Raw genomic sequence first — 63,620 nt, forward strand, 5'->3', positions numbered from 1 at the left:
CCCGGAAGGGTGATTTTATTGTCCGGAATTGGCGCCCAGTAATTGTGAGGGGCTCTTAAAGAGGTTATCCCATGAATGATGTAAAAAAAAAACAGCCCTGGACCTCGTGGATCCTGAGATCTCCCCGTTCATTGCTCCAATTAATCTGCTTAGGGGGCGTGTCCTTTCGTGTGGAGCTACGGGAGCACGTCCTTTCGTGTTGAGCTACGGGCGCATGTCCTTTCGTGTGCAGCTTCGGGAGCATGTCCTTTCGTGTGCAGCTTCGGGAGCATGTCCTTTCGTGTGCAGCTTCGGGAGCATGTCCTTTCGTGTGCAGCTTCGGGAGCATGTCCTTTCGTGTGCAGCTTCGGGAGCATGTCCTTTCGTGTGCAGCTTCGGGAGCATGTCCTTTCGTGTGCAGCTTCGGGAGCATGACCTTTCGTGTGCAGCTTCGGGAGCATGTCCTTTCGTGTGCAGCTTCGGGAGCATGTCCTTTCGTGTGCAGCTTCGGGAGCATGTCCTTTCGTGTGCAGCTTCGGGAGCATGTCCTTTCGTGTGCAGCTTCGGGAGCATGTCCTTTCGTGTGCAGCTTCGGGAGCATGTCCTTTCGTGTGCAGCTACGGGAGCATGTCCTTTCGTGTGCAGCTACGGGAGCATGTCCTTTCGTGTGCAGCTACGGGAGCATGTCCTTTCGTGTGCAGCTACGGGAGCATGTCCTTTCGTGTGCAGCTACGGGAGCATGTCCTTTTGTGTGCAGCTACGGGAGCATGTCCTTTCCGCTGCAGCTGGTGAAGGATGGAACTGAGCATCTGCTTCTGTCTCGGTGAGTCGGACAGAAAAATAAGGAAAAGAGCAAACAGCAGGTGGCGCTCTACAGATAGACGTCAGTGAATAACTCAGTGGCTATAGTAAATTTTCCAGGTGCCGGATATGTCACCGCAGGCTGGACCTGGACCAGCTCGATGCAGACTCATCGCCAAAGGCTGGAAATGTGTTGTGCACGAAAACTTATCACAGCTGAGGGTTTGTCACAATTGTATCCCCTGCAGATTACCCTCCAGCCAGATTAAATTTGACAAACTATCAGGACTGGAGAAGATATTGGTGCTGCCGATGTGCTTAGCTCATAGAGGAGGGGGAGCTGATAGTAACAAACCCTCAGCTGTGAGCAGTGTAAGGGCTCGTTCACATGGAGGATCCACTTCATGCAAAAACTGAGGGTCTGCCTTTGTCTCTACAGCAAAGTTTCCATTCACTGACCGCAGTGGCTGGACTCTATATGGTTCCCCCTTGCACGATTGGAAGACAGAACCCCCCCCACCCCACCTCCCAAACCTCTGTAATCTGGGGCATTCTTACGCTGCATTCTCCAGTTACTGTGGAGTTCCCCTTTCATTTTTTTAATTTTTATTTGCCAATTTGGGTTGATGAGGGGCGTGCGTCCTGTGCACCTGAGCGGCCCCAGACATTACATCCTATAGACGGGTCACCCCCGCCTCTCAGACACAGATTAGCCGCAGATTAGGCAGATGGTGTCAGGGGGACAATGAGACGATGGTCAGTAATGAGCCGCCATCTGTGGAGGAGCAGCCATGAGGGGCCGCAGCTCAAGGCATGGCGCCTTCCGCTCCGGGATGATGGGGGTTGTACTGCTGTGGACACTGCTCCCTGGGATGTCTGCGCTGGAGTTCACGGTGTATCGGATGCAGCAGTATGGACTGGAGGGCCGCAGCCACGGTGAGTGCGGGAGGCACAGCGACTCCCATCGTTTCACACTACATCACTCCCAGTAATGAGCTGCAGTCAGGTCCATCCATCATTCTCCATAGAGCAGGGGGCTGACCGCCACGGTCCAGGAGAGAGGACTCCGCTCCCAAAATAATGTGACCATAGAAATCCATCAAATCAGTGAGTCCGAAACTTCTCCAAATATACAGGACATCACCACGGAAAACCGCCAGATACTGACTGACTGCGACTTGACAATTAGCCCCATATTTCTCCTATACAGCATGTAGGAATAGTGCTGCCATACGCTGTGCAATACTCTGCTTACAGTGCCATACGCTGTGCAATACTCTGCTTACAGTGCCATACGCTGTGCAATACTCTGCTTACAGTGCCATACACTGTGCAATACTCTGCTTACAGTGCCATACGCTGTGCAATACTCTGCTTACAGTGCCATACGCTGTGCAATACTCTGCTTACAGTGCCATACGCTGTGCAATACTCTGCTTACAGTGCCATACGCTGTGCAATACTCTGCTTACAGTGCCATACGCTGTGCAATACTCTGCTTACAGTGCCATACGCTGTGCAATACTCTGCTTATAGTGCCATACGCTGTGCAATACTCTGCTTATAGTGCCATACGCTGTGCAATACTCTGCTTATAGTGCCATACACTGTGCAATACTCTGCTTATAGTGCCATACGCTGTGCAATACTCTGCTTACAGTGCCATACACTGTGCAATACTCTGCTTATAGTGCCATACGCTGTGCAATACTCTGCTTACAGTGCCATACGCTGTGCAATACTCTGCTTACAGTGCCATACGCTGTTCAATACTCTGCTTATAGTGCCATACGCTGTGCAATACTCTGCTTACAGTGCCATACGCTGTGCAATACTCTGCTTACAGTGCCATACACTGTGCAATACTCTGCTTACAGTGCCATACGCTGTGCAATACTCTGCTTACAGTGCCATACACTGTGCAATACTCTGCTTACAGTGCCATACGCTGTGCAATACTCTGCTTACAGTGCCATACACTGTGCAATACTCTGCTTACAGTGCCATACACTGTGCAATACTCTGCTTATAGTGCCATACGCTGTGCAATACTCTGCTTATAGTGCCATACGCTGTGCAATACTCTGCTTATAGTGCCATACGCTGTGCAATACTCTGCTTACAGTGCCATACGCTGTGCAATACTCTGCTTACAGTGCCATACACTGTGCAATACTCTGCTTATAGTGCCATACGCTGTGCAATACTCTGCTTATAGTGCCATACACTGTGCAATACTCTGCTTATAGTGCCATACGCTGTGCAATACTCTGCTTACAGTGCCATACACTGTGCAATACTCTGCTTATAGTGCCATACGCTGTGCAATACTCTGCTTACAGTGCCATACGCTGTGCAATACTCTGCTTACAGTGCCATACGCTGTTCAATACTCTGCTTACAGTGCCATACGCTGTGCAATACTCTGCTTACAGTGCCATACACTGTGCAATACTCTGCTTACAGTGCCATACGCTGTGCAATACTCTGCTTACAGTGCCATACACTGTGCAATACTCTGCTTACAGTGCCATACACTGTGCAATACTCTGCTTACAGTGCCATACACTGTGCAATACTCTGCTTACAGTGCCATACACTGTGCAATACTCTGCTTACAGTGCCATACACTGTGCAATACTCTGCTTACAGTGCCATACGCTGTTCAATACTCTGCTTATAGTGCCATACGCTGTGCAATACTCTGCTTACAGTGCCATACGCTGTGCAATACTCTGCTTACAGTGCCATACACTGTGCAATACTCTGCTTACAGTGCCATACGCTGTGCAATACTCTGCTTACAGTGCCATACGCTGTGCAATACTCTGCTTACAGTGCCATACGCTGTGCAATACTCTGCTTACAGTGCCATACGCTGTGCAATACTCTGCTTACAGTGCCATACACTGTGCAATACTCTGCTTACAGTGCCATACACTGTGCAATACTCTGCTTACAGTGCCATACACTGTGCAATACTCTGCTTACAGTGCCATACACTGTGCAATACTCTGCTTACAGTGCCATACACTGTGCAATACTCTGCTTACAGTGCCATACGCTGTGCAATACTCTGCTTACAGTGCCATACGCTGTGCAATACTCTGCTTACAGTGCCATACGCTGTGCAATACTCTGCTTATAGTGCCATACGCTGTGCAATACTCTGCTTACAGTGCCATACGCTGTGCAATACTCTGCTTACAGTGCCATACACTGTGCAATACTCTGCTTACAGTGCCATACGCTGTGCAATACTCTGCTTATAGTGCCATACGCTGTGCAATACTCTGCTTATAGTGCCATACGCTGTGCAATACTCTGCTTATAGTGCCATACGCTGTGCAATACTCTGCTTATAGTGCCATACGCTGTGCAATACTCTGCTTACAGTGCCATACGCTGTGCAATACTCTGCTTATAGTGCCATACGCTGTGCAATACTCTGCTTACAGTGCCATACGCTGTGCAATACTCTGCTTACAGTGCCATACGCTGTTCAATACTCTGCTTATAGTGCCATACGCTGTGCAATACTCTGCTTACAGTGCCATACGCTGTGCAATACTCTGCTTACAGTGCCATACGCTGTTCAATACTCTGCTTATAGTGCCATACGCTGTGCAATACTCTGCTTACAGTGCCATACGCTGTGCAATACTCTGCTTACAGTGCCATACGGTGCCTGTAAAATGCATCCTGTCACAGTGCTCAAATCAGTGCATAAACTACCAGATAAACCCATACACTGTCCATATAAACAGTGCATTTAGTGCACATAAAGCGCCATACAGTGTCCATATAAATAGTACATACAGTGCGCATAGAGCGCCATACATTGTCCATATAAGTAGTACATATAGTGACCATAGAGCGCCATACAGTGTCCATATAAATAGTACATACAGTGCCCATAGAGCGCCATACATTGTCCATATAAGTAGTACATATAGTGACCATAGAGCGCCATACAGTGTCCATATAAATAGTACATATAGTGTCCATAGAGCGCCATACATTGTCCATATAAGTAGTACATATAGTGACCATAGAGCGCCATACACTGTCCATATAAATAGTACATATAGTGTCCATAGAGCGCCATACATTGTCCATATAAGTAGTACATATAGTGACCATAGAGTGCCATACACTGTCCATATAAGTAGTACATATAGTGACCATAGAGCGCCATACACTGTCCATATAAATAGTACATATAGTGACCATAGAGCGCCATACACTGTCCATATAAATAGTACATATAGTGACCATAGAGCGCCATACACTGTCCATATAAATAGTACATATAGTGACCATAGAGCGCCATACACTGTCCATATAAATAGTACATACAGTGCGCATAGAGCGCCATACACTGTCCATATAAATAGTACATACAGTGCGCATAGAGCACCATACAGTGTCCATAGAGCGCCATACACTGTCCATATAAATAGTACATATAGTGCCCATAGAGCGCCATACATTGTCCATATAAATAGTACATATAGCGACCATAGAGCGCCATACACTGTCCATATGAGTACAGTATATGTACATGGGTGCTGTCCTTCCTGCAGGGTGTCGGTCGGCGCAGGTCAGTGCTGAGAGCCGGACGCTGGACGCTGAGCTCCTGACTCGCCGTTGTGTCATCATGAGAGTCAGTGACTTCTCTATGGAGAAATGGACCCGAGTCTTGGCCCAGTCTGCCGCCGCCGTCCTCATCCTGGTGCCTGCTGAGCTGCCCGCTGGGCTGACAGGACCGGAGCAGGTAGGTGCCATGCCAGCTATAACCAGCAGTGGCCCCATGAACTGCACCATGGATCACTGGACGTTCAATTCTAGGTGCCCAGCCTTAAGGATTGCATCCACAACTGGGCCCCAGAGCCTGAGGGTCCTGAAAAGTCCTTCTGTTTCATATGAGAGCAATCATCTACATTATATGGGGGTCCCTCATACAGACTATGCTCTGGGGTGCAAGAGCTGCATATTTTGACCCTGGTGCCCACCACTAGTGGTTACCACCCGTCCATATTCCCTCATTGTTGTGGAATTCTTGGGTCATCCAGAGCTCCACCATACACAGTGGACAACCAATGGACATGGACTTCCCCTGGTGCGAGGTGGTTCCTCACCATCCATGTTCAGATTGTTCATCCACCTCGTGTCACCCGCAGCTTTTCCTGGAACGAGAAATGGAGATCCTGAGGAATGAGACCCTCCTGCCCGTCTACTTCACGCGAGAGGACCCAGACCTTCTTGAGATGTATAAGGAAAGCAGAGCGGCCTCTCTGTCATTGGCCTCATCATCGGCCTTGGAAGGTGAGTCCATGTAGACTTGCAGGAGCAGATCAAGGTCTGAGAAAGCTCCTGGCAAAACCTTGAGTAGTGCTCAAATAATACTACAAAACACTGTCTAGAAACAGTAATACCACCACATAGTGCCCACAATGGCATACAAGTTGTTACATATCAGCGAGTGTGAACCCAGGGGTCTGGACTTCGCTGCAGAGAAGCAACCAGACCGCTACCTCCTGAGATAGTCCCAGTGTAGTTGGCAGCTGATCCACAGGGGTTAGGGACACCAAGAGTTCTGGATATAGAAAATGCACCTAGAATGCAGGAGACTGCAGGTATAGTCTGAACAGGCACCAAGGCTTGAATGCTGGTTTTGGAGCTCGTGGACACAGGGAGGCTCGGAACTTGACTGGAGCACAGACAGAGAAGACAAACTGGGTTGATGTAAACACGAACTGAGCTGAACTTCGACTTGAAAGTGTAGGCGCAGACAGGTAGGATGGAAACAGAACCTGGAGCAGGGCAGGGACACAGGCAGGGAATAATGCAGGATAAACACAGGTAAAGCGTAAAAGCAGCAGACTATCAAGCACCTTTGCGGGTCTCTAGGGAACCTAACGCTCAGGCACCCACAGCCTGGACAGGGTGCCTTAAACACCCAGGAACATTCAGCCACTGACTGGGGAAGGATTTGGGAGCGTGCACACTGGCCTTTTAAGAGGCTGTAGGCCAGCGCACGAGAGTCCTAAGGTGGAATCAGGCAGGAACATGGAGAAGATGCCAGCGACTAGGATACTGGATGGCATGGTGAGTGGCGTGGCGTCCACGCCCGCAGGGGACAGCAGGAGGGTGGAAGCATGGACCGCAGACCTGAAACAGGGCGGAAGTAAATGACTCTTATTGCAGAGGTTGGGTTGGTGGAAGCCCTCCCCCCGCTTTATCTGATTATCCAACCATTCATTGGTAAGTCAGTAATAAGTTGATTATAGAGGAATACATTGTATCCACTTCTTAAAGGGACAGTAACTCCAGACTGATAACCTGATAGAAAAGCAGTCCTATGATGTCAAGGATACCAGACAGAGGAACATGTCGGTCTAATGGTCAGCAACATAGTAATGAGGCCCAGCAGAAGGTGACCTGTTCATGGCTTCATGGGCCTTTGTTGGAGGTTCTCAGGGGTGTAACTATAGTAATGCGCCCAAGAGCCTGAAGGACTATAAGGTCTCTGTTACCCACATAAACTGTATTGTAAATGAAGCCTGATGGGTGGGGGCCCTGTTAATAATTTTGCATCAAAGCCCTGGAGCTACAAGTCAGTCTTTGGGAGGCCTCCATTATCATGTCAGAACCTGGCCCATTGGGTGGACAGTCTTTTAGCTCACTGGTGGTCCAGGCCAACACTGGCAGTGGCATTCAGGTCACATGAACATCCAAATTCCTCATTTTAGTGGGGGGGGGGGGGGGGTCGAGTTAAAACCAAATCAGCAGGGAGAGTAGGGGGGATGTGGAGCTGCATATCTGAACAGAACCATAGAAGACAAGGAGTAAGGGGCCTGGAGTCAGGACGTTGCGGAGCAGTTGTGTATATGGGGCCATATAAGTAGTAATATTGGAGGACTCTTGATGACATGTGGCGGTCTTGGGTGAGGGGCCACTTCTTTGGACTCTCTATTGGGGCTCACGATGACCTATAGCCCAGACTGTAACCTCGAAGCCTCTGTGTCTCCCCAGTCATGATCGGCATGGTGATGGGAAGCGGTTTTCAGATGACGACCAGTGAGGTGCAAAGTAAACCCATCAAAAGCCCCTCCATGGTCACCCTGGAGGTAAGAAGCCGGCACCGCAGCAGTGGTGGTACGCAGATGACGTATCTAAATGTATCTAAGCCCAGCTCTGTGTGTTCTCAGATCTCTCCTACTTAGATGCTTTTTACTTTTCATCTGTGACATTTTGCTCGTGTTTCTCTCATCTGTGACACCAGAGAGATGTTACTGCGTTTTAGGTCCTTTGTCTTAAAGGGGGTATTCTGGTTATATCAAGTTATCTCCTATTAAATCAGTGGGGGGTCCTACTGCTGCCAACCCCACCACCACCACCGATCACGAAAACGGGATTCCCAAACCAGTCCGAAACTGAATTTTATAAAAAAAAACATAATATAATACGAGTCAAAAATTATCCGCACTCCGGCTGAAGAATTTATTTTAGTCAACTTTCAGAAAAGACAATTACAGTATGTTTTGGACTATAAGACTCACTTTTTTAGGAGGAAAAAAGATCTTGTTTAAAAGTGTCTGTGTCTTTAAAGTCTGCAGTCACGGTGCTACAGTTGTAATTAGTAGAAAATATTATCTTCTAATTTCTTGTGATCTAAACCTGGGGTGGGGGGGTCTTATGGTCAGGTGCAGTGGCGTACTTTCAGTGGAGACAGACCACGCAACTGCTATGGATCCTAGGGGATGGGTGGCTTTGGCTTCTTTCTCTTCACAATGGAAAACAGTGCATTTTCATACATCCGCCACCAGAGGGAGCTCAATGCAAAGAGATTATTTCAGCTTCCAGTGAGCTCCCCCTAGTGGTGGCTGCTGGCAGACAGCTTTATAATAGAAGAGAAACAGGCGATTTATCAATGTATTTTGGTGAAAATACATTGAAAAGTATGGTGTTTGGAATGAGCACCACAGTTATAAAGCACCTGTTTCACCTTTTCCAACATAGATGTCTGCTAAAGTGGGCGAGGTGGAAGGAGACTTTTTGAATCATATATTTTTTTAATAAAAAAATAAATAAAAAATTATGAAATCTGGGGCGTTGCACTTTGCGTTGCCTGGGAATGACTGTTGCATGCATATTGAGAAACTGTATGAGGCAGGGGGCCCTATTAGATCCGTGCACGCCCCTGGTCGGGTGCATCTTATAGTCTGAAAAGTACTGTACATGGTTGCTGCTGTGCAGGTCTGAACGTGTTATGTCACTTCATTTGTGACTACGGTACAAGGACCGATGGCCGCCCCACTTGTGACTGGCAGGAGGAGCAGCGTGCAGTGATAGGTTTTTTGTAAGTCTGAGTCTGGAGTCGATATCTATCGAAGACTTTGTGCCCAGAATGGAGAAAGTGTTTTGTCGCAAAGAAGTGTGTATGAATGGAGAAGGATGGTCGGCCATGTAGAAGGAGCCGGACGCCCGTACACGACACATGAACTGATTCTGCAGGATGGAGGAGTGACAGTGGATTATGTGGCCCTATGAGGTTGAAGATTCCCATCTGATGAGGAGGTGAAGACAGCGGTGCATTGGTGGCTCACAGCTCAGCCTATAACACTTTTTAATGAGGGAATAGGATAGCTTGTTACCAGATGGACAAAGTGTATGGAGGAGCTGGGAGATTATGTCAAAAATGATTTATAAAATAAATTCTACAGCCAGAGGGTGGATCATTTTTGTGTCCATGCTGGCGGTCCGTAGAAGATATAGTGGTCCGCAGAGGACTGGAGGGTCCCACTATATGACACGTCGGCAGCAATATTTACATGTATGAACAGGAAAAATATAGGCCCAGGAAATGCAGATAATAAAGACAATCCCTTTCTACAGGGGCAATTATCAGGACGCGGAGAAGATGCAGAGAACCCGACAGTTGTTGTAGTAGCACATTATGACGCCTTTGGGGCTGCTCCGGTAAATATCTATCTATTGATCTATCTTCTATCTCTCTATCAATGTATCTATATATTGCTATATCTCCTATCTATCCATCCATCTATCCATCCTCTATCTATCTATCCTTCTATCCATCCCTGTCCTGCAGTTTCTGGCATACGGTGCAGACTCTAACGGCAGTGGAGTTTCTTCGCTCCTGGAGATGATTCGTCTTTTTCACTTTCTGTATAACACCCCCAGGAGTCGGGGCCGGTAAGTCTTTTATTTCTTCTCATATTTCTTCTGATATCAGGACTATTGATGAAGTTTTTTGGATTTTCTGGATCGCACTTCTAAATATTATTTCTATAAATATTTCTATGGCGGGTGCAGTGAATGTCAGTCAATGGACAGAGAGATGCCATAGAGAAGCGATTCGTACAGCCCCACCCCAGAGGCCATGGAGAAGCAGGAGAGCTGCGTACAGAACCAGATTTGTCTGTAAAGCGTTATTATCTTGCCTTATCTAGGCCTCCAGCAGTACATCAGAGCTGTCCTCTGCCATTAAAGAAGTTGTTCAGGATAGCCCATCAATGTTTGATTGGTGGTGGACCCACTTAAGGGGCCCCTGCACCCCCTTTATTGTCTACACATGCACAGCAGCGTATCCATATGACAACTCATTCCCATCAAACTGAGAGCATAACCAGTTGTATGGAGGAACCAATGTACCTGTGTAAACAATAAGCTAGATGGCAGTGACCCCTTCATTGTGCTGACTGGTTCCCTTTTAACTATCGCATTTAATAATAATCATGAGATGACTCTGCTCATCCTGTCCCATTCTACACAGAAAAGCCAACAATTGAGCTGCAGAAAACAGGAAGTGCCAGTCTATTGTACCCACTCCAGTGACCGGTGTGAGAACTGCAATATTTTTAAATAAAAAAAGTAAAGGACAAAAAAAAAACACCTTGCTTATTTTGTGGGATACTTTCTCTTTAAATTTCTATTTGCTTCAGCAAAATATCCTGATGGAGGTTGGGAATAGGATCCAACTACAGATCACGTATCTGTCATGTTCCTCCAGGTATAACATCCTGTTCTCTCTGACCGGAGGGGGGAAATTCAATTACCAGGGCAGCAAGCGCTGGATCGAGGAGCATCTGGACCACACTGGTAAAGCGCAGATATCTTTTCATGTTTAGGATTTTAATTTATGTAGAACTTAAATTCCAGAGGTTGTCTAGTCCAGAGTGGAGAGCGGCTATAAAGAGCGTCTATCACTTTGGGAGACCTCTCCTGCATTACAGAGACATTCCATTCATGTGCATGGACACTGTGTAATACTTCATGTGTCCTGTGGTGTCACTGCAGGGAAATTGAACACTTCCTGCAAGGTTTCCCTACAGATCATAGGTGTTCGCTGGAGGTCCCAGTAGACCTGCCTTTCTTCTCACAGAAGAAGAGAACCTTTTTAATCTCATAATATATCTTAATAGGCTTTGAATCCATTATGCTGTTATAGAACTCCAAATCCCCTGCTTCCCTTACACAGCCATAAAGGTATCTGACAATATTTTGGCTGCCACTGGGGGGAGCCTAGGAGCATACCGAAGACTGATTTCTTATTGGGTCCAGTAATAGCCACAGAGATCCCTAGTGGCGACTGTGGGCGGACCAACATACAGTATTCGCCAGCGCTGTGAAGAGATTACCATCACTTACATATGTCCATCTCCAGTGGACCTCAGTAACTTGGAGCCAATTAACTTATCTGCACTTCTCAGAGTGTTGAAGGAAACCCAAAAACCAGTAGGAAACCCAGGAGAAAACCACATGCAGATGTTGCTCCTGGTCAACTCTAGGAGCCCCAGTGCTGCAAGACAACAATACTAACCACTGAGTAACAACGTAGGGAAGGCAAAATAACATAAGGGGAACTTCTACAATGTGGAAACCATACTGTAACACTGACTATTGGGGGACACAGAAACTTTACGCTCAGCACAGTGAGGGACAAGTTTTGATGTTTGGCAGGTGTTTCCTGAATGCTACTGTGTGAAAAACCATAGTCTCCTTGTAAATTGTTCATGGCTATTGAGTTATTCTCTGATTTTTCAGAAACCAGCATCCTTCACGAGAATGTGGCATTCGTCCTGTGTCTGGACACGTTGGCCAATGGGGACTCACTCCACCTTCACGTCTCTCGACCTCCAGCAGAAGGAACGGCTCAATGGGAGTTCGTGAAGGAGCTTCAGTCGGTTTGTGGACTTTACCATCCAGCATCACTATGTTTGCTCCTCTTTTGTAGCCCCTTTTTAATGTATTTTATTGGTCATCATTCTGGTTGTTGAGCCACCAGTTGACTTTCCCCCATGTGACCACCACTTGAGTATAGGCACAGAATCATCTGTGTACCATACAATATGCTGCTTCCCCATGATGCACCAACGTGCTTCAGGGAACTAACCCAAGTATCTACGTCTCAGTAGATCCTTGACGTGGCATTGTGTAGTAGTTTTGGATTTAATGGGCATGTCACTTCATAGTTATCTCTGTGATGTCTCACAGTTTATGATATGGACTCTTGTCATTCCAGGTCGTTCTGTCGCCCCCGTTCCTCAGTGTAAATTTTTCGGTTGTTCACAAGAAGATTAATTTGGGAGAGAATATCTTGGCCTGGGAACACGAGCAGTTCAGTTTACGGAGACTCCCGGCCTTTACAGTGTCTCACCTGGACAGCCACAAGAATGGCTTGAAGAATACCATTTTAGACACCAGGTGGAGTCCTCTTATATTTGACCTTCTCATTTATCTTCTCAATCCTCTTATTCTCCTTGCATTATTCTTTATAATTGTATTCTTTTTCCACATCTTCTTCTTAGCCATCTTCTTTACTTTTGTGTTTTTCTTCTCCCTTTACCATCTCAGTCTTATTATTCTTGTTTTTGGTCATCAATATGGTTTACTTTTCCTCATTTTCTTCTTTTTCACTCTCTTCTTTTCCTTCTTCCTCAAAACCTACTTTGTCTTCATCCTTTCCATCATTATAATTGCCTTCTCCTCTTTCTACATTTCCTCACCTTCTTCATTGTTTTCTTCGCCTTCTTGTTCCTCTTCTTCCTTCACGCTCTTCTCATTCTTCAATGTTATTGATTTTCATTTCTGCTTGTCTTTTTTGTTCTTTTCACTCTGTTCCTTCATTTTACCTTCTTATTCTATTTATTTTCTACCATCATGATTGTCTTCTCCTCTTTCTCCTTCATCCTCACCTTCTTCTTTTCTTCAGCCCCACTAAATATTACTCAAATTATTCATCTTTTTGTTTTGTATATGGCACTGAGAACTATACGGAATTGCAGTAGGTCTAGCACTAGTACATAGGTACTATCACTGTTATTTCACTTTGTGTGACTCTAGTGTGGGGAGTATATGGCACTTTTGCAGTATGCCAGCACTGGTATGTGGCTACTATATAGCACTGCTAGCCCAGCTTTGTATGGCACTAGTATGTGCATATTATTTCACTGTTAGGTGAGTACGTTATGACACTTGTATATTGATATAATATAGTGCTGGTATGACAGCACTGTATGGCATTATCATACTTTATAATACTGAATGGTAGTATTATTCGGATTCATGGCATGGGGTATTGTTCCGCCATAGGGTACACATCTGAGAGAACATGGTCACAATAATTGGTCCCAACTCTCATACCCACCTGATCCTATACGCCATCATGGTATATAGTGTGATGGGCAGCACAGTGGCTCAGTGGTCAGTACTGGTGTCTTGCAGCTCTGGGGTCCTAGGTTGGAATCCAACCAAGGACAACATCTGCATAGTTATATAATAATAATAGAAATGCCCTTTAAGTGTCAAGCTGAAAACCAGTAACCAACCTGAGCCGCCGTTGACATATCCTCCAGATCACGTGTAGATGTAAAGAAGCTTCGGAGAAACACGGAGATCCTGTGTGAAGCCCTGGCCCGGTTTCTGTACAAGGACACAATGAAGGTAAGAGATCCAGGCGCTGTACTAGTCAGACAAGTCATATAATGACCCCAACTGTTCTAGAAGGTCCACAACCACCTCAGCTTTTAGAGACCACAGAAAAACAGCTGATTGTGGGGGTGCCAGGTGTTGGACATTGGTGACCTATCCTGAGGACCCATTACAGGCTGCATCAGAGGATCTGTTACAAATTCCTGCACACAGGTCTATTTTGTCCTGTAAAATGCTGGACTCCTGAATGGAAATCTGAAGGACCCCATTATAGCCTTTGGGATTAGTCCAGCACCATTCGTCTCAATGACTTGCCAGATCTGGCCCATCCGCTATTTTCACAGTTTTGCACCTATGATGGAAATCACTAGCAGTGATGTGAACACCGTCTTATCACACATCCCACCTCCAGCAGATACACATAGGAAGCTCTGCCCTTAACCCTCTACTTGTGTGAAAGACCTCAGTCCTCTTATGTGTGTATAAAGCCCCACCCTCAGCTTCCTGTGCAAAAGGCCCCACCCTCAGCTTCCTGTGCATAAGGCCCCACCCTCAGCTTCCTGTGTATAAGGCCCCGCCATCAGCTTCCTGTGTATAAGGCCCCGCCATCAGCTTCCTGTGTATAAGGCCCCGCCATCAGCTTCCTGTGCAAAAGGCCCCGCCATCAGCTTCCTGTGCAAAAGGCCCCGCCATCAGCTTCCTGTGCATAAGGCCCCGCCCTCAACTTCCTGTGCATAAGGCCCCGCCCTCAACTTCCTGTGCATAAGGCCCCGCCCTCAGCTTCCTGTGCATAAGGCCCCACCCTCAGCTTCCTGTGTATAAGGCCCCGCCATCAGCTTCCTGTGTATAAGGCCCCGCCATCAGCTTCCTGTGTATAAGGCCCCGCCATCAGCTTCCTGTGTATAAGGCCCCGCCATCAGCTTCCTGTGTATAAGGCCCCGCCATCAGCTTCCTGTGCAAAAGGCCCCGCCATCAGCTTCCTGTGCAAAAGGCCCCGCCATCAGCTTCCTGTGCATAAGGCCCCACCCTCAGCTTCCTGTGTATAAGGCCCCGCCATCAGCTTCCTGTGCAAAAGACCCCGCCATCAGCTTCCTGTGCATAAGGCCCCACCCTCAACTTCCTGTGCATAAGGCCCCGCCCTCAACTTCCTGTGCATAAGGCCCCGCCCTCAGCTTCCTGTGCATAAGACCCCACCCTCAGCAACCTGTGCATAAGGCCCTTTCCTCCCCATCCATTGGGCCTGCCCTCAATGCCTTGCTCCTGCGCATAAGGCCCTGCCCTCAGCTTACTGTGCCTAAGGCCCCACCCCAGCTCCCTGTGCATAAGGCCCTGCCCTCAGCCCTTTGCTTCCCATCCATAGGCCCTGCCCTCAACTCTCTGCCTCCTGTGCATAAGGTCCCGCCCTCAACTTCCTGTCCATACGCCCTGCCCTCAGCCCTTTGCTTTCTGTCCATAGACTCACGTTCAACCTCCTGCTTCCTGTTTCCAGGCCCCACCCTCAACCTCCTGCTTCCTGTGCATAAAGCCCCACCCTCAACCCTCTGCTTTTAGTGCATAAGGCCCCATCCTCCTCCCTCTCCTGCTGCTTGCTGTGGTTAAACTTCTGCTGTCCGTGAATAAGACCTCATTTCCATCCCTCGGCTGTCTGTTCATGATGGCCGCTCACCAGCCCCCTGGTGCTACCTGTACATTAGACCGCACCTCCAGTGGGGACACAATGCTGCTGGTGCAGGGTGACCCACTCACCCCCAACTCCTGCCCTCATATTTGATATACTTTAGTACAGAGAGCACAGCTTACCCAGCAACATGAATATTAACCACCTCACCACCCTAGACCACCAGGAACATTAATTAGCAGCGGCCACATTTGCAGTGCTGGCTCCGTCCTTTTATGAACCCTGAAATATGAAGCGACTCCAGATATCTCAGTTGTTTTTCCCATCTTTTGTTCCGCAAGTTAATACTGAGCAATGAAAAGACGAAGCGCTTGATGGATCACGACGTGTCCAAGGCTCAGGACTCATTATCTTCTGAAGACGACGTAAATGAGATGTTTGAATTATTATTATAATGGAAAGAGACGGAATGAGACTTTCCAGATAAATTATATGGAGATTGCAACCTCTGGCCGCGGTAATCACGGCTGGCGGAGAGGGTGACTGCAGTCCTCCTGTCTGTGCAGATAAATGGGCTATACACTCACCTAAAGAATTATTAGGAACACCATACTAATACGGTGTTGGACCCCCTTTTTGCCTTCAGAACTACCTTAATTCTACGTGGCATTGATTCCACAAGGTGCTGATAGCATTCTTTAGAAATGTTGGCCCATATTGATAGGATAGCATCTTGCAGTTGATGGAGATTTGAGGGATGCACATCCAGGGCACGAAGCTCCCGTTCCACCACATCCCAAAGATGCTCTATTGGGTTGAGATCTGGTGACTGTGGGGCCATTTCAGTACAGTGAACTCATTGTCATGTTCAAGAAACCAATTTGAAATGATTTGAGCTTTGTGACATGGTGCATTATCCTGCTGGAAGTAACCATCAGAGGATGGGTACATGGTGGTCATGAAGGGATGGACATGGTCAGAAACAATGCTCAGGTAGGCCGTGGCATTTAAACGATGGCCAATTGGCACTAAGGGGCCTAAAGTGTGCCCAGAAAACATCCCACACACCATTACACCACCACCACCAGCCTGCACAGTGGTAACAAGGCATGATGGATACATGTTCTCATTCTGGTTACGCCAAATTCGGACTCTACCATTTGAATGTCTCAACAGAAATCGAGACTCATCAGACCAGGCAACATTTTTCCAGTCTTCAACAGTCCAATTTTGGTGAGCTCGTGCAAATTGTAGCCTCTTTTTCCTATTTGTAGTGGAGATGAGTGGTACCCGGTGGGGTCTTCTGCTGTTGTAGTCCACCTTTCTTTCCCATTCTGACAGTCAGTTTGGAGTTCAGGAGATTGTCTTGACCAGGACCACAACCCTACATGCATTGAAGGAACTGCCATGTGATTGGTTGACTAGATAATCGCATTAATGAGAAATAGAACAGGTGTTCCTAATAATTCTTTAGGTGAGTGTATATACATGAACCCGGCAGGAAATCGCTCAGTATATGTCACCAGGAACCGGTGCTCTATATAAACAGCCGCATCCAGAAGCAGGTCCTGTAGACGATGTCAGGCTATTACCAACCAAACATCTGTGTCCCTCGCTGCAGTGGGACGTAGTTTGCACAATGCCTGCGAGATGCTGCACGCTGCTGCGCAGAGCACAGTCTGCAGCCTCTCCTGGGCCTTTTCCTGCATCTGCGTCTAACCAGTATAATGTCTGATAGATGTGATCTGATCACACCGCTCTATGCAATGTCATGGGACAGGTACCAGAGCTAAAGGGGTTGTCCCAAGAATTATTTTTTTTATTTTTCAAACCAGCATCTTATATGATGTCTGATTTATAATTTCTACATTAATCATGGGATAATCACTTTAAAGGGGTTGTCCAGGATTAGAAAACATGGCTACTAGGGGTGAAGGAATCGACTTCGGATGAAACATCCAAAGTCGATTTGCAAAAAACCTTCGTTCCAATACAGTACGGAGCAGGAGCTCTGTACAGTATTAGAATGTATTGGCTCCGATGAGCCGAAGTTATTGCTCGCCAGACTTCGCACAATAACTTCATAAATGTATTTGTACTGCAAAAAAACATTTCCCGAACTTGGGTTCGGTTCCGAGGTACCACTTGGAAGTCGATTCGCTCATCCTTAATGGCTACCTTCTTCCAAAAAAACAGCACCACCCCTGTCCACAGGTTGTGTGTTGGTATTGCAGCTCCGCCCAATTGTCTTCAATGGAGCCAAGCTGCAATACCAGACGCAACCTGTGGACGGGAGTGGCGCTGTTTTTGGATGAAAGCAGCCAAGGGACAATAGCTGCAGGCAGGGATTCCTACGATGAGAACGGTAGACAGAAGCCAGATTATTCACGTCACAAGGAGAAAAATAACGTGGGTGCGGTGAGGAGAGGTCGGAAGGATTTAATGTGGCTGCCGGAGTTTCCCCTTTAAATTTTAACCCTTTCACTGCAAACAGACAAAACATTTTACTGCAAAGGAGGACCAAATGCCCGAGCGAGATGCTCTGCGACACTGCCCCCCAGTGGTAGAGCCTGGATACTGCAGACATATAAACCAGTAATTAGAAAAAAAAGACCAGTTATATACATACAGATTATGTCCTATTTGACTTTTCTTGCGGCCCAGCCCTGCCCCCTAGTGGTAATATTGCAGTATGCATGACAAGTTCTCTTCACTTTTTCAGAATACTCCGAGGGACGTTCGCCTCTTTCAAGGAGATCTGGTGAGTTCTATACAAAAACCTAATCGTCTTATTTCCAGCGACTGAGTCTCTAAGACGTTTACTGGTGGTTGCAGGGCGTCCAGGAGGAGCGATTATCCGCGGTTCTCGACTGGTTGACCTCGCAGCCTCGTGCGGCACAGCTGATCACGAAAAACCACCCAATGCTGTCCACCATGGAGCACCTGTTCAGAAGACACCTGAAGGACGTAAGGCGCCATATCTTCAAGCCGGACGACAGGTACTTAAAGGGGGTTTCCATCTGAACATATCATTGGGCGCGCCTCATATATTCATCATGTATGGGCTGCCTGTCAGTCGGTGACACTGATTCCCGGTCTCCAGTGAGGACCACAAGGGTCCGTGTTGGTCGGGGCACAGTAACTGGTGAAGATCACAGATTTAAATGAAATCGCTATGCCCCCTGGTGTTCAGATTTATTCCCTTTCTTGCCAGGAATCCGGAGTTTGTATTCTACGATCAGATGAAGCAGACGATGACATCACACAGGTGAGGCCGCCGTTCACACTATTCATTTAACGGACACGGGGGGAGAACCATGTAAAGGCCCCATCACCCTCCATAGTCTAACCTCTGCCTTAGCTGCATTGTCTGTTAGAGTCAGAAATCCTCTTCCTATCTCATCAGAGGCTCAGGCCGCTGCTCTGTCCACATGCTTTACACTGCAGGTTCAGATTCAGCAGGAAGAATGATCCTTAATTATAAGTAACTAAACCTTTGGTGAGAAAAAGGGGATGATTAGGGCACTGCTGCATAGAGGCTGACAGGAGGACCCCCGTGTGGAAAGTGGGGGTCTGAGGAAGGAAAAACTGCTGTTCTGGTGCAGGGTCTGAGGGGGTGGAGCCTGACAAAGGGGGGCTGTTTTGTGTGCCCCTCCCCCTGCACAGTCTATAGTTCCTTTCAGTAAGGCCTCATGCACACGACCGTTTTTTTTTAAGGTCCGCAAAAATGGGGTCCGTAGGTCCGTGATCCGTGACCGTTTTTTCGTCCGTGGGTCTTCCTTTATTTTTGGAGGATCCACGGACATGAAAAATGAAAAAAAAATCAAAGTCAAGTTTGCCATTGAAATGATAGGAAAAAACGGACACGGATCACGGACACGGATGACAATCTTGTGTGCATCCGTGATTTTTCACGGACCCATTGACTTGAATGGGTCCGTGAACCGTTGGCCGTGAAAAAAATAGGACAGGTCATATTTTTTTCACAGCCAGGAAACACGGATCACGGATGCGGCTGCCAAACGGTGCATTTTCCGATTTTTCCACGGACCCATTGAAAGTCAATGGGTCCGCGAAAAAAAAACGGAAAACGGCACAATGGTCGTGTGCATGAGGCCTAACAGGAGAGGATAGCCGTCCTCCATATAACTCCACTTGTGTGTTACAGGGTGAAACCTGCTGTGTTTGATCTGTTTATCGCTCTGGTCATTGCCGCTTATCTGGGGGTCATTCACCAAGCTGTCCAGGTGAGAAGAGGAGCTATATATGGGGTCACAGAATGAGCCCTGCCGTGTACATGGCATAATACTAGGAGCTCTGCATTGTATATGAGGTCATAGAATGAGCTCTGCATTGTATATGAGGTCATAGAATGAGCTCTGCATTGTATATGAGGTCATAGAATGAGCTCTGCATTGTATATGAGGTCATAGAATGAGCTCTGCCTTGTATATGGGATAATACTAGGAGCTCTGCATTGTATATGAGGTCATAGAATGAGCTCTGCATTGTATATAGGATAATACTAGGAGCTCTGCCTTGTATATGGGATAATACTAGGAGCTCTGCCTTGTATATGGGATAATACTAGGAGCTCTGCCTTGTATATGGGATAATACTAGGAGCTCTGCCTTGTATATGGGATAATACTAGGAGCTCTGCATTGTATATGGGATAATACTAGGAGCTCTGCCTTGAATATGAGGTCATAGAATGAGCTCTGCATTGTATATAGGATAATACTAGGAGCTCTGCATTGTATATAGGATAATACTAGGAGCTCTGCATTGTATATGAGGTCATAGAATGAGCTCTGCATTGTATATGAGGTCATAGAATGAGCTCTGCCTTGTATATGAGGTCATAGAATGAGCTCTGCATTGTATATAGGATAATACTAGGAGCTCTGCCTTGTATATGGGATAATACTAGGAGCTCTGCATTGTATATGGGATAATACTAGGAGCTCTGCCTTGAATATGAGGTCATAGAATGAGCTCTGCATTGTATATGGGATAATACTAGGAGCTCTGCATTGTATATGGGATAATACTAGGAGCTCTGCATTGTATATGGGATAACACTAGGAGCTCTGCATTGTATATGGGATAATACTAGGAGCTCTGCCTTGAATATGAGGTCATAGAATGAGCTCTGCATTGTATATGGGATAATACTAGGAGCTCTGCATTGTATATGGGATAATACTAGGAGCTCTGCATTGTATATGGGATAATACTAGGAGCTCTGCATTGTATATGGGATAACACTAGGAGCTCTGCATTGTATATGGGACAACACTAGGAGCTCTGCATTGTATATGGGATAATACTAGGAGCTCTGCATTGTATATGGGATAATACTAGGAGCTCTGCATTGTATATGAGATAATACTAGGAGCTCTGCATTGTATATGGGATAATACTAGGAGCTCTGCATTGTATATGAGGTCATAGAATGAGCTCTGCATTGTATCTGGGAGGTTAATAAAACAGCTCGTCCTTCTATATTGAGTAATATGATTTTTGCCTTGTATATGGGGGGGGGGGGGGTAATAGAATGAGCTCTGCTTTTTATATGGGGTAATAGTATGAGGTCTACCTTGTATTATGGGTAATTTAATGCTCCCTTTATAGTATGTGGGTAACACAATGACCTCTGCAGTACTGGTGTCCCGGATTAAGGCTAGGTCTACACGACGACATTTGTCGCGCAACAATTTTTATAATGGCAGTCTATGGTGTCGCACTGCGACATGCGACTGCGACGCAACAGTCGCAGAAAATCTATTCGAGATGGATTTTTCTGCCACTGTCGCGTTGCAGTCGCATGTCGCAGTGCGACACCATAGACTGCCATTATAAAAATTGTTGCGTGACATTAGTGCAAAGTGTCGTCGTGTAGACCTAGCCTAGATCTGGCCCATTCCTCAGATCGGTGGGGTCTGTAAGACTGTTGTGTGCAGCCCCTTTAATTCCATCTCCTCTTCCTCTCTCAGAACTTCGCTCCCGTCTACCGCAGGCTTATCCAGCTAATCACCAAACAGAAGAAGAAGTGACGTGAGAAGACGCCATATGCACAACGCGGAGCTCGGCCCTGACCCCAGGGACGTGTGTGACCAGTAATGGCCGAACATCAGCCCCAAAGAACCAAGGGGCCGATGACAGACAGCAGAAAGTGTACACACCCCGATATTCCACATGTAAAGTTGCTGGATCCTTACATGGGACTGCATGTTTTATAATGAGATGTATCTGATAATACAGAGATCACAAGCTTGTGCTGGATAATCTGATTTTTCAGGAACTTAAGCTAGAAATCATGGCAGACGAGCAGACGAGCGGTCTAGCAAGAGAAAGCGTCCTCCGCAGTAGGGCTGCAGCTATCGATTATCTTTGTAATCAAGTATTCTACCGATGAATCGAGTACTAATCAATCGAAAACTAGTTAAAAGAACATTTTCCTTTAAAAAACTCATCAGCCCCCCAGTGCCATCAGTTTACCCCCCTCCAGTGCCATCAGTTTACCCCCCTCCAGTGCCATCAGGCTCTCCCTCCAGTGCCATCAATTTACCCCCCTCCAGTGCCATCAGGCTCCCCCCCCCCCCGCAAGTGCCACCATATCCCCCTCTTAGACATAAGTCCCCAGTGCCAGTGAAATAAAATACCTTTCCTGCAAGGGCGCTGCCAACACTCCAGGGATCTTCTATCTTCTTCACGTGATGCACTGGGACCTGAGGTCACACAGCGCCAGGTCATACTGCGCATTACATCCAGTGCAGAGCCGGCCGGCGGGAGACCATGGAGTGTGAGTAATAGCAAGCGCTTCACTCCCGCTCCGTGGTCACATGGCACAAACGGATCCTCGATGCAAAAAAATTTGCATCCAGGATTTATTGTGTCGAGTAACTTGATTTAATTGAGTAATCGTTTCAGCCCCACTCCGCAGTGCCACCTAGAGGAGGTAACTGCCCCTTCTACAGGCCTTGCAGCAAACCTAATGGTATTAACCAAACCAAGAGCCTCCAGCAAAAGGAGAAGAGGTTCCGTCTGCATCCTAATGTTTCAGTGGGTTCATGGTTCACATTTTGCAGACATATCCATTTTTAGAACTGAGATCCGGATGTGGAAAGCACACAGATGATCCACGTACAAAGACAGAACGTGGCCTAGACTTGGCTGCAAAATGCAGACCATTGAAGTCAATGTCTCTGCAAAAAAGAAAAAAAAAGGCGGCTGCAGCGCGGACGGTATTGGTATTTAGCAAATCTGCAATTTGTGGACCGCATACTCCATACAGTGGTGAGCACAGGGCCTTATACTGAAAAGCAGATGCAACATTTTGGTCCAGGCATAAGCGCGATTCTTTATTTACCGGATACTTCTAGATTCCAGCCCATCTTCTGAATTATTTTCTTCATTAGCCCCTTCCTGACACCCTTTTACCTTTTCATTTTTCTCTCCCCTCCTTCCATGAGCCGTCTCGTCTTTATTTTTTAATATTGATGACGTATCTACAGAATATCATATTGGTGGGGGTCCAAGTCCCGACACCCCCCGATCAGCTGTTTTAAGAAGAGCTCTGGTGAGCAAGGCAGCCTTCCGAGTGCTTAGCACAGCGCCATACATCAGATAGTGGCAGTGCAGGGTACTGCAGCTGAATGGGGCTGAGCTGCATCTTTCTAGGCCATGCGACTGACGGCGATGTGACAGGCCTAAGAAGAGGCCGGTGCTTCATCCTCCTCGGGTTCCAGCAATCTGATTTTGATGACCTATCCTGAGGTCATCAAACTGCCATATTCTGAACCCCATAACTTTTTTATGTTTCCATCTACGGAGCTGTGTAAGGTCTCTTTTAAAGGGTTTCTACCACTTGAATATCACATATTTGGTGTTCAGACACTAGCGATTCGCTAGTGTCTGTTCTTGCCTACAAGCTAATTATCACATTAATCCGGGCTGCCGATACCTCAAAAAAAGCACTTATATCTTTATGCAAATGAGCCTCTAGGTGCTATGCAGGCGTTTTTCTAAGCACCTAGAGGCTCCGTCTACCTTGCATTTTGCCGCCCTGCGCCTCGCTCCAGCACGCCCATCTCTCACTGTAATCGATCCTCCCCCTGCTTCAGCCTTCCGAAATCCCGCGCCTGCGCCGTCCGTCGCGGCATTCGGAGGCATTCGGCGCAGGCGCAGTCAATGTCTGACCGCTCCCTGCTCAGACATTTCAACTGCGCCTGCGCCGATGACGTCACAGAGCTCCGTGGGACAGACGAAGCCCAGCAGCAAGCGGTCAGACATTGACTGCGCCTGCGCCGAATGCCTCCGAATGCCGCGACGGACGGCGCAGGCGCGGGATTTCGGAAGGCTGAAGCAGGGGGAGGATCGATTACAGTGAGAGATGGGCGTGCTGGAGCGAGGCGCAGGGCGGCAAAATGCAAGGTAGACGGAGCCTCTAGGTGCTTAGAAAAACGCCTGCATAGCACCTAGAGGCTCATTTGCATAAAGATATAAGTGCTTTTTTTGAGGTATCGGCAGCCCGGATTAATGTGATAATTAGCTTGTAGGCAAGAACAGACACTAGCGAATCGCTAGTGTCTGAACACCAAATATGTGATATTCAAGTGGTAGAAACCCTTTAATGTGGGGCGAACTGTCGTTTTTATTGATACCATTTTTGGGGTGTGTATGACTTTGTGAACACTGTTGATTGAATTTTTGGGGTGGTAAAGGGACCAAAAACTAACAATTCTGCCTTTTAGATTTTTTTCTTTCGTTATCACATGGGATAAAATGCTTTTATATTTTCATACTTTGGGCATTTTTAGATACAATGCCAATCTTTATTTTTTATAGTTTTTTTTTTTTTTTACTTTCATTTGTAAACTGGGGAAATTATTTGAATTTTTAATTGTTTATTTTTTTTTTGTTTTACCTTTTTTTTTTACCCTCGTCACTAGATTCGCTTCTACTGTAAACTGCTATAGTTTACCTTAGGCAGGGCTTAATAGGAACTTTACTATGGCAGGCCTGGGAGCCTTGGCAAAGCAACCAAACCTGCATCCCACTCCCGATACATAAGCGCTCAGATGCTTTGGCCGCAATTGGGACCATGGCATTTAAAGGGGTTAATTGTCCACAATCATAACACCTCCAAATATCTTGTGTGTAAAGCAACTGGCGCCGGCTGAGCTCTTGAGCGCACACCATCTCTGAAGACCCGACATCGGACATACATGTGCACCAGCTGTCGGTAGGGGGATATAAAGGAAACTTCACTATTCACTTCAATGCGACCTGTCCTGGTCTTGTGATGGACGCACAGGTGTGTGGCTCGTGCATAAAAAATCCTGAAATATTGCAATTAGACACAGGCTGCTAGAGGAGAGACAAGTCTGCAGCGTGTGAATACGCCCCAAGAGACTCTGCAGGGTCTTTTCCCCCTATAAAGGCTTTGTGTGTAGCATTTTCTCACTGCTGGTTTATGATCGGTGATTTACGATGATTCTGCGATTACTATAAGGCCTCATGCACATGGCCGTTGTCGGCTGGTGCCCGGGTCCGCAATATACAGGCACCGGCCGTTTGTGCACCGCATCACAGACTCATTCATTTGAGTGCTTCTGCGGGTTTTCTGTCTGTGCCGCCGCACTGCAAAAAAGTAGTACATGCAGTACTTTTCTGCAGTGCAGACAGTCGGATGCGGATCATGCACCCCATTCAAGTGAATGGGTCCGCGTCCGCATATGGTGGACCACAAGCACGGACACAGGTCAACAACGGCCGTGTACATGAGGCCTAATAGAAACAGGCTTGCGCTGATCCACAGCAGCCAGTCCGAAAAGTGTGAGCTTGTTTTGTGTGTGCGCATATTTTTATATGGCCTGTGAGAGTAGATATATATTTTTTTCAGTTTTGAGGCAGCTCATACTATTATATGGCACCTATAGCAATAAAAAAAAAAAATATTATATTATATATATATAGATAGATAGATATAGATCAAGGCTTTAGAAATATATTTTTTAAGTCCTCAAAACAAAAACTACAAAAAAAACAATGTTGTATTAAAGGGAGTCTGTCATCAGCATTTCACATTTGTAACCCTTCCCATAGCTCCCTAGCATGCTTACAGTTAATAAAAACGTTACCTTTAGCATCAATCCTGGACTTATAAAACCATCAAAAAACATCTTTGTAACATATGCAAATGAGGGCTTGCAAGTGCCCAGGGGCGGCGTTACCCTCGTAGGTGCCCTGCTTGCTCAGCCTTTTCTTCGCTTCCCCCCGCCCCTTCCTTCCCTCCGCCCGCCCATCCTTTCCCTCAGGCCGATGGACTGAGTGCGCAGGCGCGGGATCTCGCCGAAACAACAAGTTAGTAGATAGGCGGTCAGAGGGAAAGGATGGGCGGGGGGAAGCGAAGAAAAGGCTGAGCTAGCAGGGCACCTACGAGGGTAACGCCGCCCCTGGGCACTTGCGAGCCCTCATTTGAATATGTTATAAAGATGTTTTTTGACAGTTTTATAAGTCCAGGATTGATGCTAAAGGTAACGTTTTTATTAACTGCAAGGATGCTAGAGAGCTATGGGAAGGGTTACAAACGTGAAATGCTGATAACAGACTCCCTTTAAGTAAAAAAAATAAAATACCCTATGCACAATTGGCATGGCTGCCATCTTAAGGACCCGCCCTGTAAAATGTATGTGCTAAGTATTCACACAGTGGAACACTATAGGGGTACTCTCACACTAGTGTTTTTTGATTCCGGCAGGCAGTTCCCGGCAAGCCATGTACAAATGGAAAGTCTTTTTTCCTGGATCCGTTAGACAGATCCGGTGAAATACCGGATCCGTCTCATCCGGAATACCAGATCCGGTATTTAAAGATCAAAAGCAAAAATAGCTCCTCCTATGTCCTGGCACATGCGCAGAACAGAAAACCGGATCCGGCATTTTCCAGAACACTCTGTACCGGATCCGGCATTGATACATTCGGCAAGTGCAGTATTGTTCCGTGATTTTGTCCGGTCAAATACCGTACAAGGGACGGAACAGAAGACATCCTGATGCATACTGATTGCTTTCCATTCAGAATGCATTGGGACAAAACTGATGCGTTTTTTTTCCGGTATTGAGAACCTTTACCGGATTTCAATACCGGAAATGAATAACGCTAGTATGAAAGTACCCTAAGGCAAGAATTGCTGCATCTGGCTCATCCCTCCTTATCCACAGAATACAGGTCCGATAGCAGTGGGAACCAGAGGTGGGACCTGCACCTACCTCACAAACAGGACACCTCCACTGGGACTGGAGAGGAGTCTGCGCACACGTGGCTCTTTCCAGTCACTGCTATGGGAGTGCGCTTACTCAGCTATTTTTCGGATGACTTATGCCTACTGGATGAACTTTCTTCTTTTCGGTGACTGTCAACGATCGCTTGTTGTTAAATTCCACCCGTTGAATGATCGTTTTAGTTAAAATTGTCCGTAACTTTAGACTAAGCGCCGATACCCTGAGCAATCTATAATCTGTAGGACACATATTCTCTTTTTCTAAACTATTTTATTTCCCGGTTATATCTGATTTTATTGCTCTGTTTTCTGTACATGGAGGCAGCCATCTTGTCTGAACTGTGTACATAACCTCCAAAGATTTGCTTTACAACAGTCACAAAAACGCAATAAACCTCGGTCAGAAAACTCAATGACTTCTATGGGAGAGTGTTGTGGGCATGCTCTGCGACCTGTGCAGAGGTCATTGTGCAGGGAGGGGGAGTTCAGCTGTGTCCGTCGTCTATTGTCAGTGGTTTATTCTGGGTTACCTATATTATAGGCCACTGCAACCCTGCGTGATGATAATGAGACCACTGCTGAGAAGTGGTCATACACAGATGGCAACCTATTATGAAGCTCACTGGTCATTTTGCAGGGAGGGGGAAGTATAGAAGATATAACCATCATATATTGTGAATGGTGGATGCTGTTACCTATATATAGGTATTACCAGTCATTGTAATCTTACTCGTGATGATAATGAGATAACTGCTGTAAAGTGATCTCCACAGACAAGGACACACCAACCTATTATGAGACTTAATGGTCAATGTCCAGGGAGGGGAAGTAGATAAGATGTAACCATCATCTATTGTAATACCTCTATTCCATATAGAGGTATTACTGGTCATTGTAATCTTGGCTGTGATGATAATGAGACGACTGCAGAACCGGAAGTGTCAGCTTATTTTTCTTTGGAAGAAATAAAAATCACAAAAAATAAAATAAAATAAAAAATCGATCCTTTCCCTTTGAGCAATCAGTATTTTGTGGTGATGTCCACAGGTCTACTAATCTCGACCGTTGTCTCTATCTGCGATAGAGAGGAAGCTTCCACGTCATAGCAGGGAATACTCTGTATAAAGAGGTCCCCACTCTGTCAGAATTATTTTTAAATAAAACTGCTACTTTCTTTGAGTAGCGTGATAACTGCAGCACGTTGCAGAGTCAGTCCTGCCGCTGTGCGACGGTACGCTGACCTCCTTGTTTTGTATATGCTTGTGCTGTACTAGGAGTTCACAGAGAGTCAAGCTGCAGGTTTTATCTGCTTGAGTCCCCCGGAACAGTGAACAATGTTCTTCATGCTGTTTACGTCCAAACGTTCTTCACATGAGAAACTGTGCAATGAGGTTGGCGATCCCTAGGACAATTATACAGACGTGTGTGACCACAGAGTACCACCTCAGCTGCTGGCTGCGATACAAGGCTATCATGTGGATCAGACAGGGGTAAACGAAGACGAATGCAAGACCACAGGCAGCTCCCGAAAACCTGAGAAGAGAAAATCTGATTATTATACACATCCTAATGTTCCTAGAAGCAGAATAGTGGATATACAGGATGCATCTCAGGATAATAATGTATGTAAACAGCGACTCCATCAGCAGGGTGCAGCTCCGGAGTATAATGCTGGCTGTAATTTGGGATTAGTATAAGATTAGTCAAGGTGTACATACATTACATTACTTATCCTGTGCTGATCCTGATTACATCCTGTATTATACTCCAGAGCTGCACTCCCTATTCTGCTGGTGGAGTCACTGTGTACATACATTACATTACTTATCCTGTACTGATCCTGAGGTACATCCTGTATTATACTCCTGAGCTGCACTCACTATTCTGCTGGTGGAGTTACTGTGTACATACATTACTGATCCTGTACTGATCCTGAGTTACATCCTGTATTATACTCCAGAGCTGCACTCACTATTCTGCTGGTGCAGTCACTGTGTACATACATTACTTATCCTGTACTGATCCTGAGTTACATCCTGTATTATACTCCAGAGCTGCACTCACTATTCTGCTGGTGCAGTCACTGTGTACATACATTACTTATCCTGTACTGATCCTGAGTTACATCCTGTATTATACTCCAGAGCTGCACTCACTATTCTGCTGGTGCAGTCACTGTGTACATACATTACATTACTTATCCTGTACTGACCCTGAGTTACATCCTGTATTATACTCCAGAGCTGCACTCACTATTTACATTAATGAACATCCATGTAGTCTGTGCAGGAACTGCTCTCACCCAGTGACTCCATTCTTGCTCATAGAGGGGGGATATGGAGAGGGAGACAATTCCTTTGAAGGTATAGGGTGAACACCAACATGAACAGGAAGCGATTATGACCACTGGCAGGATTTCTTGTTCTTACCTGATAATGCCCCCGATATTCGGGTAGAGTTTGGCCATGAGGACTCCGAAGCCGACAAGAACAATGTTAAGTCCCAGGACATGGTAGAAGCTGCAATAAAAAACGTCAATAGCATGAAGACGACGTCGAGGTCGAATCCTACATTGTAAACCTAATCTACTTAATAGGAGACCAAACGCATCTCACCTCGGATAAGTGTTCCCAAAAACATGTCCCAAAAGCTGCACTCGGACCAGATATCCCAGCAGCGGGTAGACCGTCATCATTTGAAAGAGTAAGAATATTCTTGCAATAAATGATAGGATATCGTCACTTGGAAAATTATCCAGAAAGTTCTAGACCAGGAAATAGAGATTAAAAGGTGAATGGAAAGAAATCCAAAAACTGCGCGCACGGAAACAAGAGACACATATATAATCGTAACCAACATGAGACCAGCTCCGGACATTGTAGAACATAGAAAACTAAATACATTTCAGATATAGAAATGGAATAAACCTAAAAATACTAATAAAAAACCCCAGCCTCTGTCCCTCTGTAGAACCGTACATGAGGCCCATACTTTTACAGTTCCCTCTTACTGGTTAGGTAAATATAGATTAACCTCTTCCTGCTTTAAAGATGGCGCCCACCTGCGAGCGCCATAGCCGCCGGGTGCCTGCTGTTTTTAACAGCAGGTACCAAGAACTAATGTCTGCGACCAGTGGTAATGCCGATCGTGGATTTTTAACCGTTCAGATGCCATAGAAAACGCGACCAGGGCATCTGTACTAACAAAAAAAACCAGAAGTGCGCGCTTACAGATGTGCCAGTGGTACTGCCGATCGTGGATTTTTAACCCTTCAGATGCCGTAGAAAACGCGACCAGGGCATCTGTACTAACAAAAAAAAAAAACAACAAAAAAACAAAAACAGAAGTGCGCGCTTACAGATGTGCTCCGGGTCCCCCCTGCGAGGATCGGGGGAGCCGGTATGCAGTGTGTGGTAGCCACTGTCCTCCTGAGTGACAAGAGGCTGCTGGACATTGGCTCCTATGGAGCTCCGGCCTGTGGCAGGGCTGCATAGGAACATAGGGGGTCATTCATTAAGACCAGCGTTTTAGACACCGGTCTTAATAACCCCGTGCGCTGGCCCGCCCCCTCTGTGATGCAAATAACGTTTGTACTGCAATCTGTGCCAAAAATAGGCAAATTTCTGATAGTAAATGACCCCCATAGTGTATTTCTCATACACTCCAAAACTAATGCAATGGAGTGTATGAGAAAAGCAATCTGATGACTGAGGGTTATTTACTATGAATATGAGGTATATGGCGGTTGAAATGGATAAAACCACATGCCTCACACTAATAGTAAGTGACTCATCATGGACCTCACGCATTAACCCCATGTTGTCCATTATATGAGGAGGTACTTGATGAGGTTACCATTAAAGGGGTTTTGCAGCAATATCTGATCTGTGGGGGTCCGAAAACTGGGACCCCCGCCGATCAGCTGTTTGACATGGAGGTGGCACTCCACCCGAGCGCTGCCTTCTTGTCATTACACTACGAATCGTCTCCCCTGCAGCGGCAGCGTAGTGGAATTACAAGCACTCGCTCCATTCAAGTGACCGGAGCAAGTACTTACACTCACTTATGAGGTGACGGGCAGTGTAACAAAAAGGAGGCAGCGCTTGTATGGAGAACGTCTCCTCTTCAAACAGCTGATTGGTAGGTGCGGGATATAGGTCATCAATATAAAATCCATGAACAACCCCTTTAACATTCATAGTAAGTGACCCCAGCAAGTACCTCCTCACATAAGGAGCAATCGATACCTTGCAAACATGCGGTTATATGTGTGGGTATTATTTTTTGCGCAGTATCGAATTGGTATTGAGTATCATGACAACTCTGCAGAACATTTATCATGCCCATGGACGTCATATGAGGGTCTCTAACAGCCAGAACAGACCCTTCTCTGGCCTATTCACGGGGAATCTACACCCTGTGATGCTACATTTCTTATGAAGTACAACCTGCGCATGTGAGCAACTTGTTCTGCCTGCATACCAAGAAGGAGCTATGTAACGGACGTCATCGGACAAAAGACGTGTACTCACCTGCTCAATGCAATCCTTGGTCAAAGGGGGAGACGGGAAGGAGCCAAATACCATCACCCCAACATACATGTAAGTTAAGCCGACAAGCAGGTAAGCGACTGAGAGATCTCTCATCTGTAAAGACAAAATAAAAACATCTCATAATTCATACACACGCAGGAAAATATCATCCTCCAGCTAGATCCCTACAGTTCTGACACGAGGAGCGGCTGTCATCTCACATCGTCTTCCTTCTGTGTGATCACCATGAGGCTGCTCCTCTCATTGCTCAGCTATGAGATTACAATTAAAGGGGTTGTGCAGCAATATCTGATCGGTGGGGGTCCGAAAACTGGGACGGACATTTAAAGACGCCTCTGCCCCTTCTTAAGCTGATGACAAGCAAAAGTGTGTCAATAAGATGGCACCATATTTACACCAGACAACTGTGATAAATTTCCCCCCTACAGATCTAAAATCACCCCAAGTCCCTTCTGATAATATATCACTATTAGCAGCCATCACTAGGGGGAGCTCTGTGGATAGGAATTTATACAGTTACCACCAACTGCAATAAAAGCTGTAATAATCTGTTTGCACTGAGCTCCCCCTAGTGGCTGCTGCATGAAAATGCTGTGTTTTTATGTCTGAAAGGGAAGAAGGAGTTCTGCGCTGGAGCCCAATCTCCCGCTGCATGCTTGACCAGACCACTAGGTGCTGGATGGTTCTCTGACCACAGCTGGAAGGATTCCAGTAACCGTTAGGACTTACGTTATTCTCAGGATTTCTGTTGTTCTTTAGGAGGGTAATGACGCAGTTATGTATGAAGAACGCAAGAGTCAGGATCCCCGTCAGCTGAGGGAAGGACAACCTGAATTCTGAAAGATACAACAATCATTACAACCAGCCACTGACTGCCCTCCCCTGCAGATCTATGCTGAACACATACATGACAGGCAGGAAGGTCCTGGGGGGTCGGACCACCGCTGATCCAATACAGATGATCTATCCTAAGTCATCAACAGTTAAGGGTCCTGTAGCCCCTTTTAAAGGGGCAGTCCCATTATGAGGACATATGAATATCTAGGCGCCCATATAGCATAGATGGCAATTTAATTGAATGAATGATACTACACATGCCCTATAACATCTAGAGGCACCACCTGGTGAAAACAGCCGACTGCCATGGCCTCCGAGACCTGTGGTAATCGGCTGGTTGCAAAATCAGCTTAAGGCCCCTTTCACACCAACGAGTTCCACACATTGGACTCGTAGGTGTGTCAGCTGCAGCACCCGTCCTGACCTCCCAGCACTGCCAAGGTCGCATGGCATTATATAGATTTATAAGGTTATGTAAGCGTTAGAGTTCTGGAATGTATTGTATAACACGGTCAGCATTCTGTCAGCGTTATCCAATACATTCCAGAACTCTAAGGGTTACATAGCATCATAAAATCAGTATAATGCTATGCGACCCAGTCAGTGCTGGGAGGTCAGGACGGGTGCTGCAGCTCTGCGCTGGGGACTCCAAGATGGCGCTCGGTCCGGATGTCTAGAAGCTCAAGTTCTCGCGAATCTCGCGAGAACTTGAGCTCCTTCTCCCTGGCTAAGAGCGGGGTGCTGCGATTGGATGCGCTTGCTGCCAGGGAGAGCATAACCGCGCCCACCAGAACTTAGAGAACAACGCCTACTATAACTTCGTCGCCTCATTTGCATATGAGGCGACGAAACTAACGGAGCGCGTAGCGGCCGAACGGGGGGGTCCATTTGAAAAAAAATAAAAAGGGTCCGGACATCAGTGAGAGCAGCCCCATAAGGTCGTATAAAAATTTAACACACTATTTTCTGATGAAAGGTCCTCTTTAAGGAATGGGCCAATTTTCATTTTTTAATCCCTGCCTTCCCGGAGCCATACTTTTTTTTCATTTTTCCGTTTACGTAGCCGTATGAGGGCTTCTTTTTGTGGGACAATTTGTACATTATAATGGCGCTATTTAATATGGCATACGATGTAGTGGAAAGCTGAAAAAAATTCAAAGGAGATGGAACTGGAAAAAAATTCAATTTTGTTACTGTTTTATGTATTCCCTATGAGATAAAACTGACTTGTTACCTTCATTCTCTGGGTCAGTACGATTACAGAGACACCACATTTATAAAGTTTTTCTTGTGTTTTAATACTTTAAAAAAAAACTCATTGTGTAATATAACTCATTTTTTTGCGGGACGATCTGTCAGTTTTACTGATACCATTTAGGAGTGTGTATGCCATTTAAAAAAAAATAATTTACATTTATATTTTGAGTACAGGCATTTTGGGACACGTTGATAATGATGATCTTTATTTTTTTATTGTTTATTTTCAAAGTATAACTGTCGTGTATATTTTTTGGGAGTATTGGATTGTGGTGACTAATATCACCTTGGTGGCCCTATTTCAACTTTTCACTGTGTATTCAATTACCCCTTAATTCCACAGTTTTGCTCCCTGTACTGCCTACTTTTACCTGTGCTTAAAATAGGGTTGCTAGGCAGGTCCATCTATCTGTTGAAGGACGGAGGACGCAGAAGAATGCTGTGTGCAAGGTCACATTACTAACAGCCAGGGACTGTAGGTAAATGATTAGAGCCAGGTCCTCCCCAGCAGCTGATAACAGTGCCTGGGCTGTGTGCACTTCTCCCTGTCCCTGCGCTTGGCAGACGCTCCCTCACTCAGCAGAGCTGGACAATGCAGAGTTGAAGCAGCACAGACCAGGGAAGGGAGATCTGCCGTCTGCTCAGTGTATAAATGACAGCAACATGTGGTAAGAGGACCCCTCTGTGCTGCAGGAGATTAACCCTTTAGGGGGAGGGCTGTGGTTACTGACACTTTTGGGGGGCTATTGTTACTGGCTAGTGAGGGCAGACGGGATTAGCCTCAGGGTGAGGGCAGTGGCGGCCATCTTAACTGAATAGTGAGATTGCAGTTTTATGCAGACTGGTTGCTAAGGGCTGAATCTTATTAATTATGGGGTAAGTCAGTCTAATAGTAACTGATTCTGGAATATCATGTTATTAGTAACTACATATATGGAAATTGAAATTAGGGTCTAAATGTGACAGTTATCCTTTAATATGTGGAAAAGGGGTTACTTAAATCTATTTTTTACCTTTTTTTCTCGCTCGTATCATTGGGGACACAGAAGACCATGGGTATAGCTGCTGCCACTAGGAGGCGACACTAAGCAAAAGAAGTGTTAGCTCCTCCTCTCAGCTATACCACCCCTCCTGCAGAGCTAATCAGTTTTATCTTAGTGTCTGTAGGAGGCAGACATTTTTTCTGCAGGTCTGCCAAGATTTTTCCTTTTTGTTTTATTTTTCAGGTTCGGGGCTGCAGGTGGGCTCTCACCACCTGTTTTCCCACACTTGAGGGGGGAGACCAGCGGGTTCTCAAGCCTGCTGCTCGTTCCCCACCTCTGGAAGACAAGGAGGAACAGTAGATCTCAAATCCACTGTTACCCGCCAGCTACAGTGTCACCTTGGCTACTACTTCTGGAAATCCCCCCTGTTACTGGTGTAGCCACCCTCCCCAAGGTGACACTGCTGGAATCAGGGTAGGCAGAAACCGTCTGGGTAAGTATATTACCTACCTCCCCTGCTGGCCCCTTCTGTGCCTGAGCCCCCCTTCTCCTGTGTTCTCTAAGTGAACAGAGGAATATATGTTGTTTCTCGTAGACCTTGGCCCCTGTATCTGGGGACTCACCGCTTCGGCCCCATCCACACCCTGCGAGCCAGTCCCGGCGGTCACATGTCTCTTTGGGAGGCCGCCGCATTTCTACTAGGGGCATCGGTACGCCCGCTCCCGGCTTTCTAGTTTCCCAGTGCACTCTGCTCCCTCCCTACATCGCCGCCCTAACTGGAAGTTCTTCCGGTCAACCACACCTGTACTCGAGGCCCCGGCTCTGTGGCCTACTAGGCCGCATCTCCCAGCGTGTTTCGGGGGCGGGATCTGTATTTTTAGAGCTCGAGAATTTTGCTCCCATGCCTTCACCCCACCAGCTGCCCAATAAGCTCCGCCCCTGCCTTCTGCTTAACCCATCCTTGCCTCAGTACTACTGTGCTGAGGAAAGTACTTACTGGGCTCTCTGCTGAGGCTTACAGTGCTGGTCATTAGTACAGACAGATGTGGGTTCAGTTCCCCTAGCTCTGTTTTGTTAGAATTGAGCTGTATGTAAAAAAAAACAAAAAAAAAAAATATATATTTATACATTATTAACCCTTGGAGCTATCTGATCCTTCTGGACCTAGTTCCCACGCCATTCTGTAGGTAGAATCTCTTTACCCTACCGCTGGATACATACGTCCTATAGCGTAAGCGGAATCCTGGCACTACCGCTGGATACCGCACTCCCTGTAGCGTAAGCGGAATCCTGGCACTACCGCTGGATACCGCACTCCCTGTAGCTTACCCTCCTTCTATAGGCAGAGTAGTTACACTACCACTGAATTACGCGAGTCCTGTCACATTCCCTTCCCTCCTTAGGCGGAATATGTGCCCTCATCACTGGACCCTGTACATTCTGTAGCATTACCCTCCTTCCATAGGCGGAGTAATTGTCCTTGCACTGGATACCGTACAGCCTGTAGCATACCCTCCTTCCTAGGTGGTGTACTTGCTCTACCATGGGAAACTATACAGCCCATTGCATAATCCTCCTTCGATAGGCAACGTAATAGCACTACCCCTGGATACTGTACAGCCTGTGCCATTACCCTCCTTCCTTAGGCGGAGTAATTGCACTTCCACTGGGTACTGTACAGCCCATAGCATTATCCTCTTTCCATGGGCAGAGTAATCTTCTATTGGCAGAGTGTTTATATCCAGTTGGTTCCTATACGTCCAGTAGCATTGCCCTCTTTCCATGGGACGCAGTAATTGCACTTCCACCGGATACTATACGTCCTGTTGCATTGCTCCCTACGCATTAATACTGGATGTCATCTGTCCTGTCGGTTATATAGGGGGTTTAGTTGCACCGCAGTCACATACTGTAGATCCTGTAGCATTATCTTCCTTCTATAGAGTAATTGCACTATCACTGGATCCTGTACAGACTGTCGCATTACCCTCCTTCCCTAGGCAGAGTATTGCACTTTCACCGGATACCATACGTCCGGTTGCATTAACCCCTCCGCAGGCGGAGAACTAACTCTCATACTGGATATCATCTGTCCTGTCTGCTTTCCCCCTTCTATTGGGGGATTAGTTGCACCACAATTGCCTGCTATAGATCCTGTGGCATTACCCTCTCCCCATTGACGGAGTAGTTGCACAACCAGTAGTGCTTGCACTTAGGGGTGACCACAGGGGCAGTACGACCGCTCAACCCAGTGAGGGGAGCCATGTAGACAACTCACATATGCAAACTTAATAAGTGCATACCCAAACTCCACATGGAGGGAACGCTGATGCTGTCACCGTAGTAGATTGTAGAGGCAATGCGGTACATTTAAAGGGAACAAGGCGCTAAGCCAGCGCTATAGAAATCGGTAGGTTATACCAGGTACAGAAAACGTACTAATGCCCAGCAGAAGTGAGCAAACCCCTCAGCCGCAGCGTGTCATGGCAGAACATAATCTCTCCTGTATCTTCCGCAATCGCTCCGTTGCTTCTGGTGACTGTCTTGTCTTCATTCTTGTCCGCCTTGTGGATATTCTGTGTGCTCTCCACTTCTTCTGACTTATATTCCCTGGGCTGTTCTTTCTTCTGCCGAGCCGGAGCCTCCCTTTTTACCTGTTCCTGGTGTTTTCCCCCTGCATTTCTGTGCGGGGCCTTATGACCGGCCTTGGATTCCTTATGTTCTTGGTCCCTCCCCATGGTACTGCTCTTTAATGTCCCATGGTCTTCTGTGTCCCCCAATAATACAAGCGAGAAAATAGGATTTTTTGTGCTTACATGTAAAATCCTTTTCTCGCTGAGTTCATTGGGGGACACAGCTCCCACCCTGTATGTACATTGCTGGTTCTCCTAGATGGGTCCTTCTGGTTCTTGGTGATGACCCATCTCCAGTTTTTTCCCTTTTTATTGTTTTCTGTTGGCTTCTCCTGGCTGCTCCTACTGATTTTGTACAAACTGATTAGCTCAGTGTCTGCAGGAGGGGTATAGCTGAGAGGAGGAGAGAACACTTTTTTTGCTTTGTGTCGCCTCCTAGTGGCAGCAGCTATACCCATGGTCTTCTGTGTTCCCCAATGAACTCAGCGACAAAAGGATTTTACAGGTAAAAAAATCCTATTTTTTCCACTTTTCTTTTAAAGTCCCCCTAGGGGACTTGAACATGAGACTGTAGTGTATGGGAGATTCGGTATGTTCCTATGGAGCATGGGAATATTGCTGCGACAGGCCTCTGAGCATTTAGAAGGCCCCAGGGCTGCCATAGCAACTGAACCAGTCCCCCCAATCTTAGCGCAATAGAGCCATTCGTGCCCCTACAGCACAGCGCTCCCGAGGAGAGCCCTCTCAGATGCTGTGGTAACAATTGACCACTCCATCTGAGGGGTTAAATGTCTGTGTTCGGCGTTGCCTTCCGGGTGTATGCTGTGTAAAACAGCAGGCACCCAGCCAGCAGCCATGGCACCCGCTTAGCTTCTGAGCAGGAGCCATCTTTAAACTCTAAACGTGAACTGTACACGTATGGCGCTCATCCTTAATGGGTCGCTTTTCTGAAAGTTCCTTTTAACCCCTTCAGGACTAGGCAATTTTCATTTTTGTTTTTTCCTCACTGTGTTCCAAGACCCATAACATCATTACTGCCCCAGTCACACCGTTCACTGCCATATGAGGGTTTATTTTGTGTTTTTTAATGGCACCATTTAATTGTACCATAACTTGTACTGAGAAACGGGAAACTGATTTATTTGTGGGGTGAAATGCAAATCCACTCCTGTATTTGTTTTTAGGACGGTCAATGTGTGGTAAAATGACAACTTTATTCTGCAGGTCATTATGATTACAAATTTATAAAGTATTTATCATGCTTTAAAAAAAAAAAAAAAAAAATTTATTCATTACACCAAAATTATCATGCACAACGTTTTTCTACTTCCATCTACAGAGCTGTGTGAGAGCTTCTTTTTTAGGGGTTATCCAATAGTACAAATACCCCCCACAATGCCCGGGCCCTTTGATTACTTTTTTCAATATTTTTTAGGAGGTTAGGTGAGAAAAAAAAAATACAATTTGGACATTTTCCTTTTTTTCTATTAATGTGTTCACCATACTGGATACTTTTATATTTTAACAGTTGATAACGTTCATGTTTTTTTATAGTTTATTTTTATGTGTCAAATTGACAAAGACGGGTGATTTGAGCTTAATATATTTGCGCCTTTTAAAACAAAATTACTGTCGCTTTTAGTCTATTTAGGACATTTTAATATGTGATCATCTTATTTTATACTGGATACTACAATAGAATAATACTGCAGTCTATGGGATTTTGACAGGCTTAATAGGCAGTTTACAATGGCAGGCCTGAAAGCCTTCACAAGGCCCCAGGATGTCGTAACAACGATCAGCACCCTGTGTTTTCATTTTGGGGGTTAAATGACTGGGATCAGCATTTTCTCTGATCCCTGTCATTGCAGTTGGGTGTCAGCTGTATTACACAGACTGCACCCTTTGCATATGGTGCTGGTTCAGCTTGTGAACCTCTGACATATACTTACACAGAGTGGTCAGCAAGGAGTTAAGTAGTCTGGGGAAGCAGGGTGACAACCTCTTTTGGCGCTGTAATCACAGCCATACCGGTTGTCACCCAGCTTTTCATAGACCTACATAAGGGAGTATCTAAACAGAACTAAAATCAAGGCCGTGCAGTAATTTACACCGTTCTTTATTCCAGCAAAAAATGTTTCAGGAAAATAAAAGAAATTAACTTCTTACCAGGAACAAAATATTCTTGTACTTCATCCCAATGGAAGTCAAAATGAAATCCAAGACGAATGGCCTTATACGTCACAAGAGACACCAAGTAGAGTACAGAGACTGTGCCTGTAGACACAAATCAAAAATGAAAACAAACACGACTGAGGAAGGTTTGTAGATGAAAATAATCTACTTCCATCACCATCAGGAAATTCTATCACTTTTCTTAATATAATTTTATACAGTATAGTCAAGTTTCTTTACTGTTTTTACAAATATTATATATATTTTATTACTTAGAGACTGTTATTCTGTTATTATTAAAGGGGTTCTCCTGGACTCTTTTATTGATGGCTTGTCCTTAGAACAGGTTATCAATACCAGACTGGTAGGGGCCAGGCTCCCGGCAGCCCTGCCAATTAGCTGTTAGGTAGTAGCTCCGGTGCTAGAACTACAAAGCTCCTCCCACTGTGTAGCGGTCGGGTCTGGTGACTGCGGCATTCACTTAACAGGAGCTGCGCTGCAGTAATGAGCAACGTCCACCACACAGTGGGTGCAGCCTTGTAGTTCCGGACACAGTGGGTGCAGCCTTGTAGTTCCGGACACAGTGGGTGCAGCCTTGTAGTTCCGGACACAGTGGGTGCAGCCTTGTAGTTCCGGACACAGTGGGTGCAGCCTTGTAGTTCCGGACACAGTGGGTTCAGCCTTGTAGTTCCGGACACAGTGGGTGCAGCCTTGTAGTTCCGGACACAGTGGGTGCAGCCTTGTAGTTCCGGACACAGTGGGTGCAGGCCTTCTAGTTCCGGACACAGTGGGTGCAGGCCTTCTAGTTCCGGACACAGTGGGTGCAGGCCTTCTAGTTCCGGACACAGTGGGTGCAACCTTGTAGTTCCATCGCCGGAACTATGGGCAAAAAGCTAAGTGTCGGAGACCCAGCTGTTGACCCTCCACTTACTAGCTTGGCGTTGCACTCTTCATTCATTTCTATTGGACATCTGAAAACAGCCAAACATGCTTGCTTGGCTATTTTCCAAACTCCAATAGAAATTAATAGAAGATGGCCACGCATGTGCAGTATGCTCTCATTCACTTTGGGGACCCCGTTCTAGAGATAGGTGTGGGTCCCACGCACATGTGATATCAGTGGCATATCCTAGGGATGTGCCACCAATATGTGAGAGGACAACCCCTACTTACTAACTGCTCGTCCCTATTCGACGCACCTTTACGAATTATTTTCAGTACCAGAGATTACCCTTAAACTTAAAATCATTCTGATAAGACCGCAGAGCGGCGTTTTTGCAGGCTCCTTTACCTCCAAGTGATTTTTGTTGCTAGAACATCAGTTTTTTCGTTTTAAAACCAAGCACAAACAAGAATTTTGAAATGGTCCTGATTTGCAGTCACCTTTCGCCTCATACACGCGGCCTCACCATTATATTTATGGCCAGGTTTACATGCACTGATCTAGATTGCTTGGTCAGACTGGAGACTGAAATGTGTGTCTTAAACCTGCAAAATCAGAGCCGTAGACAAAGATTTCCTCCCGATCCATGCAGTTTCTGAACCGGTCATTCCTCAAATACATTATAATTATTTACTTCATGTAAAGTTGTTCTTATCATGAGAAACATTCCGTCTTTGTCCTGCTTAAAATGTACTTTCCCCCGCAGTTAGGCCTCTTTCACACGGATGAGTTTTCCGTGCGGGTGCAATGCGTGAGGTGAACGCATTGCACCCGCACTAAATCCGGCCCCTTTCATTTCTATGGGGCTGTGCACATGAGCGGTGATTTTCACGCATCACTTGTACGTTGTGTGAAAATCGCAGCATGCTCTATATTGTGTGTTTCTCACGCAATGCAGACCCCATAGAAGTGAATGAGGCTGCGTGAAAATCGCAAGCATCCGCAAGCAAGTGCGGATGCGGTGCGATTTTCACGCACGGTTGGGGAACCGATCTTTATTATTTTCTGAATACAGAATGCTAAGTAAAGTAGTAATGGAGGGGTTAAAAAAAATTAAACTCACTTCATCCACTTGTTCTTGTAGCCCGACTTCTCTTCTAACTTCTTCTTTGATGAGCTGGTAGAAAAGGACCTTTGGTGACATCACTGCGCTCATCACATGTTATTTTTTTTAACCCCTCCATTACTATTTTACTATGCATTCTGTATTAAGAATGCTATTATTTTCCCTTATAACCATGTTATAAGGGAAAATAATAAAATCTACACAACACCAAACCCAAACCCAAACTTCTGTTAAGAAGTCCGGGTTCGGGTCTAGGTACCAAACATGCCGATTTTTCTCATGCGCGTGCAAAACGCTTTAAAATGCTTTGCACTCGCGCAAAAAAAACATGCATTTTCCCGCAACGCACCCGCATCCTATCCGGCCCTCACACGCGACGCCTGTGTGAAAGAGGCCTTAATGTGTGATAATGTTTCTCACTCGTGACCAGTTTCCCATCACCAGCGCGCTCTCCACCCGTATGATGAATTATACGAGATTAATGTGAGAACACAAGATGCCGGTTACTTACCCAAGACATTAAATTTAGCAAAAAACGATGGAGAACGGAAGTTAAGGAGCGGCAAGAGAATGACTATGAGATACAGAGGAACGGTATTCCCTTTACTCCACCACTCTTCAAACTGCTGGAATCCAGTTCCGTTTCCAGAGAACACGTCCACGGTTTCATTGAGCGGAGTATGGTCTCCACTGCTCGGGCAAATAACTGAAAAGGTAAGAAACTTCAGGTACAGTAAAGTCCCTTTAATCTGGCATCAGCAGGGCATGATATGTGTCAAATATCAGACAATCAGAAAATCCTTTTTTACTGAAAAATGTTGTCCCACCAAAAATATTCTACAATTTTTAAATCAGCCCCTGGATCTGAATACTTTTGTAATTGCATGGAGTTAAAAATTTAGCATAGCCAGTGAGTTATTCACTGAAATCTATCTGTACAGCGCCACCTGCTGCTTTCTCTTCTTATAATTTCTCTGTCCTACTCAATTAGATGGAAGCACATGCTCAGTCCCATCCTTCAATTGCCACCAGCTGCAGCAGAAAGGACATGCCCCCTAAGCTGCCAGCTTGAAATAAGTCATTGGAGCAATGGATGTGGAGCTCTCTGGATGTTAGGTCCAGGGCCGGTTCTAGCTTGAGTATCACGTACTGTATGTTGTCCGATTTTCATTTTTTACATTAATCATGGGATCACACCTTTACAATCTGCATGGCTCTAAATTTAGTGACAGCCCCGGGAAATCACACTAGATCCAGACTACACACCGCCTTCTCCATACCTCTGTCACTTCCATTTGTGCTCAGCCCGATTTCTGTGACATTGATGTGATGAACAGAATCTAAAATACATAAAACACAAGAGATGATTACACTTTTGCAGTATTATAAAGCAGAGGCTTGAACGTGCACAATGAATGACTATTTACAGGTTATTTGCTTCAATTCTCATAGTTCTTGCTTTTTTATTTTTTTAATGGCGAGGTTTTGCTGAGATTACAAAATTCACAGCAAAGAACGCCCCCTGGAACCAGAAATTCCATATTTACTGAGCAAACTGCGGCACATATCTGTACCATGCATTAGTCATTATTAGGCAGGTTTGACTATTTTTGGGGCCACTTGGGAAAAAAAAGGCGAGACTCGGAGAAGTTGTAAAATGTGCCAAAGCTGTTACAGATAATAATATGTCAGGCATAAGAAGGGGTAACCTGTCTAACATGCCTACTGAACTGCGCCAAAGTCACAATAATATGTGACACAATATTCCGCACCATGTAACCTGAGGCACGTTACGACACTATGGAGAAATGTCACCGATTGCACCGGACATCCAGGACGCAGTCTGTGAAAAGCCGACTGCGTTCAATAAGATGATACTCACTATAAATAAATTTTCCTGTATTAAAAAGGAAGTTTGACATCAGCACCCAGTATACAATCATCGCCCCAACCAGCGACACCAGAGAGAAGAGGAGACTGGACCAACGCCCAAAGGATCCGAAATAATACTGGCAAACGTCAGGAAACTCCAGGTGTGAGGTGTCGATGGAAGCTGCGAGACGACAGAAAAAAAGATAAAAACATTCAGTCACTTGGTTTATTGTAGATTGGTTTCATCTTAGATTCCTTTGTGTCATAAATAGTAGTATTATGCTACTTTCACACTTGCATTGTTGGATTCTACCAGGCAGTTCCGTCGCCGGCAATCTGTATGCAAACGGATACCGTTTGTAGACGCATCCAGATGCGGATCAGTCTCACAAATGCATTGCAATACCGGATCCGTCTCTCCGGTTGTCATGCGCAGACTGCCAAACTGGATCAGTTTTTCCGGAACACTTAAGGCCGGATCCGGCATTAATGCAATTCAATGGAAAAATAATGTTCTGGAATTTTAGACTGAGAAAATGTACAGTGACTGAACTGATGCATCCTGAACAGATTGCTCTCCATTCAGAATGCATTAGGATAAAACTGATCAGTTTTTCCGGTATTGAGCCCCGAGGACGGAACTCAATACCGGAAAAGTTTAACGCAAGTGTGAAAGTACCCTTAAAGGAGTTGTCTCACCTCAGACATATCATAGCAATATGCCACCAATGTCAGATAGCTGCGGGTCACCATTTCTAGAATGGGTCTCCCAATGTGAATGGAAGGCAGCCGCATATGCCCTGCCACCCCTCCATTAATTTCTTACAGGTGAATGGAGCAGTGGCCGCTCTTGCGCAGTGTCATCACCATTCATTTCTTCAGAACGCCCATAGAAATAAATAGAGAGCACACCACGCATGCACGGTCCGCTCTCCTTCACTTTTAAGGACCCGTTCTGGAGTTAGTAACAGATCCCAGAGGTGGGACCCGCACCCATCTGACATTGGTGGCATATCATAGCGATACAACCCCTTGTGGAGCGATCCTTGTATTGGTAGGACTAGGCGATTTTGGCAAAAAAATTAAATCTCAATTTTTTTCAACCCTATGGAAGTTTTGAATCTCAATTTTATTTATTTATTTTTTATTAAAAACTATACCAAAACTATATAGACCAGCAGTGCAGGGGTTATTAGGTTATATAGACTGGTAGTGCAGGGGTTACTGTACATAGACTGGTAGTGCAGGGGTTACTAATATATATATATATATATATATATATATATATATATATATATATATATATTAGTAACCCCTGCACTGCCTATATATATATATATATATATATATATATATATATATATCTTCTCATTCAAAGAGTTTTCTTTAGTTTCATGACTATGAAAATTGTAGATTCACACTGAAGGCATCAAAACTATGAATTAACACATGTGGAATTATATACATAACAAAAAAGTGGGAAACAACTGAAAATATGTCATATTCTAGGTTCTTCAAAGTAGCCACCTTTTGCTTTGATTACTGCTTTGCACACTCTTGGCATTCTTTTGATGAGCTTCAAGAGGTAGTCACCTGAAATGGTCTTCCAACAGCCTTGAAGGAGTTCCCAGAGATGCTTAGCACTTGTTGGCCCTTTTGCCTTCACTCTGCGATCCAGCTCACCCCAAACCATCTCGATTGGGTTCAGGTCCGGTGACTGTGGAGGCCAGGTCATCTGGCGCAGCACCCCATCACTCTCCTTCATGGTCAAATAGCCCTTACACAGCCTGGAAGTGTGTTTGGGGTCATTGTCCTGTTGAAAAATAAATGATGGTCCAACTAAACGCAAACCGGATGGAATAGCATGCGGCTGCAAGATGCTGTGGTAGCCATGCTGGTTCAGTATGCCTTCAATTTTGAATAAATCCCCAACAGTGTCACCAGCAAAGCACCCCCACACCATCACACCTCCTCCTCCATGCTTCACGGTGGGAACCAGGCATGTAGAGTCCATTCGTTCACCTTTTCTGCGTCGCACAAAGACACGGTGGTTGGAACCAAAGATCTCAAATTTGGACTCATCAGACCAAAGCACAGATTTCCACTGGTCTAATGTCCATTCCTTGTGTTCTTTAGCCCAAACAAGTCTCTTCTGCTTGTTGCCTGTCCTTAGCAGTGGTTTCCTAGCAGATATTCTACCATGAAGGCCTGATTCACACAGTCTCCTCTTAACAGTTGTTCTAGAGATGTGTCTGCTGCTAGAACTCTGTGTGGCATTGACCTGGTCTCTAATCTGAGCTGCTGTTAACCTGCGATTTCTGAGGCTGGTGACTCGGATGAACTTATCCTCCACAGCTGAGGTGACTCTTGGTCTTCCTTTCCTGGGGTGGTCCGCATGTGAGCCAGTTTCTTTGTAGCGCTTGACGGTTTTTGTGACTGCACTTGGGGACAATTTCAAAGTTTTCCCAATTTTTCGGACTGACTGACCTTCATTTCTTAAAGTAATGATGGCCACTTGTTTTTCTTTACTTAGCTGCTTTTTTCTTGCCATAATACAAATTCTAACAGTCTATTCAGTAGGACTATCAGCTGTGTATCCACCTGACTTCTCCACAACTGATGGTCCCAACCCCATTTATAAGGCAAGAAATCCCACTTATTAAACCTGACAGGGCACACCTGTGAAGTGAAGACCATTTCAGGTGACTACCTCTTGAAGCTCATCAAGAGAATGCCAAGAGTGTGCAAAGCAGTAATCAAAGCAAAAGGTGGCTACTTTGAAGAACCTGAAGAACCTAGAATATGACATATTTTCAGTTGTTTCACACTTTTTTGTTATGTATATAATTCCACATGTGTTAATTCATAGTTTTGATGCCTTCAGCGTGAATCTACAATTTTCATAGTCATGAAAATAAAGAAAACTCTTTGAATGAGAAGGTGTGTCCAAACTTTTGGTCTGTACTGTGTATATATATATACTGGCAGTGCAGGGGTTACTGTACATAGACCAGGAGTGCAGAGGCAAGTGACGTGGTGGGGCATCAGAAGCCTCAAGGACGAATTAATCAAAATTATTTGAATAATCGCCCAGCCCATGTATTGGGTAACTAAAAATTGATATTTGTAATCTTACAGAGCACAAAAGCCGGGTCATCAGGCAGGTTTTGCAGATGAATGAGTGAAAGGCCGAACATCTAAGAGATGTTACATCAAGACATTGTATAAGGGGTGGTAAATCATCAAGATAAGCCAGCGCAATAAAATGGGGGGGGTTCACAGTGGTTGACTCCCCACTCAGAACACTCTGGTGGCGGCTTATCTTCCCTGAGAACAAAAAGGATCGGGGATTGAAATTAGCATGCTGATCCTTCGTTTGCCTTGACATTATCAAGGGAGTCGGGAGGCCCCCCATACACACGAGATACCATAGGTAGCCACCCTGGCGGGATCGGTGGTTTGCAATTTAGTCATCAGCTTAATTGCTCTTACATCTGTTTTGCTCACAAATTATAGTGACAAAATGAAGGGGGCTACCCTCCCTCCTTTTAACATAGAAACGAAAGGCACATAGGTGGTTCCTAAGGACTTAAAGGGGAAATCCACCCAAACATCGATACATATAGGACGGCATTTGTGAAGTCTATATTCTAAGACTATTTTGCGGATAACAACATGGCAGATGTATGCCACAACAGACCACACAGACATTATTTGATGAAAATAGGAAATACTTTGCACGGCACAAACACTGCAGATCTGCTGACTGTCTCCCAACTACCAGATCAACCCCGAAGCGTTTCCTCCATTCCCAGAAGTCTATGGAAAGTTGTTAGATTTTTACTAAACACGTGTTCAATTCTCTATCACGTTTAGAAGATCATAAATGGACATAAGATCAAAGACACTGGTTTAAGAATTATGAGAGTGGATCCTTACGTATTGTCCCTTGGGACTTCACCACCCTATAGCAGCAGTAAAGGGTTAAAAGACCCATCAGGAAAATGACCACGACTCCAGTTGTGAATCCGGCCTGGGAGAGAGAACACAAAAGGGTTTGTTTTTTGCATAACAATTCATAATAGTCCAAAACACGCCATTCATGCAGGGGTAGCAGCGTCCCTGTGTTCCCTTCCTGCAAGCGAGGGGTAATTCTACACAGTCCCCCTATTAGGTGCACCACCTACACCTTCACAAAATAAAGTCGGACACAAGCACTTTTCTAATGTTTTTAGCTTCTGATTTCAGATTTTTTTTTTTATCTTATTTCTGTACATGGTTAGGGGCGGTCATCTTGCCTATGCTGCTGTGAACAGCACTCAAAGCCGCGTGAACATAGGAAACTGGCACAACTTATTGACTTCTATGGGAGAGTTTGGCGGGCACGTTCTGCCACCTGTGCAGAGGTCATTCTTCTCACTGAAAAATGCACAAACTCCTGAATTCACCTCATCTGTGCTTGCGCCAGGGAGGCGAATAGTTCTGGAGCCGTTCACAGCAGAGACGGTCGCGCACGTACACAGCCGCTCCATTCATTTCTATGGGAGTTCCGGAGATAGCTGAGTACAGCTCTACTATCTCCGGAATTCCCATATAAATGAATGTAGTGACTGCACATGTGCGACCAGCCGCTCCGTTCATTTCAGGGGGGCTGCAGGGGGTATGGGCCCCCCATTCTCATGATCTGTAGGGGTCCCAGTGGTAGGACCCCTCACCCATCTAATAGTTATTCTCTATCCTGTGGATGGGGGGATAACTTGAAACAACTGGAATACCCCCTTTATGCTCCGCTCCTTTCTGTGGCAAGTCGCTCTCTGGCTGCTTTGCCAATGCCTTGCCCTGTCAATGAAAGCAGTCAGGGAGGGGCTGGTCACAGAACGGAGCGGAGCTTGGGTGCAACAAGAGCAACGGTGACATCCTCAAGGAACCAAATGCATATTGGTATATTAAGAAAAAGTATCATAACTCTGGAATGGAGCCTGACCGCCGTATGCTGTCCGCAAAAAGGCGGATCCTTTAGATGCTGTCCCATTCACTTCTATGGGTCCTATACTTGTCAGTGAAAATCAGGACATTGCCCTATTGAAGTCTATGGATCAGCAAAAAAAATGGAATGCAATCCGTTTTTTTGCGGACATGCTGAACTGACCGCAAAAAAACTGATCCACATTTTTGCGGACAGCATACAGCCATCTGAATGAGCCCTTAATCAGGTGAACCACAGCTACAGCATGTGTCTGTGCAAAGAGTTTGACGGAGGTCGCTGGTGACAGATTCCCTTTAAGGTGGCTTTGCGGGGCCCGCTGGATACCAGAAATTCCCATTACCAGGGCAGATGGAAAAGGAACGTCTTACAGAGACGACACCTTTCAGGCTGCTTGGTCTGTGAACTCCTAACTGGACCCCAACTTGGAATAAAGCAGTGTAAATAGGAATTTATTTGAGATATCGGGTCAGGTGTCTTTATTCTCCCTACCAGCGTTACCTGCTTAATTCCCCAGGGAATGCTGAGAATTGACGTTCCCATCATTGTGTTCCAGATCATAAATCTGAAAAAACAGTTTCATAATTTACAGTAAGATACAGTAAAATTCTAATAAAGAACAATACAGTCAGCGTCGCTCCAAGCCTGAAATGGCTGCATACATGCAAAATCAGATAAGGCACCAAAACCATTGTTTTAACGTGTAACGTGTAGCCGTACTTTCAGAAAGCTTCAGACATTTCCCGGCAGCATGTCGCATGTTTTGAGCAGTGTGGGTCCAGGGGCTGAGACCCCCCACCAAGTGAAGAAATGCTCAGCAGAGCACAATGCCCCTTTTGGCTGTGATCGGCTTTCCTTGGAGAGTGTTAGAAAGTGTATTATTCCGTACACCGCCAAGTTTGCCTCTACAAGAGTCAGTCGGTCAAAGCCCTTAGATTTAGTGACGGGAAGGGTTTTAAAACCTGGCCCCTCCAAATCAGAAGTGTCCCTATGATACGTCAGACATGATCTAAAAAGCGTAGGTGCACTTTAACGTGAGGCAATTAAAACAAACCCTCAGTATCGGCTTACGTACATTGTGACTATGCTGGAGTTCGTCTCCGAGCCGTCTCCACCGTGAATTTTTAAAGCGGTTCCGAAAGGACTGTAAACATAGATTTCTTCTGGCGCAGGAATCACATGAACTGGAGCAATCTAAAAGCACAAACAACCGGAGTTACGTGTGAGAAAGGTTAAATGGGAACAAGACTGAGAGCCATCGGCGCTGCCACCGTGGGCCTCCAAGTCTTGATCTATGTGTGGACCAGGGTACTTTCACACTAGCGTTTTTGTTTTCCGGTATTGGGTTCCGTCACAGGAGCTCAATACCGGAAAACCTCCCAATGCATTCTGAATGGAGAGCAATTCGTTCAGGATGCATCAGTTCAGTCCCTCTTACGTTTTTTGGCCGGAGAAAATACTGCGGCATGCTAACACTTGCCGGAATGCCGGATCCGGTGTAACGTTACATTTCCCTACCTCGTGAGATTTCCCTACCCTCGTCACTTCAGGTCGCACCGGACATGACGTGAGGAGGTGTGCCGCGCAGGCGCACAACGACGGAGTTGGGAAACTTCACAGCAGAGTGCGCATGCGACGGGAGCCTCACCAGCAGTTAGGAAAGGGAAAAATTACGGGCCAGTGCTTTTTCCCTACCCCCCCTAACCGCTGGTGAGGCTCCCAGCACATGCGCAGTGTCGGCCGGTATCCAGCTGAGAACATCCATCCGATCACCGCGCCTGCGCACTGGCCCGTAATTTTTTCCCTACCCTACCCACTGGCGAGGCTCCCGGCGCATGCGCACTCTGCTGTGAAATTTCCAAACCCCGTCGTTGTGCGCCTGCGCGGCGGGACACACCTCCTCATGTCATGTCCGGTGCCACCGGAAGTAAAGAGGGTAGGGAAATGTAACGTTACACCGGCATTAATTTACATTGAAGTGTATTAGTGTTCCGGCAAAACGGATCCAGCTTTCCGGTCTGCGCATGCGCAGACCTTTAAAAATGCAAAAAAATAATATTTATACCGGATTCGTTTTTCCGGATGACACCGGAGAGACGGATCCAGTATTTCAATGTATTTGTCAGATGGATCCGTCTGACAAATGCCATCAGTTTGGGTCCAGATTGCCGAATCTGGCAGGCAGTTCCGTCACCGGAACTGCCTGCCGGAATCCTCTGCCGCAAGTGTGAAAGTACCCTAAGGATATACAGGAGGTGTGGACTGAACAGACTATAAAAGTGCAATACACAAACATCCTATTACAGGTTATACTGGTATAAATGCAGTTTTGCCTAGAATGTCCCGCAGGAGATTTTTCCCCATGAGCAAAATCTTAGACCAGGGCCAAATGGGTACGGTTGCCATGTGGAGATATGTAAACCCTTTGATCTGAAAATCATTGCAGGTCTGAACTGAAAGTGAACTTCTGGCACCTCTCTATGAGGGTTAACTTTAAAGGGATTTTCTGGGTCTTCCATATTGATGGCCCTTCCTCAGATAGGTCATGAATATCAGATCAGTGAGGGTTCCAACTCCTGGCACCCCCAACGATCATCTGTTTAAGGAGGTTGAATTCCTATATTGAAAAATTCCCCTTGATAAAAAAATAAAATAAAAAATATCCCAAGTGGACAATCTAAGAAGGGTTTAAAGGAATTGTACCAACAAGAATGACTACATAAAGTAAAGTCAATTAAGAAACTGATATGATAATTTGGAGAAAATTATTGATTATGTTGGAAACTGGGAGGATGTTATGAAGAAGTGCACCGAAGATCAAACAGCTGATCCATGGGGGTGCCGGAAGTCGGACCCTTGCCGATCAGATATTGATGACCTATAGGGAGGTTAAGTCATCAAGATTCAATACCAAAATCCTGGACAACCCCTTTAACTTCTGGACCAAGGCACCACTAGGAACTATAAATGTGTAACTGTGCATCCTACTATCATACCAGGGAGGATTCAGACGGAGGACCCAGCTTGCTGTAGTAGTGGATGCGTTTATTCATAGCTGCAGCATGAGAAGTAACTCTGGGGGGGTCGTCATTGATGCTGGTGATGTATGTCGGTTCTATGTGAAAAGGCCTGAAACAGAAAAGCAGATGGGAGACGATTCACTTCCCTTTCCTCTTTCCACCCCCCATTTCCCCACCAGGAAGTGGCGCTGATTCCTTGGTGTAGTCCTCGTCTGTTCCCTATGTACAATGCAGCCAGAAAGTCTCCAGATCCTTTCACTTTTTGCACATTTTGTTAAATTGCTCCCTGTGCTAAAATAAAAAAAAGCATCAATCTGCCCTCAAGTTCCCTGTAATCAGAAAGTGAGAAAATAATTTTAGAAAATGTAGCAAATTTATTTAAAAGGAAAAACAAAAATTTCTCTTTGACACAAGTATACAGAGCCTTTGCTATGACACCTGACATTTAGCTCTTGGGCCTCCCATTTCTCTAGATCCTTTCTGAAATGTTTCTCCATCTTGAATGGAGTCTCCTGTGGTAAATTCAGCTGACTGGACATGATTAACAGCCCTGTCTATATCAGGTCTCACAGATAACAATGCATAAGTAAAAACCAAGCCAATGAAGAGGAGAGAACTGCCTGTAGAGCTCAGAGACAGGATTGTGTGGAGGCACGGATCTAGGAAAGGGGACAAAACATTTCTGCTGCACTGAAAGTTCCAGAGAACACAGTGACCTCCATAATTCCTACATGGAAGAAGCCTGGAGCAACCAGGAGTCTTCCTAGAGCTGACCACCCCACCAAACTAAGTAATCAGGGGAGAAGGGCCTTGGTAAGAGAGGTGACCAAGAACCCAATAGTCTCTCTGGCTGAGCTCCAAAGATCCTGTGTGCAGATGGGAGAAACTTCAAGAAGGTCAACCATCACTGCAGCACTCCACCAATCTGGGCTTTATGGCATAGTGGTCAGAAAGAAACCTCTCCTAAGTAAGAGTCACATGAAGGGGGCCTGGTGTTACGAAAAGCAGCTAAAGGGAGAAACAAGATGCTCTGCTCTGATGAAACCAAGATTGAACTTTTTGGTCTCAATTCTACACGTCATGTCTTGAGAAAACCAGGCGTCGCTCATCACCTGCCCAATACCATCCCTACAGTGAAGCATGGTGGTGGCATCATCATCCTGGGGGGACAGGGAGACTGGTCAGGGGGGGGGAAAGCTGAATGGAGCAAAGTACAGAGATATTTCTGTGAAGGTTCTCATTTATCCAGGTCATGGTATATCTGTAAAGAATAAATCAAGGCAACTGGACGTACTGTAGATTTCTTGAAAACGTTTCACTCGTTCTTCCAGCGAGCTTTCTCAATTCTGAGTGACTGTACAAAAATGTAACTGAATCAACATCTGGTAATTATACCCAGCATTGGGTCAAAGGTGTTGATTACATTAACCTAACCTCTGGTGGGGGGGTTAGACATCTATTGTCTGCCACATACAGTGCTGTCTTGACACCTTTTTCTGGTAAGTCTATCAACTACTGACTCCAATTAGGATAATGGAATCAACACCTTTGACCCAATGCTGGGTATAATTACCAGATGTGGATTCAGTTACATATTTATTCCTAGAGAATTTTTGTACAGTCACTCAGAATTGAGAAAGCTCGTTGGAAGAACGAGTGAAACGTTTTCAAGAAATCTACAGTACGTCCAGTTGCCTTGATTTATTCTTTACAGATATACAGAGATATTCTTAATGAGAACCTGATCCTAAGCACAAATCCAAGACAAAACAGGAGCAGCTTAGGGACAACTCTGGGAATGTCCTTGAGTGGTCCAGAGCCCTGAACCCAAGGGAACATCTCTGGAGAGACCTGAAAATGGCAGTCCACTGACGATCCCCATCCAACCTGACAGAGATGGAGAGGATCAGCAGAGAAGAACGGCTAAAAAAAATCCCCAAATCCAGGTGCAAACCTTGTGGCCTCATCTCCAAGAAGACTGGAGGCTGGAATCACTGCCAGAGGGGCTGAAGACTTACGTCCCGGGTAAAGGGGCTGAAGACTTACGTCCCGGGTAAAGGGGCTGAAGACTTACGTCCCGGGTAAAGGGGCTGAAGACTTACGTCCCGGATAAAGGGGCTGAAGACTTACGTCCCGGGTAAAGGGGCTGAAGACTTACGTCCCGGGTAAAGGGGCTGAAGACTTACGTCCCGGGTAAAGGGGCTGAAGACTTACGTCCCGGGTAAAGGGGCTGAAGACTTACGTCCCGGGTAAAGGGGCTGAAGACTTACGTCCCGGGTAAAGGGGCTGAAGACTTACGTCCCGGGTAAAGGGGCTGAAGACTTACGTCCCGGGTAAAGGGGCTGAAGACTTACGTCCCGGGTAAAGGGGCTAAAGACTTACGTCCCGGGTAAAGGGGCTGAAGACTTACGTCCCGGGTAAAGGGGCTGAAGACTTACGTCATTACAAGATTTTAGTTTTTCCTTTTCTAAAAGTTAGTGAAGATTTCTACCATTCTGTTCTCACTTTGCTTTTTGCAACAGGTAACTGCAGTTTTTACCACACAGTATTTGCCTTTTTGTGAAAACAGTAAAAACTACAGATAAAACTCTAAATTAGAATTTATACTGTGTCAATGATGACGGCCATGGCTAGTAATTTAGGCTACTTTCACATCTGGGTTTTTTAATCCTGACAGAAATCACTGCACTTCGCCGGATCCTCACCGACTACAATTGGGTCTGGCCGCTTCCCTGCATAAATTCTGGCTTTCAGTCGGACTAGAAGTCGTGCATTGCGGCCCAGTTAAACTGTTGGCCTATCCCCTGGATTATCATCTGATCAGCAGGGGTGTTACCCTTCCTACTCCCTCCAGATCAGCAGTTCTACAATAGCTCCGGTGCCACAACTTGGAGCTGGTAACCGCAGGAAGTGAACAGGAGCAGCTCTGCAGTTACCAGCTCCCTCCACTACAAAATGGATGGCGCTGCAGTTCACTTCCGACTCCCGCGGATCAGATATTGATGGTCCCATTTAACAACCCCTTTTGCTAATAACAAATCCTACGGCTGTTACTAACGAGCCGCCTACCTCCGGGACCTGGCATCCACAGCGCTAAAGTGATTCTTTGTGCATTCTTCAAACAGCGACGGGTAAATCAGCGGAGCCTCATCCTCCTCCATGGTGAACCGTTATCCGGTGGATAGGAAACCTAGAAAGGAAAACACATCTCTATTAAAATGTATATAAATGCGCAAGGCCTGAGGGGTGGCTGAGCATGACCCAGGGGGTACACGGATCGCCAGAGCATTCCTGTGTCATGCTCCGCCCCCTGCACGAGGCATAGCACCGTGTGCAGTCCTGACATTGCGATACATGCACATTTCTGGATGCTGAGGTATACATATAAAACTAATCAGTCCATATAGTAACCAAAGACACTGAACTATCCCTAAAGCAGAAACTTTAAAACAGCCCCTCCGAGTGCAAGTCACTTGATGTGTTACAAACCTATGGGGCAATTGCACACACGTCGGATTTATCCTCGGGATAGGTCATCCATGTTAAAATATCGGAAACTCCCTTTAAACGTTAATTTAGGTGGCCATTGGTTGCGGCGGATAGGCAAGGTCATGTCTACCCGAGAGGAGGCGCCCTCTGTCCCCCACCATGACGTAACTGTGGGGTCCCCCAAGCCCGCCACTTTACTGCCCCTATTAGGGTGTAATAGGAGGTCCGAAAAATCATTATGCACCGCAATGTAGAAAGGTGATCGCAGGTTCAGGAGCCAAAGGTGGACTATAAGAAAAACAAAGAGTTTAATCAACTTTTCAAAAATAATATTAAAAAGTAAAAAATCCTCTTCCCATTCATTGTACAAGAAGAACCATAATAATTACAACCAGATTAGGACTTGAACCTCACATTCAGTTAGAAATCTTAGAAAGAGGAAACGTAAAAAAACAATTCCCGCGGTCCCAGAATAGGCTCCTGCGCACACTGCAAATTATCGAGCCAATGTTACATTCATCACTGCGGTGCTGAAGTGTCGTGTCAGCAGCGTCTTCCAGGAAAACTCCATTTCAGGTACAACATGTGGACATAGAGGCCGGGGTGCGGCATTAGTACTACATCATGTGGACATAGAGGCCAGAGTGCGGTATTAGTACTACATCATGTGGACATAGAGGCCGGGGTGCGGTATTAGTACTACATCATGTGGACATAGAGGCCGGGGTGCGGTATTAGTACTACATCATGTGGACATAGAGGCCGGGGTGCGGTATTAGTACTACATCATGTGGACATAGAGGCCAGAGTGCGGTATTAGTACTACATCATGTGGACATAGAGGCCGGGGTGCGGTATTAGTACTACATCCTGTGGACATAGAGGCCAGAGTGCGGTATTAGTACTACATCATGTGGACATAGAGGCCGGGGTGCGGTATTAGTACTACAGCATGTGACTATAGAGGCCAGGGTGCGGTATTAGTACTACATCATATGACTATAGAGGCCGGGTGAGGTATTAGTACTACATCATGTGGACATAAAGGCCGAGTGAGGTATTAGTACTACTACATCATGTGACTATGGAGGCCGGGGTGCGGTATTAGTACTACATCATGTGACTATAGAGGCCAGGGTGCGGTATTAGTACTACATCATGTGACTATAGAGGCCGGGTGAGGTATTAGTACTACATCATGTGGACATAAAGGCCGAGTGAGGTATTAGTACTACTACATCATGTGACTATGGAGGCGGGGGTGAGGTATTAGTACTACATCGTGTGGCTATGGAGGCTGGGGTGCGGTATCAGTACAACATCTTGTGATCATAGAGGCGGGGGTGCGGTATTAGTACTACATCATGTGACTATAGAGGCGGCGGTGCGGTATTAGTACTACATCATGTGACTATAGAGGCCAGGGTGCGGTATTAGTACTACATCATGTGACTATAGAGGCCGGGTGAGGTATTAGTACTACATCATGTGGACATAGAGGCCGGGTGAGGTATTAGTACTACTACATCATGTGGACATAGAGGCCGGGTGAGGAATTAGTACTACTACATCATGTGGACATAGAGGCCAGAGTGCGGTATTAGTACTACTACATCATGTGGACATAGAGGCCAGAGTGCGGTATTAGTACTACTACATCATGTGGACATAGAGGCGGGAGTGCAGTATTAGTACTACTACATCATGTGGACATAGAGGCCGGGGTGCGGTATTAGTACTACATCATGTGGACATAGAGGCCGGAGTGCGGTATTAGTACTACTACATCATGTGACTATGGAGGCGGGGGTGAGGTATTAGTACTACATCGTGTGGCTATGGAGGCTGGGGTGCGGTATCAGTACAACATCTTGTGATCATAGAGGCGGGGGTGCGGTATTAGTACTACATCATGTGACCATAGAGGCGGGGGTGCGGTATTAGTACTACATCATGTAACTATAGAGACCGGGATGAGGTATTAGTACTACATCATGTGACTATGGAGGCCGGGGTGCGGTATTAGTACTACATCATATGACTATGGAGGCGGGGGTGCGGTATTAGTACTACATCATGTGACTATGGACGCCGGGGTGCAGTATTAGTACTACATCATGTGACTATGGAGGCAGGGGGACCTCAGTATTAGGGCTCATGCAGACGATCGTATGTATTTTGCGGTCCGCAATACAGGAATCTGCCAAATATATGACGTTCGTGTGCATTCTGTATTTTGCGGAGCAGAACAGCTGGCCCCTGATAGAACCGTACTATCCGTAATGCGGACAATAATAGGACATACGGAAACGGAAAGCACACGGAGTAACTTTTGTTTTTTTGTGGATTGAAATGAATGGTTCCGTATATGGTTAGCAAAAAACTAAACGGAAGGATACGGAAAAAAATTACGTTTGTTTGAGCCCTTAATGGGTCAAAAAAATAAAGAACACGTCCTCTTCATATTACAGACGAGGACAGGACGCTCTGCAGGGGGGCAGGACGTTCCGTTCCGCAAACTGCGGCCGTGTGCATGAGGCCCTGTGGGGTAAAAACTGCGTCAAAACTGCAGGTGGTCTGACTGCGAGTTGTCAGGGTCTTGCGGTGCGGTTGTCGGCCACATGTACGGCTGAAAACTGCAGCAACTAGTCCTAAAAGTATAAATACCCTGATCGCAACGTACACAGAAAGCTGAACGCCAGGCTGGGGCCGGCAGCTGTCATCGCCCCGCTGTCCGCTGTATAACAGATGAGCGGTCATCTGGCGGTCATCGGTGCGTTTTCCCGGGCTCCGCCAGGTTCCGGTATTTTTGGGGGCAGTTATATTGTTGCCGTCAAAAATACCAGAAAACCTTCCACAAGCCCCAAAAAAGGTTTACAGCCCAAATGTGAACAGATATCCACACTGACCACTGCAGCTGTACAGAAACTACAACTCCCAGCATCCTCTGGCAGCCTTCAGCTCTAAGAATATATTGGGAGTTGTAGTCTCACTTGCAGAACACTAGAATAAATGTACCATATAACAAATCACCGCTGTGTGACCTGAAAAACACAGTCCAGCGACGGGAGCCCCGCCTCTGCGGCATCCGGGACCCCCGCCTCTGCGGCATCCGGGACCCCCGCCTCTGCGGCATCCGGGACCCCCGCCTCTGCGGCATCCGGGACCCCCGCCTCTGCGGCATCCGGGACCCCCGCCTCTGCGGCATCCGGGACCCCCGCCTCTGCGGCATCCGGGACCCCCGCCTCTGAGGCATCCGGGACCCCCGCCTCTGAGGCATCCGGGACCCCCGCCTCTGCGGCATCCGGGACCCCCGCCTCTGAGGCATCCGGGACCCCCGCCTCTGAGGCATCCGGGACCCCCGCCTCTGAGGCATCCGGGACCCCCGCCTCTGAGGCATCCGGAACGCCCACATCTGCTGCATCCGGGACCCCCACCTCTGCGGCATCCGGAACGCCCACCTCTGCGGCATCCGGGACCCCCACCTCTGCGGCATCCGGGACCCCCACCTCTGCGGCATCCGGGACCCCAACCTCTGCGGCATCCGGGACCCCAACCTCTGCGGCATCCGGGACCCCAACCTCTGCGGCATCCGGGACCCCAACCTCTGCGGCATCCGGGACCCCAACCTCCGAGGCATCCGGAACGCCCACATCTGCTGCATCCGGGACCCCCAACCTGCATTATCTGGGACCCCCATCTCTGCAGTGCCTATAAACCTTACCTTTGCAGCGCCAGGGACCCCCCACCTCTGCAACACCCTCATCACCAATGCCCAGGACCCTAACCTCAGCACGGTCTGGGACCCCCACCTCTGCAGCGGCCAGGATTCCTGTTATTTGGGACCCCACCTCTGCAGCACTGTCATCACAAACGCTCAGGACTATCGGGGACAGTCACCCCTGCAGTCCTCGGGATCCTCACCAGTGTCCGGGTCCCTCACTCCAGCACAGCCCGGGACCACCGCTCCAGAACCGCACGGAGTCCTCACCGCTGTCACCTCAGAAACTTCCCTGTCTGCACTGTGCTCCAAAACAGGAAGCAGCTGACAAGGGGCCGGCGGCGGAATTCTGGGCATTGTAGTCCTGAACCGCCTTGTTTGTGTTGCTCAGCAGGTAGGCGTGGACTACAAAGTCCAGAATGCAGCGCGATAACGGCGAAGTTCTATGTGGTGAATCACCCTGGAGGAAAGATGCTGAGTGCGAGAATCAGCAGTGTGTGAAAGGAGACGAGGAGTGAGGGAGAAGGGGCGAGTGTGAGGGGAGGAATGAGGTCGAGTGTGAGGGGAGGAATGAGGTCGAGTGTGAGGGGAGGAATGAGGGCGAGTGTGAGGGGAGGAATGAGGGCGAGTGTGAGGGGAGGAATGAGGGAGGGTGTAAGGAGAGGAATGAGGGCGAGTGTGAGGGGAGGAATGAGGGCGAGTGTGAGGGGAGGAATGAGGGCGAGTGTGAGGAGAGGAATGAGGGCGAGTGTGAGGGGAGGAATGAGGGAGGGTGTAAGGAGAGGAATGAGGGAGAGTGTGAGGGGAGGAATGAGGGCGAGTGTGAGGAGAGGAATGAGGGCGAGTGTGAGGGAAGGAATGAGGGAGGGTGTAAGGAGAGGAATGAGGGCGAGTGTGAGGGGAGGAATGAGGGCGAGTGTGAGGAGAGGAATGAGGGCGAGTGTGAGGAGAGGAATGAGGGAGGGTGTAAGGAGAGGAATGAGGGCGAGTGTGAGGGGAGGAATGAGTGTGAGGGGAGGAATGAGGGCGAGTGTGAGGAGAGGAATGAGGGCGAGTGTGAGGGGAGGAATGAGGGCGAGTGTGAGGAGAGGAATGAGGGCGAGTGTGAGGAGAGGAATGAGGGCGAGTGTGAGGGGAGGAATGAGGGCGAGTGGGAGGGGAGGAATGAGGGAGGTGTAAGGAGAGGAATGAGGGCGAGTGTAAGGAGAGGAATCAGGGCGAGTGTGAGGGGAGGAATGAGGGCGAGTGTGAGGGGAGGAATCAGGGCGAGTGTGAGGGAAGGAATCAGGGCGAGTGTGAGGGGAGGAATGAGGGCGAGTGTGAGGGGAGGAATGAGGGCGAGTGTGAGGAGAGGAATGAGGGCGAATGTGAGGAGAGGAATGAGGGCGAGTGTGAGGAGAGGAATGAGGGCGAGTGTAAGGAGAGGAATGAGTGTGAGGGGAGGAATGAGGGCGAGTGTGAGGAATGAGGGCGAGTGTGAGGGGAGGAATGAGGGCGAGTGTGAGGGGAGGAATGAGGGAGGGAGGAATGAGGGTGAATGAGGGCGAGTGTGAGGAGAGGAATGAGAGCGAGTGTGAGGAGAGGAATAAGGGTGAGTGAGGGAGGAATGAGGGTGAGGAGAGGAATAAGGGTGAATGAGGGCGAGTGTGAGGAGAGGAATGAGGGCGAGTGTGAGGAGAGGAATGAGAGCGAGTGTGAGGAGAGGAATAAGGGTGAGTGAGGGAGGAATGAGGGTGAGGAGAGGAATAAGGGTGAATGAGGGCGAGTGTGAGGAGAGGAATGAGGGCGAGTGTGAGGGGAGGAATGAGAGCGAGTGTGAGGAGAGGAATGAGGGAGGGTGTAAGGAGAGGAATAAGGGTGAGTGAGGGGAGGAATGAGTGTGAGGAGAGGAATGAGGGCGAGTGTAAAGAGAAGAATGAGGGCGGGTGTAAGGAGAGGAATAAGGCCTAGTTCACACAAACTTTTTTTTGCGGGTGTACGGGCCGTTTTTTTGTGTTCCGTATACGGAACCATTCATTTCAATGGTTCCGCAAAAAAAACTGAATGTGTTCCGTATGCATTCCGTTTCCGTATTTCCGTTCCGTTGAAAGATAGAGCTTGTCCTATATTTGGCCGTAAATCACGGGTCGTGGCTCCATTCAAGTCAATGGGTCCGCCAAAAAAACGGAACACATACGGAAATGCATCCGTATGTCTTCCGTTTCCGTTCCGTTTTTTCTGAATCATCTATTGAGAATGTTATGCCCAGCCCAATTTTTTCTATCTAATTACTGTATACTGTATATGCCATACGGAAAAACGGAACGGAAAAACGGAAAGGAAACGGAAACACAACGGAACTTAAAAACAGAACAACGGATCCGTGAAAAACGGACCGCAAAAAACAATAAAAGCCATACGGTCGTGTGAACTAGGCCTAAGGGTGAGTGAGGGAGGAATGAGGGTGAGGGGAGGAATGAGTGTGAGTGTAAGGAGAGGAATGAGGGTTAGTGTGAGGAGAAGAATGAGGGAGGGTGTAAGGAGAGGAATGAGCGTGATGAGAAGAATGAGGGTAAGTGAGGGAGGTATGAGGGCGAGTGTGGGGAGAGGGTTGAGGGCGAGTGTGAGGGAGGAATGAGGGAGGGTGTAAGGAGAGGAATAAGGGTGAATGAGGGCGAGTGTGAGGGGAGGAATGAGGGTGAGTGTGAGGGGAGGTATAAGGGGGAGTGTGAGGAGAGGAACAAGGGCCAGTGTGAGAAGAGGAATGAGGGCGAGTGTGAGAAGAAAGAGGGAGGGTGTAAGTAGAGTAATGAGGGCGAGTGTGAGAAGAAGAATGAGGGAGGGTGTAAAGAGAGGAATAAGGGTGAGTGAGGGAGGAATGAGTGTGAGGAGAAGAATGAGGGAGGGTGTAAGGAGAGGAATAAGGGTGAGTGAGGGAGGAATGAGGGCGAGTGTAAGGAGAGGAATGAGTGTGAGGAGAAGAATGAGGGAGGGTGTAAGGAGAGGAATAAGGGTGAGAGGGAGGAATGAGGGCGAGTGTGAGGAGAGGAATGAGGGCGAGTGTGAGGAGAGGAATGAGGGAGGGTGTAAGGAGAGGAATATGGGTGAGGGAGGAATGAGGGCGAGTGTGAGGAGAGGAATGAGGGTGAGTGTGAGGAGAGGAATGAGAGAGGGTGTAAGGAGAGGAATAAGAGTGAGGGAGGAATGAGGGCAAGTGTGAGGGGAGGAATGAGTGTGAGGAGAGGAATAAGGGTGAGCGAGGGTGTAAGGAGAGGAATAAGGGTAAGTGAGGGAGGTATGAGGGCGAGTGTGGGGAGAGGGTTGAGGGCGAGTGTGAGGGAGGAATGAGGGAGGGTGTAAGGAGAGGAATAAGGGTGAATGAGGGCGAGTGTGAGGGGAGGAATGAGGGTGAGTGTGAGGGGAGGTATAAGGGCCAGTGTGAGAAGAGGAATGAGGGCGAGTGTGAGAAGAAAGAGGGAGGGTGTAAGTAGAGTAATGAGGGCGAGTGTGAGAAGAAGAATGAGGGAGGGTGTAAAGAGAGGAATAAGGAGGAATGAGTGTGAGGAGAAGAATGAGGGAGGGTGTAAGGAGAGGAATAAGGGTGAGTGAGGGAGGAATGAGGGCGAGTGTAAGGAGAGGAATGAAGGCGAGTGTGGGGAGAGGAATGAGTGTGAGGAGAAGAATGAGGGAGGGTGTAAGAAGAGGAATAAGGGTGAGAGGGAGGAATGAGGGCGAGTGTGAGGAGAGGAATGAGGCGAGTGTGAGGAGAGGAATGAGGGAGGGTGTAAGGAGAGGAATATGGGTGAGGGAGGAATGAGGGCGAGTGTGAGGAGAGGAATGAGGGCGAGTGTGAGGGGAGGAATGAGGGCGAGTGTGAGAAGAAAGAGGGAGGGTGTAAGTAGAGTAATGAGGGCGAGTGTGAGAAGAAGAATGAGGGAGGGTGTAAAGAGAGGAATAAGGAGGAATGAGTGTGAGGAGAAGAATGAGGGAGGGTGTAAGGAGAGGAATAAGGGTGAGTGAGGGAGGAATGAGGGCGAGTGTAAGGAGAGGAATGAAGGCGAGTGTGGGGAGAAGAATGAGGGAGGGTGTAAGAAGAGGAATAAGGGTGAGAGGGAGGAATGAGGGCGAGTGTGAGGAGAGGAATGAGGGCGAGTGTGAGGAGAGGAATGAGGGAGGGTGTAAGGAGAGGAATAAGGGTGAATGAGGGCGAGTGTGAGGAGAGGAATGAGGGCGAGTGTGAGGGGAGGAATGAGGGCGAGTGTGAGGAGAGGAATGAGGGCGAGTGTGAGGAGAGGAATGAGGGCGAGTGGGAGGGGAGGAATGAGGGCGAGTGTGAGGAGAGGAATGAGGGCGAGTGTGAGGAGAGGAATAAGGGTGAGTGAGGGAGGAATGAGGGTGAGGAGAGGAATAAGGGTGAATGAGGGCGAGTGTGAGGAGAGGAATGAGGGCGAGTGTGAGGAGAGGAATGAGAGCGAGTGTGAGGAGAGGAATAAGGGTGAGTGAGGGCGAGTGTGAGGAGAGGAATGAGGGCGAGTGTGAGGAGAGGAATGAGGGAGGGTGTGAGGAGAGGAATAAGGGTGAGTGAGGGGAGGAATGAGTGTGAGGAGAGGAATGAGGGCGAGTGTAAAGAGAAGAATTAGGGCGGGTGTAAGGAGAGGAATAAGGGTGAGTGAGGGAGGAATGAGGGTGAGGGGAGGAATGAGTGTGAGTGTAAGGAGAGGAATGAGGGTGAGTGTGAGGAGAAGAATGAGGGAGGGTGTAAGGAGAGGAATGAGGGCGAGTGTGGGGAGAGGAATGAGCGTGAGGAGAAGAATGAGGGAGGGTGTAAGGAGAGGAATAAGGGTAAGTGAGGGAGGTATGAGGGCGAGTGTGGGGAGAGGGTTGAGGGCGAGTGTGAGGGAGGAATGAGGGAGGGTGTAAGGAGAGGAATAAGGGTGAATGAGGGCGAGTGTGAGGGGAGGAATGAGGGCGAGTGTGAGGGGAGGAATGAGGGCGAGTGTGAGGGGAGGTATAAGGGGGAGTGTGAGGAGAGGAAACAAGGGCCAGTGTGAGAAGAGGAATGAGGGCGAGTGTGAGAAGAAAGAGGGAGGGTGTAAGTAGAGTAATGAGGGCGAGTGTGAGAAGAAGAATGAGGGAGGGTGTAAAGAGAGGAATAAGGGTGAGTGAGGGAGGAATGAGTGTGAGGAGAAGAATGAGGGAGGGTGTAAGGAGAGGAATAAGGGTGAGTGAGGGAGGAATGAGTGTGAGGAGAAGAATGAGGGAGGGTGTAAGGAGAGGAATAAGGGTGAGTGAGGAGGAATGAGTGCAAGTGTGAGGAGAAGAATGAGGGAGGGTGTAAGGAGAGGAAGTAAGGGTGAGTGAGGGAGGAATGAGGGCGAGGTGTAAGGAGAGGAAATGAAGGCGAGTGTGGGGAGAGGAATGAGTGTGAGGAGAAGAATGGGGAGGGGGTAAGAAGAGGAATAAG

The 63,620-nt window shown here is 47.0% G+C and overlaps 2 protein-coding genes across 3 annotated transcripts; one reads left to right on the forward strand and one right to left on the reverse strand.

Annotated features, from left to right (window-relative positions):
* The first annotated feature begins 1,601 nt into the window (after positions 1 to 1,601).
* On the forward strand, positions 1,602 to 21,523 carry LOC122925136 (nicalin-like). The gene is made up of 15 exons (XM_044276665.1): positions 1,602 to 1,716; positions 5,367 to 5,557; positions 5,964 to 6,108; positions 7,819 to 7,913; positions 9,682 to 9,765; positions 9,896 to 9,999; positions 10,817 to 10,905; positions 11,851 to 11,990; positions 12,329 to 12,510; positions 13,662 to 13,749; positions 18,078 to 18,116; positions 18,191 to 18,354; positions 18,570 to 18,623; positions 19,524 to 19,602; positions 21,354 to 21,523. Exons 1-15 carry the CDS (start codon positions 1,614 to 1,616, stop codon positions 21,411 to 21,413), a joined length of 1,617 nt encoding a protein of 538 aa, XP_044132600.1. The 5' UTR covers positions 1,602 to 1,613; the 3' UTR covers positions 21,414 to 21,523.
* A 5,372-nt stretch (positions 21,524 to 26,895) lies between these two features.
* Positions 26,896 to 58,502, reverse strand: SLC38A9 (solute carrier family 38 member 9). 2 transcript variants are annotated; one of them, XM_044276639.1, is made up of 15 exons: positions 58,381 to 58,502; positions 54,037 to 54,157; positions 50,944 to 51,076; positions 49,023 to 49,141; positions 48,449 to 48,512; positions 46,903 to 46,996; positions 42,974 to 43,144; positions 42,372 to 42,431; positions 41,603 to 41,797; positions 39,077 to 39,184; positions 31,927 to 32,033; positions 31,177 to 31,290; positions 29,260 to 29,408; positions 29,074 to 29,163; positions 26,896 to 28,177 (listed from the first exon to the last, which is right to left on the reverse strand). In XM_044276639.1, exons 2-15 carry the CDS (start codon positions 54,126 to 54,128, stop codon positions 28,012 to 28,014), a joined length of 1,662 nt encoding a protein of 553 aa, XP_044132574.1. In that variant the 5' UTR covers positions 54,129 to 54,157; positions 58,381 to 58,502; the 3' UTR covers positions 26,896 to 28,011. The 2 variants fall into 2 exon arrangements, with proteins under 2 accessions (XP_044132574.1, XP_044132575.1); XM_044276640.1 differs by lacking the exon at positions 41,603 to 41,797.
* Positions 58,503 to 63,620: the final 5,118 nt, after the last annotated feature.

Source organism: Bufo gargarizans, chromosome 1, assembly GCF_014858855.1.
Source record: "Bufo gargarizans isolate SCDJY-AF-19 chromosome 1, ASM1485885v1, whole genome shotgun sequence".
Classification (NCBI taxonomy): Eukaryota; Metazoa; Chordata; class Amphibia; order Anura; family Bufonidae; genus Bufo; species Bufo gargarizans.

Bases quoted from the DNA above. Each gene is read 5' to 3' on its own strand.
- LOC122925136 (XM_044276665.1), top strand. From the start codon at position 1,614: ATGATGGGGGTTGTACTGCTGTGGACACTGCTCCCTGGGATGTCTGCG. The intron at 18,355-18,569 runs GTACTTAAAGGG...CTTTCTTGCCAG, and splicing joins ATCTTCAAGCCGGACGACAG to GAATCCGGAGTTTGTATTCT. The intron at 19,603-21,353 runs GTGAGAAGAGGA...TTCCTCTCTCAG, and splicing joins TCATTCACCAAGCTGTCCAG to AACTTCGCTCCCGTCTACCG.
- SLC38A9 (XM_044276639.1), bottom strand. From the start codon at position 54,128: ATGGAGGAGGATGAGGCTCCGCTGATTTACCCGTCGCTGTTTGAAGAA. The intron at 48,513-49,022 runs GTACGTAAGCCG...CTGTTTTTTCAG, and splicing joins AACTCCAGCATAGTCACAAT to ATTTATGATCTGGAACACAA. The intron at 29,164-29,259 runs GTGAGATGCGTT...TTTTTATTGCAG, and splicing joins TTTGGGAACACTTATCCGAG to CTTCTACCATGTCCTGGGAC.